Source organism: Henckelia pumila, unplaced genomic scaffold (genome assembly GCF_033568475.1).
Source record: "Henckelia pumila isolate YLH828 unplaced genomic scaffold, ASM3356847v2 CTG_298:::fragment_3, whole genome shotgun sequence".
NCBI classification, from domain to species: Eukaryota; Viridiplantae; Streptophyta; class Magnoliopsida; order Lamiales; family Gesneriaceae; genus Henckelia; species Henckelia pumila.
In genome coordinates this window covers 378,960-439,907 of record NW_027331797.1, presented here as the reverse complement: position 1 = coordinate 439,907, position 60,948 = coordinate 378,960, and the positions used below count along the sequence as shown (strand labels likewise).

The following is a 60,948-nucleotide window of genomic DNA, read 5'->3' as shown; positions in this document are numbered from 1 at the left end:
ACGTCAAAATGAATGGGACTGAAGCCTAAAGAATAAATTGGTGCGAAGGAAAACCCAACCTAAGCTGATTGGAGATCCCAAGAACTAGGTTCAATGGAAAAACCTAATCGCACTGGTTTGGTAGATCACTGTGGGGGTTAATCTCAGTCTATTCTTATTTCAAAACAGTGAGTGTAGAGGATAAGCATATAGCTTTTAATGATTATGATGAAATTAAACATAGAATCACCTATGTGAGAGAGAAGTGCGGCCGCTTTGAAGGAATTGCAAGGCACAATTCTAGACCCTCTCACAGAACCAGGCAAGTGTTCATGGCCAAAACGAACACGATCATGAGAACTGAATTGTATCAAGAAGATTCATGTGTGAAGTATATCTTAATTTACATGAACGGATGTACAGTTCAAAGACATCGCATCTACTGTCAACCAGTGAATTGCTATGCTTTCACAAGGAAAGGTTCAAAGGATAACACCTACCTATCCTATGCAGGATTTCAACTGTTGAACGTTATCACGTATATCTTCGTTTATCTTTCAATTTTCATTCATGTGGGGGATTGTTGAAATAATTGAATGGAATTTAATGTTGTAGGTCGCCGCCTTCCTTGAATATATACATGTTCACACGTTTTTGCTACTCAAACAATTCATGGAACATGACCCTCCATATTTATTATGCTCAACTAATTTGATAGAACAAATGTCTGGCTGCTATTTGAGCTGTCGTTTTCTTTTGTGCATGTGCATGTACCCAAATTTCTATATGATAGAAGTCTGATGTCTTAATATAAATATACGCCTTTGAACTCTCATCAGATTCATTGAAATATATTCTCTTTCGTTTCTAAGCTACTGCACTTCTGGTCCATCATAAGATGTGTTCTTGCTCATGCATGCTTCTCAATTTTCTGCTCGTGCATGCTATACCTTGTCTCACCTCTGAGTTTGTTCTCTGTTTATTTCTGAGCTACTGATTTTCCTACTCTTGCTCGGATTTTGAGAGTTTACGTGATATCGTTATGGTACAATCTCAGTTCCCCGGTGTAATACCTTCGTGCTAGGTGACTACAAGGTTTTACCGTTGCATCCTGGGAAACAGACGTCCTACGTGATCCTCCGAGCACATCCGGGAGGGGACGAATCTGTTTTAAGAAAACTGTAATTTTACAGGCCTCGGTTATGTTATTCTTGATCTGAAGGAAATTCACGTAATAGTTTTGATCTACAAAAAGTTGCCGTCATAATTACATATATTTACCTTCACTCGCTCTCTCCAAAAAAGTAAAGTGTTTGTTATTTCCTATCAAAATTTGTGAAGTTGGTTCAAGAATAGAAAACCAGGCAATGAGGAGCAATAGGTTGATCGTATTTACTATCCTAATGCAGCTTTGAAATCTTCAGTTATCCTTGCTATTTCTTGAATAAATAGAAGATAATCTAGACTGTGGCTGGAAGAAATCGAATGGTGCTCCTGTTCCTACAGAACGTCGTGTGGCATTGGGAGAATCAGACAGTAGAGGTTCGTATACAGAATTGCGGTTCCTGGATTGTGATATAGATAAGGGGGAAAGATCTTTCTCTAAAGATCTCGACTGGGGCTCGATGTTCCCCAGCGACAGGATTGGCCCTCCCAAGCGTTCGGCTTGTTGGAGTATGTTGATTTTACTTGACCTGTATGTGTATCGAAAGTACTTCAGAGCAAGCACAGGACCCATTCCTGCCGCAACGATCACCTGAAATACCAATAAGGCATAAAGTCCTAAATATTTAACGAGAGGATCAATAACAATAGATGCACCACTTATTTATTTATTTATTTTGAAAAGAAAACTTACAATCATCGTACACCAGTATGATGGCTGTCTACATAGACGAAACATGATTGTGTACATCCCGGATGATGGGAGAGCGCTAACAATCCAGTTGATGGCATAGAAGGCAACCAGGTTCCCCCATATGGCCAAATGCTGCAACAGTGTAAAAGAACTGCAAAAACAACAGAAAAAATAAAACAAAAGGTAACTGCTAAAACGAGACAAGAAACATAAACTACCATAGACCAACCAGAAGTTGCATTAAAAGTCTGACTACATTGTATGATAAGAACTGACAATTATCATCATTTGTAAGAGTAAAGAATCTTACTTTTTTGCATTAAAAAAGTTTAAACAAAATATAAGAATGTCCACTTGTTGCATGATGGCTATCACTTATCAGATGCCCATGCTGTAAGATAAAATGCAAGAGAGAGAGGTACTCACTTAGTTTCTATGGCAACAACAAACGCCTGCAACCAAATACATCCAGATAGAGCCACCATAGAAACCTCCTCCATCTCACTTTTCTCAAGAGCGTAAGAGTGTATGGTGATGCCAAAAACAACAATTGCCTGCAGAGCATAGAGAATTAACACCACCAAGTATTTTGCCATGGAAAGGCAACAATTTCACCGAAGAGAAGAGGAACAATAAACAAAATAAACTTCAGAAGATGAATTGATGGTGGGAGGTTGATAATGGGCTCAGTTAATTAAAGTTATGAGCTCCAGCCAGATATGTTCCACCTGCTTTCGGGCTCCAATTTCCTATAGAACAGGAGCCACCATTCATTCATGAAAACAGTTTCTCTTGCTTCATTCGTTTAACTCGATTACTTCTTGGTGCAGCCAACCGTCGTCCAATGATGTAAAAAAAAAATTGGGATCATTATACTTCAATTCTTCTTGCTATGCCTATAAATTATTTCACACTGTATTTGTGACCAAAAGAGTTGAGTCCTTCAAGAGTGTTCATGACCAAAAGAGTTGATTGCTTCAAGTTTGCCAGAAGGGTGTCCAGGGAAAATAATAGAAACTGATGGATTGTTTTGCATTTCTGATTTTAATACATTTCTTCCTCACTCAGAACCATTCCACTGCATTTGTGTTCAAGAAAACAAGGCAGAAATCAAAAGCTAAAGGTACTCACATGAAAGAGAGATCGCCCAAACCATCCCGCAAATGTGCTAGGATTAAGAAGTCTGTTTCAAGTTTAACTTGATCAGTCAAATAAACCAGATGGTAGTATTTAAAAGAAAAAAAGTTGGGACATGTTGTTTACTCTTGAGTTTAATATACAGAAACAATAAAGGACAATGCATGGCAAGAACACAGATTCTAACCTTCCAGCTTGGCAGTAAAATAGAATCTGAGGATGTCGCATTACAGTTTTTTCACTGAGATCTTTGTCAAGGACATTGACTAACACGGGAACACTAGTGTAAAAAACATTATAAGCCATCAAGCTGACAGAGTTGAAAAGACTGGTCCCTGAGATGCCTGAAATGAAAGAGAAACTGGAAGCATTCTATTTTTAGTAACTAGTTTTGGAGATAAATATAACACTACAGCTAAATATAAGGAACAGAATGAAAATAAGTGGAAATAAAAAACAGAAACTTACAAAATCTGGATAAAGCAGATCAGCAAGGATTTATAAAAGGAATATTGGGAAAGAAATGCTGTGCGATTATAAGAGTAGCGTCCATGCACAAGTATCAACCTTTTCAAAAATCTGAATTCTGCAAGACATGAATTGTCAAGTGTATTAGTGGTTGCTCGGTATAATGTAAGAAATAACTTAAGGCCAATCGCGACATATGAATGATTGCCAAAATAATTTTAAATCATTCTCCCTAGAAAGATTTTAAAAAATTATTTAGAGTGAATCAACACGTGATTAGATGAATATTCCATGCAGTTGGATACATAGGAATATGGAATCAATTGCATTTTACGGAAAAAAAAAACACTTGGCCATCTCACGTTTTTTAGATGAATATTCCATGCAGTTGGATACATAGGAATATGGAATCAATTGCATTTTACGGAAAAAAAAAACACTTGTCTAAAAAACGTGAGATGGCCATATAAAATCAATCCACGTCACTTGTGGCGAAAAAGGGATGGAAGAAAAGAGAAAATTATACAAACTCCTGGCAACAACAAATAAATAATGCATGTAGAGTTCTAAATATCTTTCAAATATACTAGTTTTTTAAGCTAGCAAACTATCTTCTGCAGTTTAAAAAGTTTCTTCAGTTGACAAATTTTTGCTACCCATACCTGTTTATGATAGTAAATCTGCTTTCAAATCATTGCAAGTAATAAAATTTCAATAGTTTACAAGTGTTTCACAATAACTTCATGGAAAATTAAATAAAAAGTCCCAGCAACACTGGGTTGGGTAGTCAAACAATATAAAGATCCTATTAACTTGTGAAAAACAAAGTAGTTCTTACTTCCTATGCTATAATCAGCAGCCCTTGCTGCCTGCAGTCCTTCTCTGCCACTGATGCCAACCCCTATATCAGCTTGTTGAATCATCCTGACATCATTTCCACCATCCCCAATGGCCAGTGTTCTGTAGTCGCATGATTTCAAAAGTTCTACAAGCTATGATGGAAAAGAAAAACTTCACCGGTGTTACCCAGATAAGGTGAGTATAAACCTATAATATCATCTCAAAGTAGGATGCTTAGTATGCTCAAGTCTTTCTAGTTTCTCCTTTTTCCATTAATCTGAACAATCATGATGCTGTTGAGACCAGATACACATACGCCAATTATTCAAGTGAGGAAAGCAGATGGACACTAAAACGATGTTGAGAAAAGTACCTGTGCTTTTTGGGATGGAGTAACGCGACAACATATTGCTGTCCTCGACAAAATTGCAAGTTCTGTGAATGCTTTACTATAGTGCTTAAGGGCAATCTCAAGAGCCCACCCATCAACAACAAAAGCTATATCCTGCAACACAATCTCAGTTTTACAAAATTTCCAAATCTTTAAACAAATCAACGAATGGCATAAAATAATATACAGTGAGGTTTCATTGACAGAACTTAGATATTGCAAGAATTCCCAAAAAGATTCCACAGAAACATAGTATGATAAATGTGAGACCTTAATTGATTGTGCCAGTAGTTTGACTTCATACACTTTTTGTGAGGGGATTTACCTGCATATTCCGTACTGCTACAACTACAAAGGGTCCATTTCTGTACATTATAAATCCACTACATTTTTCTCAGGCTATATATATTCTTGGCACACACAAATGAATTTATAAAACTTCATTAGATTTGATCGAGAATACAAACCGTTGAGTAAACAATGGAATATGACTTCATGGCAGCAATTATAACTATGTAAAATCATCTGATTCTTTGTACAATTGATTAATCATTAAGAATCCTCTTGAACAAACAGTAGATCGAACAACATTTCACTTCATCAATTAACACATGAAGAAATGTTAAGAACACAAAACTTTTTAAGTACCTACAAATTGTAGTTCAGCTTAAATGGTGTAACATGAAAAAAAATACCTTTGGTTCTGCATCCGTGATTCTCATTGTAAGCAACACTCTCTCTAGATTCCTACACACTTCATCTTCAGTTTTCCCATTAATTATCAGAAGCTGGCCTTTGGGCTCTGTCAACAATGAATAAAGCTGGTTTGACATGTAAGATCATACATATATGAACAGAATTCCTAGTGTTGTTTTTGTGACTTCGGTGCTCATTTATTTTCTAAAGTTTCAATTGTCACGAGCCAGTACTATACAAAAACAAAACCAAACTCGAGATCACCTGGGGACACGAAATTGCAAGAAAGAGCGATCTGAATAGCAGTGTTCTGCTTGTCTCCAGTCAGCATCCAAAAGTTAATTCCTGCTTTCCTAAGTGTTTGGATTGTTTCTGGAACACCATCCTAGGTCGTTATAAGAAGAGAATAAGCATAAGGGAAAACCTACACAAGTAAAAGATTAAGGAAGCTGCAGCCGGAAAAATAGAGTTTACACGCAGTGGATCTGCTAGAAAGGACTTCCCTAATTAAACAGGATACCTGTAGGCGATCTTCTATGGCAGCAACACCAAGAATATCAAAACCATGCTCTAATCTCTGGCAGACTTCAGCCACTCTCCACTGAAAAATCAATATAAAGAGTAAGTATCTTGTTATGCAGTAAACATAGAACTACATGCATAGACAGATGCTTGGTCAGGTGGAAAGAATGAGAAACAAAATGTGGAAAATTTCTAGCACCTCTCTATCCACTAAGGTACTATTAGCCTCATTGAACATTGCCGCCCATTGTTGATACTCATCATCATCTAATTCACGCCAAGCGAGGCACAAGGTCCTGAGGCCTAGTTGAGCATATTGTTCCACAGCTTCAGCAAAGGTCCTTATCTGTTGCCCTGGCATATACTTCACATTTAAATATACAAGGAAAAAAATTCCATCTTATTCTGCAAAATGAAAATCAATAGTGGGCCTTTCAAAAAAAAAAAAAAAAAAGAAAATCAATAGTGGGAACCAAAAGTTAAAACCCTTGGGCAAACGCTGAAACAGAACAAGCCAGCCGACTGACAAATATTTCAAAGAAACTAGCAGAATGGCAAAGCAACAAGTATAAATGCAAATAAAAGGACAATATTTGTTGGAAAAATAAGCTAAAGATTAAATGTATATCAAGTTCTTGGGCTTCGACATATATACTTGGGGACAAAATAGGGACATAATAGTTACTTAGGATTACCTAAAAATTTCAAGAGGAATCTTGTTGGCAAAAGGTGTATTCGAATTAAATTGATGTATTGCTAGCTCAATATGATCTGAGCCCACAAGGGTTCTAAATTTCAATCTTTGGATTTTGTATAGGGATTGGAAATTGGCTTTGATTTAGTTTGATAACTGTGGTTGTTTGCATTGGATAATAGTTAGCTTCTGTGGACCACTAGTCCACTTTTTGTAAATCTTCTAATCTAATTTTATATATAACATTATAGTTTCCTATCAAAAAAAAATATGATCTGAATTAATTTCATCCCAACCATGTCTATGGGTGTGCCAATGAAACATAACCAGTCCATCCCTACTCATGAAGAGTTAGAGCACTTGTGGCCAAGAACAATAAAAGCATAAGACTAGACTCAATAGTCCAACATGTAGTTAGTTGTTCACTGTATCAGCCAAGAATGTGAATGAAGCTTCCCGTAATACAGAAATAGAGATTGGTCAATTGAGCAACCAAAATCACTAGAAGAATCAAATTTCACGAAAAGAAAAGGCAACAAACACATCTCGTCGTCATTTTTTCCTTTAACATCACCAGTACTATGTGCATAATGATCAAATCTTTCAAAAGTTAAAGAACATGGAACAGAACCTGACAATGATGTCTTCAAGGTAACCGTAAAAAATCAATATTTTTCCTGCTACAAAAGAATATTGCTTGGATTGCAATCATATTTCCAACACATGCCCCGTTTGGTTTAAATAGTACATTTATAACTAGTTTATACCTCGAATAAGGTCTGACTGTCTCCAGGATTAATATGGTTATCAGAAACCAAATCAACACAGATGCTCTATAGTTTTAATGTCTAGCAAATAAATACAAAGTATGTGACTTGGGTATTAAGTAAGCAAGTTAATGGAAGGTCATGTAGTGGTCTAATTTCTGGGTGTGACTTCTCAAGCACCGAGTTTTAAAATTTATATAGCCCGAAACTTTCACCAGCAACGATTAAATAGTCAACAACAAATTATGAACAACTACCTGCACGTGCGTGAGGAAGAATAGATTCGTCTGCTCCTTTAGACAGAAGTAAAATTTTCCCACTTTGACAGTCTTTAAGCACTATAGACATCCTTTTCCGATCAGAAGTGAACTCTAGGATGTCTAGCACTTCATACTGTATTAGTGAGGAATTAAAGTTGATGTCTGCATAACCAGGAAATTTATGATACCTCGCGTATAAAGTACCAAAATACACTGAAAAGCATCATGCTTACTAACAATGCCTCGAATAGAGCAAAACCATTATGCTTACCAACAATATTGCCACTCTTATTCGCAAAAACCATAAGCAACTGTGCAGCAGCACGTACAAGAGCTTCTTCATCTTGGGATTGTGCCTTGTATGAAATTGCGCCGCTATTGCTGCATAGGGAAACAAAGACAATGCAGCAACAGACATGGCCAATAGATTGAATGATACCACAAACATCGTTAAATACACTAAACATCAATAAATATTCTGGCTTCTTCTGTATAATTCTTATCTTGGGAAGCATTTGATAACAGAATACCTTTTCACGGGAATAACAGTATTGCAAATGGCCATAACTTTAAGAAATCGAATCACATCAGGAGTTCCACTTGAGACAGCATTAAGCATTTCTGCATCTGGACATGGAAAAGTACAAGATGGTCAATGCCTTACACTTTTATATGTCTACATAAAAGGATCCTTGCACATGCAAAACCCAGGAAATGCAAAAAAGGGTTATCTGTTAAATAATGAATAAAAGCACGCACACCAACAAAATCAACAAATGCTGTGAAAACCAATGACACTAGCAACTACTACCACCAGGATGAGTTTTCCACTGTACCAAACATCAAAGGATTATGACACTACCCAACTTTTATATCCAAATTCAAAACTATAATCTTGTATAACAACCACTTGTTGCTTCATTAAGGCATCATAAAACTCATACATCAAACATAAATAGCATGCACGAGTTTTCCTCTTTGTCTGTGAGTCGTTCCTCTCTCTTAAGTCCAGAAAAAATCACCATGATAGAGTATAAGAATCTATACAACAAAAGCAAGCACTCTCTGTTTTGTTTGATATAGTATCAAGACATTTTACGATTATATTGGCTTAATTATAACAATGAGTGACCAGATACAATTAGTACTAACTAAAATTATAGTATTATACTCAAAGACAAGAAACCACAACAGTCCACCACAACCTAATTATAGAAGATGTGCATGAAATTTTTAGCAATAATTAAACTTCCATGGGCAAGGACTGAAAGATATTTGCTAACTCCAGATATATCAAATAATTTTACCTGATAAAGCATCCCCAGTCTCATTCCCATAATAAGATCCATTTATGCAACATCTTCTGAATACCATTTTATTTTCAGTAAGTGTTCCGGTTTTATCCGTCAATATATATTCAACTTGCCCCAAATCCTCACTGATAGCTGTGCTGCCAAATACAAAAAACGAGTTCAACTATATCAAATCATGCATGTAGTACAGCCACAGAAAATGCCACGAGCATCTAGAGTTTCTTACTTGGCTGCGTGAGACCGAGTTCCAGTCTCTAGATCAACCATCTGATCATCCCAATCAATAAATTTTGCATACAGGCTTTTCACAAGATCTAAGGATACCTGCATCAGAGAAGATGCACGTATCCAAGATAATGAATTCACAATCACCGATACGTGTTAATGTAAGTTGTGATTGCAAATAGCAAATCTCATAAATTGAAACAGAATGGGTATCTAACATAGATAAAGCCAAATCACAATTTATTTAAAATATTTAAAGGTCTTTGGGCTCTGACTGACCCATGAAAATTAATTCTATAACTACAAGACTCAAATGTTTACCTTTATAGATATGGGGATCATAATAGAGCAAAGAAGCTCAAATCGCAGAGGTATGACGAGCAGTTCATACCAAGGCCCTTCATTTGGATATTGGACATACCATTGCTACAAGGGCAAATCAACAAAATGTGGAATAGTTAATTAATCAAGACAAAGACAAGTATATACTCTCTTAATGAAACACACCTTCCTAGCTTCTGTATCCTTCCAAACATTCCCAGCTATGCCAAGAACAATAACGACAACTATCTGGAAGACAAATATTGCTCCAGTCAATTTGTCAATCATTGCATCTACAGCTGTAAGCTTTGGTTCGGGCACTCCTCTACTCATGCCTAGCTTGGTTTCATTGCCTACAGATAAAAGGAGAGTGGTGATTAAGATCACCAATTCTGCAAACAAATAGGTGGAGGAGGAGGCAAAGCATAGAAATTTGGAATATTTAGTCCAGGATCAACAAACTAATTACAAAAGGAGATGTGAGAAGAAGTGCTGACACCCAAATGAAGAGCAAGTATGTGGTACTACAGAAGTACAGAGAACGGGGGCAGGAAGGAGGTTGGGGGGCGGGGGGGGAGAGAGAGGTGTGGGTGCAGGTTGTAACTATTAATAACTTTACAGTATGTTCCAAAAATTATCAGTAATGACACATCCATTTAAAAGTCAAAATAGATTAGCTCCTGTCAGAACTGAAAAACATACAAATCATCTATTTCAGTTCAGAACCATAAATTCACCCAAATAGGAGGTAAAAGTGCTCTTCCAATTCTCATGGTATTTTGCTTATCAATTGCAGGTCCTTCTAGTGTTTATTGTTTACAACACCAAAAGAAAATATAAGGATGTTTTTTATTGTATCCCTCATTGACAACTGAATTTACAGTTAAATGAGTAAGAAGTTGAATGTCTAATATACAGCTTGATCTCAGCTCACAATAGTTACACACTTGCCTGTGTAAACAGCAACTCCACATGCCCACTCTGTATTCCTTAAGTAGCATGATTGAAGAACTGTATTGTTTATGGTCAGCGGGCATATATCATTATCAATAAATGGAGGAAACAGCCGCATGTTTGCATCACATCTTCTAATATCTTTATCGGGACTCGGACACTCAATTACTCCCTGGCAAAGAGGATATTATAAAATTGTGTTTCTTGCACATCCTCGAGTTATTAAAATGCAAACAAATGCCTTGCCTTGATCTTGTGCAGCAACTCAAGATCCATTCCCATGCAAGCAGAAGGTATCACTCGTGTTTTCAGGTCAGTCTCACCATCTAGCGCAGCTGTCTACAAAACCAAAAAAAATACATTATCAATTCCCATATGGTAACATTAGGTATATCGGCAAGACGGCAAGGAAATATGCAGTAGCATAAAAAGATATGATATTAATATTAAAAAGTATTGATGATTTCTAACTATTCATGTTTGCAAGTACATTACAATGTGATACAACACAAGGTCATTTTCAGACAGCTACCCAATAGTTAAGCTTCAAATTTTGAAAATGGGAACCACCAAAGAATTCAAAGTGGAAATTTCAGCAAAGCTAAAAAACATCACATATTATCAGCCTTTGACATATCGTCGCAATGGTTATACCCAAAGTTACAAATTACCAATAAAACAAAATGTGTTTTTGCAAAATTTAAGTCGAACTCTAAACTGGAAGATAGGATAAGAAAAAATCATCTTGCTTTAATCTAAACAGAGTATAGAATATCACAAATCATTTTCCTTTAGTTTCAACCGAATACAGAACATCACAGACCATCTTCCTTTAATCTCAGCTAACGACGGTAAACCTCTATGAATTCCCCTTGAATTGCACAAAATCCTGTACCGAGGCATAGTCTGCTTAATTGATTTCTTGCCAGTTTATTCATGAACACGTTCACAGTTTCACTTTTAACTTTTACCGTACGAAAGTTAATACTCAAACCTCCAAAACACTTGAAACTTTTGAAAGAAATCAACTATTACAGGCAGTATCAAGAAATAGAGTTGAAAAATCCAAAGAACAAGAGCATACAAAAAAAAATCTGTGAGTGTACATTTACTGTGTGATCTCGGTTAAGCAATGAAAGCAAAGGTGGGAGAAAATTTTACCTCCACATAGCATATACCCAGTGGATCAGCAGTGCCAAGAAGGAAAAGATCACAAGGTACTTCATCATTTTCACGCAGCCACACAATGTTACCAACCTTAATGTCTTGAGCTTGAATCTAGAAGAGTATTACGAGGACAACAGATAAACGATCCGATATTATAGAACCAGCATTCCACGGCAAGTATCATGTTTATCCCAAAACACTAGTTTGCACTATTTCTATATGCTTCATTGACCGATGGCAGCATATTGATCACTCATGCTTGTCAAAAAAGTAAATTATAAATCTCCGAGCATAACAATCATCAGGTTTTTACAAGCCATTGATCAAGATCGGAATCAACATTAAATCCTACTTTGCCTGCTTACATTTATCTGCACTCACTTTCAGAGAAGCATAGCAATCTATTCAAGCAAGAGAACCAAGATATTCTATTTCAAGTTCATCCAAGACTAACCACCTTCAAGTGGCACCATTTGAACTCCTAACAATGGGAAACAGAGGACGAAAAATAAAATAGCATACATTATTTTACCATGAAAACCACCAATAAAAAGAGAACTAATGAAGCCTCTCTCTCTCTCTCTTTTTGACAACTAGGGAATTAGAACTAATTTGTAGAACATAAATAAAGTATGGATCCCATTTGACCCCATAGGAAATAGAGAGAAAAAAAATAGAAAATTGTTTGATAAAAATAATACATAAATAAACAGAAGCACCAAATACCAGCTTTTTGATTCCTTGCCGCACAATCCACACTTCTTTCTCATTTGCTTTCTTATCGGAGATATACCTATTGTAATCATCCCATGCTTCTTTTGTTGCAGAGACTGCAAATATGAAAATAAGAGGACCCCACGTACTAGCAGGATTCACTGGAGTTATCAGTGGCCATAGTTGAAGGCACGCAATCAACAAAAAGTACTGATTCATGAGTCGGCTAGAAACAAAGAAAATCGTTAGAGACAACAAAATTAATGTAAAGCATTCTATGCAGATTATGACAAACAATATGTGGGCATAAAAATTCCGCTCATATAAAATTGTATGCAGCCAATTTGAAGTAGTAAATAAAGCATAAAATGAGTGAAGAAAGTAAAAGTGCATAAACAGATATAACATGAGATTCCTAAAACAAAAATAGCAAGTAAAGAGATGAGGCCAGGACCCCATAGTCCAAAGAAAACCACGACTAGGCCAAAAAAAGTTGGAAAATAAATTCCATTAAAGTGCATCAAAGGGAAATGTAGTTCATCCTCTTAGTCGGAGGGAGGCAAGTTAATAATAACTAGCATCGCAGTCACATATAAATATAACTTTTCATGCAACACCAGTATGCATAAACCGATTAAAACCAATTTCACTACGGTATGCAGAAACAATTGGTTTACCTGAATTGTTCCCATAAATTTTTTGGGAGAAAGTTCCATATGGTATACTTCCTGTTAGATATCCGATTATCACAGTAGAGATCGTCAGCTAGATTGTCATCATTAATATAAACACATCGCTTCATTTTCAATTTAAACTCATGTGTCAGAGTTTAATATGTCCGACCCAGAGCCAACATGAACGCTGGACTCAGCAGTATCCGATGATTCAGAAGATCGTATGCCCTGCAACAATAGATGTTCAAAGTTCACAAGCAATCGTATAGCTAAAAACACGTGCATCATAGTAGCTAAAAGAATATCATCATCTATTCTCCAGCAAACTGTACTAGCTATAGGTATATAAAAGAGAGACGCAACGTATAGCCGAAAACGCGAGCATTTTTGTCACTTGAATTGTTTCAGATACCAATCTCGCCGATTGTTTATTCCTTGTCGGAATCAACAAACTATTCAGATAACGGCAATCTGGTATGCGAGTGTGTTGAGATTTATCAGATATTCATAACCGACAAAAAATTATAATCCTCGGAAGATAAAAATCAGATTGAAGAGCTCATCCACGGGTAGAAATCGATTGAGCATAAAAATTTGGATCAGGAAAACAAAGTTTTACCTAGAGAGAGCGGATCAGAATTCAGAACATGATTTCAGTTGGTTGGCCAGGACCAAAAAATCTTACTGCGATGATGCGATTTTTAGTCAGTCAACTGGGTGGGCAGCGGTGGGGAAAAAAATATATAATAATTGAATTTGTATATTATTTAATTTTTTGTGCCACTCTTTTAAAAACCAATTTGATTTATTCCTGAAAAATTAAACTCGGAATTGTTAAATATTATTCTTAAAAAAAATGTCTAAATTGATAGATCAAGTGAGCATTTTATTAATGTTCATTGTTCGATTCTCTACTAATACTTTATCGAATGAGACTTATGCACAATGATTGATATTTCTAGTTGTATTTGATATATTAAAAAATCAGAAAAAATGAGTACGATATATATATGAATCCACTCTTCTTTTATATTATAGTTGTTATTATTAGTATCATCTATATTATATATTACTCTATACTATATATTAAATTTAAACTTTTTAGTTATATATATATATATATATATATATATATATATATATATTGGTTGAGTATGTCCTTTATTATCTATTATTTATAATTTAAACTCTCTTCTCTCTTTATCTATACTCTATTCTCTCTCTTATTTACAAATCAACCAAATCTTTCAAAAACATGTCTACATCGACGCATCGTGTCTGGTCCTAGTCCTGCTGCTAGAAAGTAGAAACTGCTAGGTCATGTTTGAACGATAAGTGGCCCATGTCGGAATTCCAAAGTTAGCCCATTGTTTAGTTATCCAAAGTTTCATACAAATATAGGTCCTGTTTGAACGATGAGTGGCCCAACAAGGGAGTCCAAGTCTGGCCCATTCTATTATGGACCCAAAGTTTCATACAATTACAAAGTATCACACGCAATGTCCATTTGAGTTTTTAAATAGAGGGACCACCGACAAGGAAGACAATTATCACCTTATGGAAAAAATGAAATTTATTTTCCTAAAAAAAAATGAAATTTATGATACTTTCCATAATAAATAAATAAATAGGAAAAATAACAATCTTCGTCCACTATAGTTCTATTTATCACCATTTCCTACGTAAATTTGATGTAAATTTGATATTTACATAATAATATAAAGCCTCTAGTTGTATGAGTATTTATAAAATGTTTATATTAAAGTGTTTTTTATAAAATATTTTAAAATTTGATTTCATAATATGCATATTACAATTATTCAATAAAAATGTTTTTAAATTTAAAATGTAATATATCCGATTTATATCATTGCTTTAAATTTTAAAAACATCAAAAAATATATCTCAATTGTTATTTTAAAATTATACTTGAATAACATTTTTTTTAAAATATTTTTCAAAAATCTTTCTTAAATACATTATTTTAAGTTTTTTTCCTCTTACAAACACGTACTAAAAATTGTTATAAAATATTTTTGCCCAAAGAACCAAAATGATCGATTTTTGGATTACATACCGACCATTGTGGCGAGTGTAGAGTATCTGTATTATGGGGTGCATCATGCATTCCTTGTGTATGTTGGGATTATCCACACAAAAAATCTATAGTGATGCATGCAACTTTGTGGATAAGATTTGAGGATGTGTATCACACGATTTATGACGATACGTACCCAATTTTAAAGAAGACATTGGTTTATAATTTATCGAGAGAAAATATAAATATTTATATATAAAATAAATAAAAAATAGAATTATATGTTTGTTGAGATCAAACTCGATCTTCTCTCTTACTGCACCACAACGAATGTGGGCTGCCGGAATTATGTTTGGATATTTTTTGTTTAAAAAAAATTAATATAAATAAAAGAAATGAAAAGAAAAGCAAATGAAGAAGTGGGGAATCTGTAACTCAAAGGACAGTAATCTTGATCCATATCCAAATCCAAAACCACCAAATGCGACGTTTCACGTGTCGCTTTTTAGGGGAACACGCCACCGGACACGTGTACCTGCCTTTGAACTGCGATGCATGACACGTGGACTCCGTACATTTTGGTAGATAGTTGCGGTAAATTAAAATAATAAATGAGACAATAATTGTGAACACAAATTTTTTTGTATTATTAATACCTCGTATAGTAACTCATTGTTATGCGTTTTCATATTTCGTTTATTTCCTTATATTAATAAGTGCAAATCATTTTATAAATAATAATGATGAAGTTGAGACTGGTGAGAGTTAAAACATATTAAATTTTCATTTAAAAATAATGACTAATCCATGAAATTATAAATCATCGTTACTGTTTCCAAAATTTTATTTTTATATAAATTATTGTGATAAATCACATTACAAACTTAGATAGATTGAGGTTACAAGTACGATGCAAATGCGCGCAGCTCGTTACTATCCTAGTTAGAGCCGTCAATTTGGGTTAGGTCCATCGAATCGGGTCGGGTTGGCCCGTCACACAATTTAAGTAGATTTGGTTAAAAAAATTTCAACCCAACAAAAGGTGGGCCTAGATGGGTCAACCCGCCTAGGCCCGCGACCCGCGCGGGTTGGCCCGCCGCGGGCCTAGAGAATTAATAATTTATTTTTATTTTTTTGTTATATATGTATTTTTTAATAAAAGTTATGATTTTTTTTGTATTAATTACTTTATATACAATTTACACACATTAAATCAATAATTAAAATTTTTATTAATATGATTCTATTAATATTTATTTATGAAATGATATTTATAATTAATTATCATATTATTTATTTATTTTTATTTGTCGTGATCCAACCCGCGAACCGGCCCGCCTAACCCGCACAACCCATCTTGGATTGAGTTGGGTTGAGAATTTTCAGCCCGCCAGGATGGTGGGTCGGCCCGTCATCGACCCGTCAAAAAGTGGATTTTTGGTGGGCCGGCCCGCCATGAGTTAGCCCGTTTGATAGCTCTACTCCTAGTGCTGCTTTCATCTTTATACTGTATACATAAGTCGATAAAAAGTCCATTTAATAATAAAAATTATAACAAAAATCATAAATACTTAAATAATATAAATAATATACTCGTAAATCATTACTGCCTTTCAGTTTACTATGATTACTTGATTAGTAGTTTAATTATTTACATTTAAATTACTCTATGGATTTATCATTAATTCATTGTAAGCTAATCAAGTGAATATAATTTTTTTCTAAAAATATGACAACTTTATGTACACTAGGTGCGCATCAAATAGTTACAATGTCAAATAAAATTTTGGCTCATATTGAATAAAATAATGGATGCCGTTGAATGGCTAACTATATGTCCTTTTCTCACGTGCAAGTGTAAATTCGTCATATTGAATAATATGTAAATATATTAAATATTATAGAATTCATAGTACAATTCAGAAGCAAAGAAAAACAGGGCGTTAGCAATAAATTATAAGATCCAAACTTCACAAAAGATCGTTGGACAAATTGAATTCCGACAGATGAAAATTTAATATTTTTGAATTAAGTAGTTACAAGGTAAAATGCACACAAGCCAATTTAACTCTCTTGTCGTCTAAGAAATATTGATTCCCTCTGAAAAATTTGAATGATGTTACTGAAATATTCATATAGTTTAAATCGGATAGAATATAATTAGAGAAACCATAATCGCAATTTAGAGTAAAACACATGATATTAGCTTTTGGTCAAAAAAAAAAAAAAAAAAAAAGAAAGAAGCAAGTAGTCTCCATCTCTATCTAAATTCTAAAGCAGTGGAAAAATCGACCTCATTATTGGTCCAACGTTACGTTTGATTCCCTTTCACCCCCTTTTAGGTGGCAAATTTATTAACAGCACCGCATAACAAAGAGTGTTGTGAAGACATAACATGTTGCAGTAGCATAAAGTGATGTTTTTCAAATTAAACGAATCATTCCCGCTAGATAAAAATATCTGATATATCTAACCCACAGGAAAAAAAAATTAAATAAATCATTTTCCTTCCAAAAGTAGAAACTAAGAAATCAGAAGGCTGTAAATTAACCAATCCGTTGGCTAAACTAAAGAAAATCTACCTATTAAAAAAAAAAAAAAAAAGGAAAAGAAAAGAAAGGAAAGGCCATAGTTATATGACTTATATCTAATGCTGTAACCATGGTTAAAAAAATCAGTATATATAGAATGCTTGGGCATTCGATCCCATGGCGATCATGACAGTGCCACTACACTAAACTGGAGAGTAGAAAATGATGACGATCGGAAAATCTCATCGATCCAATCCTGCTGCCTGGGATTTGGAGGACCCGTTGGCTCACATCGCGCACAATATTTATGCAAACGGCCATCCTGATGCTTGCCAGTACGAAAGTGCTATGTCGGCGTTGCTACGGTACCTTCCGTCGAACAAAGACGACGGTGTGGCGGATGAAGATTCAGATGATTTTGAAGTTCCGGTGGATGCGTTCTCGTGCGATGATTTCCGGATGTTCGAGTTTAAAGTGAGGAAATGCGAGCGTGCGAGGTCTCATGACTGGACGGAGTGCCCATTTGCTCATCCGGGAGAGAAGGCTCGCCGAAGGGACCCGCGGAAGTGTCACTACTCCGGCAGCCCGTGCGCGGATTTTCGGAGGGGTGCGTGCAAAAGAGGCGATGCCTGTGAGAACGCACACGGCGTCTTCGAGTGCTGGCTCCACCCAGCTCGATATCGCACGCAGCCGTGTAAAGATGGGACTCGCTGCCGGCGTCGCGTATGCTTCTTCGCTCACACGCCGGAGCAGCTACGAATTTTGCCTCATGCTGCTAGCCCAGACGCGTCCCCGATTGTACTTAGCGGCGGCGATTCGTTTGTAGCCTCGGGTTTGTTCGGATCTTCGCCGAAATCCAGTTTATACTCGTCGCCGGTGTCTCCGAAAACATTGTCACCGCCGTTGGCCCGTGGCGACGGGCTAACGAGCATAAACTCGGTCGATCAACTCGCTGAATCGATGCGCCGCCGTTTGCAATTCAACAATATGGGCATGGGCATGGGCATGAGCCCACCCTCTTGGGGAGCTGAATTCGGGTCGCCGTGTAGCCCAAAAATGATCCAACCCGTATTCACTAGCTTGCCATCTACTCCTATTCGTTCCCGTGGCCTGAAACTTGCGAGATTGGGGACCCTCGACATATGGGAAACCTCCTGCCAGATGGAATACCCTCAGTACCGGGTCGAACTAGTTGACTTTCCGGATACGGATCCAGATGTTGGATGGGTCTCAGAACTTATTGAATGAATCGGGTTCGGGTCATCATCTGGTTGGATCCAAATTGGTCAACCCGGATTTGATTTCGTCTGATCGCGCGATTGTACCAAAATAACTCATAGAAGCTGGTTTGTTAATACGGTGTGCTAGTCAATTGATCTCTATTTTGTTGTGTTTATTTATGCGTGTGTGGTGCTACTGTATTGTATTATGGCTTGTGGAGGAAGAACATTTTCCAAGGAAACAATATTATAGTTTTAAGTTCAAAATCCATTCAAATTAAATTCGAACTTGCATATAGATTTTTCAGGGAATGCAAAACATATATTAACTGTGAACTATTTCGAGATTTAACAAACTAATCCATCAAAAATATGACAGCCCAAACCCACTTTTATATTTTAGTTGGGAAAGAACGGCGTCATATGATCCATACTAAGTAGATGTTTCATCGGTAGTGAAGACTGTAAAAAATATCTAATCAATATTAGAAACTTGATGTCGACATTAAACCCACTTGCATCTCAATCCAACTAATCAATAAGTCAGTTAGATGAATTGAATATGCTTACACATGTATATAACAATCATCTCCACGTACACAAAAACATCGGAGTTATAAATCTCAACAAGGCACAAAATAAGATATTAATTGTTTCTACCGAGTGATGATATTGGTCCCCTTCTGCGTAAAAGAACAAAGCAAAAGGCCGACAGAGGGGGATAAACTAAAAAGGACGTTTGACTCTATTTATTAATAAATTGGCAGTATACAGTGGATGAACTGCACAAAACCAAAACCCAAAAAGAAAAGCGTCAAATTGCCCTTCTTTCGGGGTTCTCAATTGTCGAATTCAAAATATGAAAATGATATTTCGGTCTAAAAGCAAGCCCTTTAAGAAGGAGGAAGAAGAACACGGATTAGAAAAATATAAAACGCCATATGATTAGACTCAAATTGTAATATGGGCCGTCAACTTATTGAGGCCCACGGATTGTAAAATGGACCTACGCCGTCCCTCTTCCGGAGAAACAGGTAGGCCTTTCGATAAGAAGATAAGAAAAAGATTGTGAAAACACAACAAATGTCAGGTTAATTAGGGGCAATCCGGCCTCTTCCCTCTGTTCATAGTCACCGTCGTTCTTTATTGCGCATTTTCTTCAACCAAAATTAATTATTAAATTTATTGGACTTCCTAAAGATTTTACTTTCATTATCGACTCCGTAACAACATAAAAATGAGACACAAGGACAAAGGTAATTCAATATATGAGGCTGAGAATCAATATTAGACTAGCGTGACCAGACAGTACCCCGTTGAGCCGCTCGAGCTCCATATCAAATTTAGTTGAGCTCGACTGACCAATGGATTTGTAACAATAAATGGCGTTTTAATGATATCAAGTTGAGTCTTGAGATAAATTATGTTACTCGAAAGAATCGAGTATGTTGAAAAAGAGTATGCAGACATTTACTCAAGTACAAGCCGAACACCGAAATTTGAGTTCAATGAGTGAACTGAATCACTTATATTAGCTAATATACTTGACATGGACTCCCAAATGTCGTAAAGAAAAAAGTGTGCGGGTAATCACAAAATATCTAGTCATATGTATATACAGCTCCGTACTCGTGAACGTACCTCCACGAAATCGATCCGAAAATGGGCCAACAGCTGAAGCTCTGAATTGTGACCACTCAGTTGCACATATTTCACCTATTAAAATTGAAGATTTAGTCTTAAATGGAGATTACATATAAAACTGCTGAATATCAAGGAACAACTTTAATGACCAACTTCTAAATCATTCTGCTCACATATGCTAATTAACGAAGAAGAATAACGAAATATTTAATATTATATTACTAGGATAAAGTGCAGAGTTTCAAAGAAATAACCACAAAAGGTGCCGCATATAGATACATGATTGGACATATTTAAAATCACAGGATTTTACGCCCATTTTCTGAGTGTATTTTTTTAACTACTTCCAAATATGACGGGGTCAAATGCATCTTTGCCAAATGTTTTATATTTGTAAATTTCATCAAAGGCCCATGACCAAACAGTGTTTGCATGATCCAAAGAAGTTTTCTATTTCAATTAAGAGGCTGATTACTAATCCAGCTCAGAAAATACCAGCTTAAAGGGCCATTTCCCTCTGCAATTCAGCAAGTTCATCGTCCTCATCTTCAACCTTCTTTACTGGTTGCCTCCCAGCAGGAACTCGAATAGGAGCAGCAGGAGCTGTGGTTGCAGGATGCAGAAGCTGTTCTTCCAGCTCAGCTCCTTCAAGTTCTTCAAGCTCTGCCTCCAACTCATCCTGTCGATGAATAAAGCATAAAAGAATATATTCCTTCCAGAAAAGTAATGAGGACAAAGCTATCAGAAACTACAGCTTACTTCATCAAAATCAGCTGCTGCACCAAGTGGTGCTGATAATGCTTCCTGAATTTGTTTCATATTTTCAGTCTGCTCATTGATCTCATCCATTGTTTTGTCAACGTCATCTATATTACTGCAACACCATGAAAATCCAAATCGTACATGAATCAGATGAAGTTGATGGCGGACCAGGTTAATTTGTTTAACCTTATATTAATCATGAAATTATAGTCAATGAAAGCATAAAGCACACTACTACGAGAGGACAGGCTTCAGACGCAAGTCTAGTAGGACATCTGATGGAAGAGAGGTGCATTTGGAAAATATATTTTAAAATTTAAACGCATAAAGACATTGTTTCATGAGGCATGTAATACGTAATTTCAATCCCTTCAATCATGATGAACCAAATATTTATTAGAGTAAAGCAAATAAGAATGATCATAACATTAAATTTGATTTAAAAGGATTAAAAAAAAAAATCTTCTTGAGTCTTAAAGTTGCATGTTTTACGCCAAAGCCAACTCACCTTGTTAAAGGGTTGAGCCACAAGCCTAGAATTGCTAAAAATGTGTGTTCTGGTTCATTAATTTCATATAGTAATACATATAAGAATAATGTGAAGCGGTTTCAGGTAATTGACACAAATTGTAACTTGTAAGTTACTTTATTTTTTCAAAATTTCATTTTCACGGGTGTCAGTTGTGGTTTTTATCTGCTCTAGAATTTCTTCCAGGTTTAGATTTCATTATGGCTTATCAATCAACCTAATGGCTCAATAGGGATCGATGCAGCTTACGTGGCCTTCTGCATAGCTTTCATTGCAGCTGCTCCAGTTCTCAAAGCGTCAACCGTTTCTGTTGTGGCTTTTGCCCCCTCTAGCATTATCATCTGGAGCCGAGGTGCACACACTATTTAACGGGCCATTTGAAAACCAAAGCTACGTGACCACGAAAATTATATGAATATAAACTGACCTGGTCATGAATGCGCAATTGGAAATTTCCTAGCTGTTCGATTTGCTGTTCATAAAGCTTTTTCCTCTTTAAACATTGTATGGCAGCTAATAATTAAAATGCAACAAAAATTTCAATTCACTGGATATACTGCAATTGAAATCTGAAGAAATGGAAAAAACGCAAATGACTTGAAATTTGTGTGGCACAGCTAAGTAAATTTCTCTGTCTGTGATAATTACTGTATAGAAAAGTGCTGAATACCATGTCATGTCTAAAATTGCATTGTTAACCTTGGTGGCACTGTTGTAAAATAATTTCTACAATGATGATTTGACACAGTTGATGATATATACTCGAGTCAAATTCGTGTCCTAGGAAGGATTGAGATCTACAACTAAAATTTTGGATTATTTACACAGAATGTTTGATGTAGAAATATATTAATCAAACTTGATTAAAATTCCATGCAGGTTATCGACTGTATTAGGAAGCAATTTCCTAGATAAGGGAAAGTCTGTGACTCTGCATCTTCATAAGACACCACTGAATTTTTTTCGAGATTGACTCAAATATCTGCAATATGCTCTTTAACATGATTAGGTTAAGGATTTATGTCAAAGCTTTTGCGGGGCTAAAAATTCAGAAGTTCATACTTTCAACACGCAAGAGTTTCATCTAAAATGTTCACTTTTACTCCTGATGTTTGGTCTTTAAACACACAGAACGCAGCTGACATCATTGCAAAATGCATTGAAGCACTTCCATGTTCATCACAATTTCATAATGTTTTGGCTCTTGTGATTTCAGTAGATTGCACCCAAGCCTGTGGGAGAAGATACTTTGAATAGTTTTTGGGAGATTGCAGCGAGTCTTTGGAGGAGGACGGCTAAATCCGCTTGAAGTTAGTTCAACTGTCCCGTTGTAACATTCAAGAGGATCTTGACAATGCTCTCAAAGAATAAATACACAATAAAGATGTTGAGTTGCAATATAAAAGAGGGTAACAGAAGAACACTAACTTCACAACTATATCATACCCCTTTTATTTTTAGCTCTAGTAAAGTCCTTTGCCTTTTCAACTTCTGCAGCAGCCTTCTTCAATAGGACATTCTCTTTTTTCTCTAACATTTCAAGAGTCTGCACACCTCCAAAAGAAGAACGGGTAAATTATGCTGCTGGTATAGAACCAAATGGATTTTGCATTCTGAATTGATTGTTTCTAGATTTGAAAATCATCTTGATTTTTTTTAACCATTTACAGATTACTGATCTTTTCCCACGTAATTCATGACAAAAGTATTTTCGATGTGAATAAACGTGATGATGTTTTCCTCACATATTACTAGAAGAAAGCGACGCAGAAAACGATAATAAATACTAGATTGCGGCAATTGGGCAGCATACATATATTCATTTACATGTAAAATAATTTTTTAAGCTAATTAAACAGTAAGGCGAGGCGAGAACTATCACTAATTCAAAAACCTTAGGCATACACATCAAGTTATCGCAGAAAAAGATCTAAAAAAAAGACTCAAACAAAATCGGATCAGAAGTGCACCTCGTTTAACTTGTCTAAGGTAGCAAGAGCATTCGTCTCTTGCTTAGGCTTTGAGAAAAATCCGGAAAACATCGTTGCTTATCTTTTTCAAACCTACGATTAGTAACGGAAAATAAAAACAGAATTGAAATCCTTAAACCTGCAACAAATTCCGAAACTGCGTCAAATTTGATCCGTAGATCTGACCAACCATAGGAACTAAAAGAGTTGATAAAAATCGACAACTTGAGCTGATAAAAAAATAAAGAAATGCAAATTTATATCTGAACATTATTCAGATCGTATGAAAATTAGTACTGACTTGTTCAGACCGATGATGAGAATCAGCTTGGATTTTGCAGATTCAACTGAATTAAGTTAATGGTAAAACTACTACTGTCAATATAAAAAACGTGTTGTGGGAATACCTTCTTGGCTCCAAAAAAGAAAACGTGTTTTCATTATGTATCAGCCACCCGGGAAAGAAAGGAAGCCTTCAGTTGGCAGTGCTGGTAATTGATCGGGAATTGGGCAAAGGGCATGTGACCCTTCGGGCCTGGAATCTGGCCCTTTAAACGATTCGATCCAAGCCCAAGGTTTAATATGTTTTTTGACATGATTATGTTTACATCCGTTAACCTCGTCAAAAAATTATAATTATAATATCCTTTCATAACACAATCATAACAAAAAATAAACAAATTAATTCAAATAAAGGCTCTTATAAAAAAATTAACTCAAGTTTATTGATCACATTTCATCTCACCTTTTTAAGTATTATTTGTTATTTTGATATAAAAAATTAATTACAAGTAAAATTGATTATATATTAAAAGAATAGTGCCAGGAAGAACAAAAAATAATATTGTTGATATTAAATAAGTTTAACCGTGAATTTGTTGTGTGGTTTTTTTTCTCGACAGCCGAGTTCTGCTTTCTTGACGCATTATAAAATATCATTTTAAATGGTCAAGGATTATTTTATGGTCAAAAACTTCTTTGTTGGAGTTTCCTCCTTCCACGTTTTGACCAAGCATGATTAGTGGAACTACTGCTCATCATTTAGATATACTCAAGAATGTCCAATGCAAGCACCATGTTTTTATTAAGCTATGTGTGATTGGATGGAACAAATCATGGTAGGAGCAATAGCGGGGCAGCCATGTTCTTATAATTTAATATCAACAATATTATTTTGGAGATATTATTGTTTTGGATTTTTTCTGCCTTGGTCTCATGTTTTCTTGCAGTTACACCGGGCCCGAGCATGTGATCTAGCAGTAAGCCTAATAAGTGCATTTTGTATGCATTATTTCATGTTATTTTTATGTCTATTTTGTGTGCATTCATATTATTTTTATGTGTTTTTATGTGTTTTAGTTCATATGTGTGTATTTCACTCTCCCGGCTGATTTTGTAGGAAAATAGTTTTTTGAAGAGTGAATTACGGACCTGCTTTGTTCAAAAAATCAAATTTAATTTTAGATAGCTCCAAATCCAATCTCCACCGTTCAGATTAAATTTCAAGATGTTTGGAAGCTTCTGTCCAAATTTCAGCTCAATCCGACGGCTAGATCTTGAGATATGAATTTTTGAAAATCGTCGCTCGGTACAGAATTTTTGTACTGCGCGCGCGCGAGAATCAAGCTCGCGCGCGCGCGAGTTTCGTGTCCAGGCCTCTGTTTTTATGAGTTGCGCGCGCGCGAGGCCTATGTCGCGCGCGCGCGTGTTTGGGGATCATATGTGTTCCGAAAAATCCTTGTTTTGAGAGAAAATTAACTGGTAGGCGTTTCGGACCATATATATACAAGATATAACATATTTTTTAGGGTTTCGAAAGCTCCAGAGCGCAGACAACGCAAGAGGAGGCAGCTACAAGGCTTGGGAGAGAAGATTTCTCTTTTCTTTTCTTCTTCTTATTTTTATTTTTGAATTATTATTTTTAATTATTGAGTAGTTTATTTTCAACCAAGACGGCATGATTGGGCCGAACAAATTCATGTAGAAAACTTGGATGTTTGTTTGGGATTTTTCAGAGTTGATTTTATTTTATTAATTGTTATATTTATATTTATCTTGTGAATAGTCTGATCAACTATTTGCTTGCATGTTAATCGATTCCAAGTCGACAGAGGAGGTATTGATTTTGATCACTCTGATAATTAACATATTGTAAAATCGACTAGAAATAGAATTCGATTTCAGTGTGCGGTTTGGGTGTAAACTGAATTTTCACAAATATTTAATGCATTCAAATTTGATTAAAATTACGAAAGATTAGTTCATCAATATTTGAATAGGTTTGATTGTTCTAGAAATAGTCCTTTGAACAAATTAGGAGAATTCCCGTGAATTAAGATTAAATCTGAGTCATGACTCGACTACATGTTACAAGATTTGTTCGGTACCTACGTGTGTCTTGGTTGTCTTTATTTTAATTATTTTTATCTTTAGTTATTTTTATTCGTATTTTTTAAGCAGTTTTTATTTTATATTTTTATTGTATTTAATTCAAAATATTTTCTATTATTTTGTCTAGATTAAGTAAAATAATTAAATCTTGAGAATTGACAACAGTCCCTGTGGGATCGATACTTGGACTCTCAGTCCACTTTACTATTACTTGACCTGGTGCGCTTGCCAGTAGATTTTTATCAAACCGATTTAGCCGGTCAAAGCCCCGCCAAGATTTATTGGGCATGCAATTTAGCAGTAAGACCCTGATCCCGGGCATGTGATCTAGCAGTAAGCCCCGCCAAGATTTATTGGGCATGCAATTTAGCAGTAAGGCCCTGACATTTGTATTTTAAAGTTCCGGAGTTTTAAGGCCCGGGCATTCATTTAAAAGCCCATGGAAATATCTCCGCCATGGCAGTCCAGAAAAGTCCATGGCACTGTCTACGCCATGGCATCCAAAGCCCGAGAGGTTCCACGCCCCGGCACCCTATAAGCCCAAGGCATTTATAAGCCTTTGGCACTCTATAAGCCCGGGAGGTTCCATGCCCCGGCACCCTATAAGCCTAAGACATTTATAAGCCCTTGGCACTCTATAAGCCCGAGATGTTCCACGCCCCGGCACCCTATAAGCCCAAGGCATTTATAAGCCCTTGGCACTCTTTAAGCCCGGGAGGTTCCATACCCCGGCATCCATTTAAGCCCAAGGCATATATAAGCCCGGGAGGTTCCATGCCCCGGCACCCATTTAAGCCCAATGCATATATAAGCCCTTGGCATTATATAAGCCCGGGGGGTTCCATGCCCCGGCACCCATTTAAGCCCAAGGCATATATAAGCCCTTGGAATTATATAAGCCCGGGAAGTCAGGGGTATCAGGGCTAAGGAGAAGCAGAAGCATCAGGGATGCTAGTCAGGGCAGCGAACAGGGTTCTAGCCCGACTATTTTTAGGGAGGAGTGGTGATATCCCGGAAAGTTAGGGGTATCAGGGCTAAGAAGAAGCAGAAGCATCAGGGATGCTAGTCAGGACAGCGAACAGGGTTCTAGCCCGACTATTTTTAGGGAGGAGTGATGATATCTCGGGAAGTTAGAGGTATCAGGGCTAAGAAGAAGCAGAAGCATCAGGGATACTAGTCAGGACAGCGAACAGGGTTCTAGCCCGACTATTTTTAGGGAGGAGTGGTGATATCCCGGGAAGTCAGGGGTATCAGGGCTAAGGAGAAGCAGAAGCATCAAGGATGCTAGTCAGGGCAGCAAACAGGGTTCTAGCCCGACTATTTTTAGGGAGGAGTGGTGATATCCCGGGAAGTCAGGGGTATCAGGGCTAAGAAGAAGCAGAAGCATCAAGGATGCTAGTCAGGACAGCGAACAGGGTTCTAGCCCGACTATTTTTAGGGAGGAGTGGTGATATCCCGGGAAGTCAGAGGTATCAGGGCTAAGAAGAAGCATAAGCATCAGGGATGCTAGTCAGGACAGCGAACAGGGTTCTAGCCCGACTATTTTTAGGGAGGAGTGGTGATATCCCGGGAAGTCAGGGGTATCAGGGCTTAGGAGAAGCAGAAGCATCAGGGATGCTAGTCAGGGCAGTGAACAGAGCTATACCGAGTCAGGGACGTTAGGGATGTATAAAGGCAGACCTGGAGCTCCAGGATCCCGGGAGGACCAGGTCTTCATGACTTAGACAAAGCCCATTTCTCTAGGGCATGATCCCCACGATTGCCATAATCCCGAGCCTTCCGGCTTCATCGTGTGTGATAGGTAAATGTGGGCAACTCTTGCACCCACGACCCAGATCGTGGCCACTACCCTGTAAATGCGGAGTGACTCTCTCACTCCAAGGTTTATAAATACCTTGCCTCAGGTGTTTGTAGAGGTATGTTCATCGAAAATTCCAAAGCACTATATTCATTTTTCCTGAAGCCCACTCTATTTCTGAGTCTGACTTAAGCATCGGAGTGGCCCCGCCGAAAAACCTTTCGGCGTCCCACTAACGTGCTTTCATTTCTTTCCCTTGTGTACGGATCATCTCGATCAAGGAGGGATAAACCACACTTCATCTCTACTAGCGCGGTCAGCTCGTCAAGCCCACTATACTACCCTTGATATCCCGAGCACTCGTTTTTATCAAACATCATCAATATATATATACTTTCTCTTATATAATTTTTAGGGGATTTTAGGAATGTGGTACGATTATCAATATTTTCTACCTGTAATTCAAAATCTAATCAGTAAAAATAAATATAAATCAAATTATTTTTAAGTCAAGTTCTGATATTTTATTTTTATTTTTTAAAATTTTGTATTGTCATTTTGCAAAAACTATAACAATGTAACTTTAAAAACATTAGTTATACGGCGGCTCACAAGCTCGCACGACTAGTTTTTATTTTTCTAATCCTACGTAGTCTTGGTCATTTGGTGACATTCAGTCTTGGTTTGTAAGTTTTGTTTACGTTTAATGAATGTAGTTTATCTCAAAAAAAAAAAAAAAAATGAATTCACATTGTCAGAAGTATTAAAAGCGTACATCTAAAATTATGAAAATAAAGTTACCGAGTAAATTTTTTTTTTTTTTTAAAAAAACATGGAATTAAACAACTATTTAATTGTCTCAACTCTCAAATAGTTATCCGTTATTTTAAATATTTCATAAGGAGATCATATGCAATTTAATCATTTATTACTAAAATTAATAAGATGGGGTATTTTGGACGCATTATTTTAATAAAAAGATAAAACGAATTTTGATTAACAAAATTTGAAGATTAAATAACTCTTTTAAACAATATCGTACATATATATATATATATATATATATATAAGTATGTTATAGTGTTAACCATACCTAACATTCACGGTAAATATAACTAAAAAAAAATTAAACACAAGGCTATGTTCGTATTAATTTAAAAGACATTTAAAAATGAGTGGACACAAAATTAGATATTATTATTTCAAATCCCACTGACGTCACACGCCTGAGAAATTAATTTGACCACCAGTAGTCCTCATTATAAGGACCAAATTATTAATAATAATTTATAAAACTAACATACCTCAATTAATTAATAAAATAAAATAAAGAAAAGGTGTAATATATAATCAAGGACATCTGGGATTTCTACCAGGTCCTCCATAATAGAACTCAGGATCTTGCACATAATCACTGATATAATAAGTATCGTAGCAATCATATTCATCCGTATAGCTGAATACCCATTCCGGAAACCTCAAAATCAGGTTGTTCTCCAGTACTCGAATTCTCTTTACGTACCCGGAATTTCCGAGTACGTAGTCGGCGAAGTGGCCGCTGCCCATGCCCGTGCCGGTGTGGGGATGTGTTCCCACTCGAGAGCTGTACACTTCGCCGCCCCATTGCACCGTCTCCGCGTGGTGGTTGAGTGCGCTGAACAGTTTGGGAGGCCAGTATCCGATGTTTATTCCTTCTCCATATTCTACCCACCAGTTATTTGTGGCGGGATCCTAGCTACCTCAAAAACATGAATAATATATTAATATCCCATCACATTATCAAAATTATTATTAAATTCAATTCAACCTTGTGGATGTAAATGGTTATTTGATATGGGAGTCCGGTAGGATTTGAAATGGGATAGATTGCGGCACCAAGTGCTATTTCATTGCTGGTTTGAACAAATCCAGGACAAGTAAGATCAAAGCACCCTGTTTTCTTTGAAGCATCAGCCTGATCATATATATATATATATCAAACAAATTAATTAAGCATAGCATAGCATTAATATAATATAATATATATATATACACATGCATCATCATGAGCTTAATTAATTAAACTACATTTTCTTGCGTAATATTATGCGTGCATTCTGTTAATTATAACTTACAGTCCAATACACAAATAGTCGAGTCTGCCTATCTCCGTAGACACTGGGATTCACAGCCCATCCCGATTCTATCAATTCATAACCGTTCTTTAAAGCCACCTGAGAAGTGCTGTATTCATCATCTGATTCAACCCAAGGATTCCAAACCATTATGTCTCCTTTGGCTCCTAAATAAGCATACCCTTCGGTGTGCAAGATTGCCAGCTGCATGTAAAAACGGCCGGCCGGTGGAGCCCGGATATTCTTATTTAGCAGAGATGGTGACAACTATATATATATATAATATAGATCAGGCTAGGGGACTCATGAAATACGTACGTACGTTACTACTGCATGCATGCTCTTCCTAGCTAGTACATTGTGTGTAAGCATATTTAAGAAAAGATATATGATCATACATACCTACCGAGTGATTTATCTGTTGAAGATACAACGTTTTACTTTCATTAAACGTCTTGTTGTCATAATGCAAAACAATTGGCTTTTTCCTACCATAGCCATGGATTAATTTGTCTTTGTTTGGAAAGTGGTTTCCTTGTATTCTTCGAATGGGAATCGTTCCTTTTGGACAACTTCCACTTCTCTGCCAGATTTGAGTCGTGACAGTCCTGGAAGAGTTTGCATTTCTTCCCACAAACATTTTCTTTGCTTTGGTCGACGATGCTGCACCTGCACCTGTCTTTAATTAATATGGCTTTGCTGGGGTTCAACTGACAAGTTATAATTTTTTAGTTTTTTTTTATTACCATATATATTCATAATCTATTACAGGAGCTATATATATTATAGTGCATGATATTTTTAAGAACATGCATATATAACTGATCATATAAGATACTATGATATAAAATCTTGATCATTAATGGATATATACCTGGATTTTGTGATCCCTCAAAGTGGGATGATCAAAAGCTGGCTGCTTGTAGATGTCTATGCAATCGATGACATCTCCATCCTCACTCTAACATATATGCAAGACCGATCGAGATAATTAGCTAGGTTTCAAATACTATTTAAATTTTTTGTTTCATATTTGAAAAACTTTTATTTTCTGTATGAAGGAAAAAGCCCATCGGAGAGTATCGGAGAAATTTTAAAAAAGACGAAGAAAGTCATATATATTTTTCAAGAAAATGTCAAAATAGTTGAATTCTCATGATGTACCAGGTTTCATAACAACCGCAAGTCCAACGAGCCCATGGGATTTGGGACGCAACACCTATACTATGATTTTATTTTACTTTTTTTGCATGCATGCATGAAGATACAAATTACATATATATATACGTTTGCATTGTCTGTTTATCCGATTGAGATTAAAACTATATATATATATATAGACCAAAATAGATTATAAAACTGAAGGATTAATTAGGCATACCTGAATGCTTCTAACTGCATGAAGTTTCTGAAGATTTGTTCTCTCCACAGATTCTTGTTTTGATAGAGAGACATTAACTACCACATCACTATTTGCTATCGATAAAGAAATTTGCAAGAGAAATATTACCACCATTCTTTTGAATTCCATTCTAAGGTACTACTGTACGTAGTTTTCTTGTTTTCAATTCAAGTTGTTTAAGAGAACTTTCCTGTAGTAATTGCTTGAAAAACTGCAAACACATTTAAAGTTAAGTGTTCGCGGGAAGAAGTCATTGTTCGCATGACTTACTTTCCATGATCATCTAAAAGTAATTCGGAATTTGAATTATGGAAACAAAATATTTGTTGACAAGTGTGTTTTATATTTATATTTGTAATTATAATTAAATAAATGCCGAATGAGTAATTATGAGAAATAACATGCATATGGAGCTCAGTCGCTCTTCCCTCGTTGGCTTCAAATTAAATGACTTGCACGACATTGATTATCCTCGATGACCTTTGGCTAAATTAGGGGAGGTTAGATCCCATGCGTAGGTGAAAGTATGTGATTGATGCAAATCATGTGAGTACTATATATTTATGTGAGGCCTATATGATTTGTACCAATAAAAAAAGTTCACACCACCCATTGGATAATACCCTATGGATAGGATCGAATTTTCCCTAGATTAGCTAGCTAGGGTGGTGATGCCATGCACACCCACTCAAATATATAGAATCCACTCTCGACTAATTCATTTGATTAAACGGATATATATATTTAATATTTTGCCAGCAGTGTCTCCTCTCCTCTTCTTAATTTGAAACCGTACGTGGGCAATATAATGTTGTTCACTAGCTAGCTAGTCTATGTACGTAAAAAGAAGTGGAATTTATTAATCAACATCACCTAAAATATATTAGAGGTCATCAACATTAATTATTGGGGTAAGTTGTAACTTGTAAACTAGTTGGGTTGATGATGAGATGTTACGGTGGGATATTACCCTGATTAATTTCTATGCTCAAAATCTCGGTATTGATCTCATTAGTGTTATTGGGGTTGTGCGTTAGTTTGGTTGATGATATGCTATGGTTATCGACCTAATTACGTGACATGTACGCACACTTGACCCACATGATTTTTTTTTTTTATTTGTGTGTGAATGGTGGATTGAATCTAGTCTTGATCCAGACCATAGATTTTAATATAATTGGTGACTGAATGGAGTAATAATTCAGCATTTACGAAGGCAACAAAATTCCCCATAGAATTTCAGGACTCTTTAAGTTGATGGGCATTTGGGCTTTTATTACCCGATAAAAGATGGTTTGAAATCATATCCAACCTTTTTTCTATTTTCAATCATAATTCATTTTGATGTCCACCCACTAATTAAAGCTAGCTAGCTATTTTAATTTAACACTACCAACCATGCATGTCGCGTGTATGGATTTTTAGTCTAATTAATTGTTTTTTAAAAAATATCTAAGTTTTTAATGATGATAAAAAACTTGTTTAATTTGTTGTTTCTAGAATATACTAAAATAGATTAATTATTTGTATAAATTTTATTGAATGAAAGAACGAGTTTGTGCAATAAAATGCGGTGACTGGCCCACAGGAGCATAGGCGAGTTGGTAAGGTCTGAGGTGACGTGGGAAGAAATTCTCCAGCGTTGCGGGTTCGATTTTCGTGTGGAGCATATTTCCTGCTGAAATATTATGGGGTATGCTCTGGGGATTGGGACATGTGCTCCCTCCTTCAGGTCTCTGCCGTTCGTGCATGTCTCTCGATTTACCCTCCGCATGAGCCAATGGATCTCTAACTCATGTGAAATGAGGTCCCCTTCGGGATCAACCCTTTTTTTTAAAAATAAAATGCGGTAACTAGTATGTAACACTCACAAATACGGTGGACACTATTATTTTTGTATGTATCAAATAAGTAATAAGTAATAAGTACTATGTGGTAGACCGTAGATGTTTCTTTCCCATCTCACATTTAATTTATACTTTATGATGATATCAAACTATGAACAAAACCATATGAAACCGCTGGCAAATTAAAATTTTGCATATTTTTTTTCAAAAAAGAAATCATTTTCATATTTATTTCAACAAAAATCATGACAATTAACGTGCACCCCCATGTGCATGTGCTAAACAGCTTGGAACAGCTCGTAGGGTCAAAAATGTCAATCAGAAACTTTTTCAAAATTCAAAACGCCTGAAACGACGTCGTAAGAATCCGTTAGTGATGGTGACCCGCAACAGCTGTCTCTTCTCCACTACCACTAGCCAGTCTGTAAATTCGGGCAGCTGCCCGTCCCGCACCCACCCCCTGCCCGCGACATTCCCATCGAATCTTTGCCTCTCCTATATATAAACACTAGCTAGCACTCTTCTCTCAGCTCCGCCACTCATCATATCTCCAATATTCCTTCTCTCGAAACTGCAATGGCGGTGTCACAATGCAGAGCTTCCATGGTCGCTTTCGCGATTGTCACGATTTTCGCCCTGGTAGCCAACGCGGCAGCTCAGTCGCCTGCGCCTGCTCCGGCTCCTGTACCTGAGTCCGCCTCCGGAATCGCATCACCCTCCTTTGCTGTTGGTTGCGCCGTTGCAGTGGTAGCTTTCGTCTTCGGATCTGCACTAAGGATCTGAATGATTTCATGAATTCCTACATACATATATAGATGGGGTGGACTGCGATGTATAGGCGGAGAGGATTTGTTTTCGGGTAGATCTGTTGATTTGGTATTTGGCGCCGGTTGAACTTTATTTTTAGGTGTTTGCGTTGGGTATTAAATTTTTATTTTTTTCGATCTTTTGCATGTAATTTCTACATTTTCATGTGCATTTTGTAGTTTGTCAGTGAGTGTTTTATATTATATTATTATTTGATTTTATTATTATTATAGTTTGTTTCTTTGAGTCAGTAATCATTCATTATAAAATTTGATGTTGGCTGGGAATAAAGAATATTTGCTTTTATATTGTTTAAAGCATAAAATAAGGTAAATTCAGCACCACCGAGGTGAGGGAGTCATAAAATTTTCAACTTTTATTAATTAAATGATAAAATCGTATGCGCTTATCAATTTAATAAAAATAAATAAAATAAAAGAGGCTCCAAATCCAATTGCTTTTCTTAAAGCAATGTTTGGTCCTCCACAGCTCCACTTGATGTTCCATGTTTGGCACAAATTTGAAACTTTTTTTTTTTCTTTTGCAATATAAATACATCAAGAAACTTTCTATTTATCTTAACAGCACATATAAAAGTTAATAAATAAAGTAAAGAGAGTTTTTGTGCAAATATAATCATTATATATATATATATATGTTTAATTATTTATTTTATCTATATACTATACTCAAAGATTCCAGCTTCAGTAAGTATTGGTTTAAAATTGTGTCCCCTATTGTCATATAAAAAATTTGTGTACGTCCCATATATATACACTTAGCAGCCATACTTATATCTTGTTTGTTTATGAAGTATTCTATTTTATACAGTAATTTTTTTAAATATTTTGGAATTAAGAACGTATATATAATAAATTAAGAACTTTTAGAAAAAAAAATTTCTAGTCAATTAAAATTATATTTCATGTAGCATTATTTGGGTTATTTAATTGTGTAATATTTTGTGGATATTAGTTGTAATATGGGGTTTTTTTTATATATTACAAAAAACACACATCCACACAAACTAGGGTTTCCTATCACTTTTTAATCTTTTACAGAGCCTAAAATATTTTAGGATAGCGTGAAAATGTATTTGGCTGAGTGGTCATGGAAACATAAGGCCATTATTGGATTTGCATTGCCGCTTGATTTCTAGAAACTATATTTTAAATTTATTACATAATGTGAATATGTGATTGGTGTTGGATCCTCTTTTGGATGAGATATTTTTGCCATGGATATATATAATGCCATATAGCATTCCTCGCATTTGCATCTTTTTTTTAAAAAAAAAAAATAATACTAATAATTTGCCAAGTTTTTGACAAAGAAAAAAATTTGAGTGCGTCTGGGGAGTGAACTTAAATGAAACGGAGTGATTGTGTTTGACTAAACTTATTAAAAAGAGCTTAAAAGCTATTTTACGAGCTTATAAGCTGTTAGAACTTCTTTTAAAAATAAATTGTTAAAATGATTGGGTAAACATTTTAAATAACTTAAAGATGTTGATGTGTTTAGTATTATAAAATCTTTTTATTGTCAAAATTATCAAAAAAAAGGTATAATTATATTAAAATAATATTTCAAATTATACATATACGAAAATAATTTTAGAATAAACATATATTAAAAAATAAAATTGTTTTAATATTTAATTTTAAAAAAATTTATGTGATTTGTAATTTTTTTATATAATATTTAATATTTAATGGTGGAAGATAAAGATGAAAATTTATTAAAATATTCAAGGATATTTTAGAGAGATAAAATATTAAAATAAGATATTTTTGAAAAAAGTATCTCCCTTACTTTTTTAAAAACATCTTATAAGCTGTCAAATAACTTATTTTGACAGCTTATAAGCTGTTTTTAAAAAAATTTACAAAACATATTTTCAAAGCTTAAAAGCTCTAAAACAGCTTATAAGCTGTTTGAAAGAACTTTTAAGCTCTACCAAACACCATCTTAAAAATTGAAAAACGTAAAATGAGACAACACTCGAATCCAATTATTTTATTAAGAAATAAAGCAACTTGATTTTAACTTGTATTTAATAAGTTCATCCACAGCGGAAGATTTGGAAGATATGAACTATTATGTACTAGATTTTATGTGACGCAAACACTCAGCTTGAAAGACACAATAATACAAAGTTTCCACTTATGATAAGATACAATAACAGACCAAATTCAACCAGTTCCCCAGCTCTGAGGGACGCCTATAATATTTCCCAGAGAGCACAATATCAACAAGAATAATATTATTCACATATTACGTTACAGATAGGTGATGTGCTTCTAATCTGTATAAACATTGAAGCCATTGTACCTGACATAGATTATATCAATATCGTAATCTATAATTGAAGCCAACAATTTACATTATAGAAGAGAAATTTACGTATTTCCAGAAGTTCACTGACAAATATCAAGCACTGAAGCCCCTATGGAGAGAACTCCAAGAATTGGAAGGGAAACTGGTGCAGGCTTGAGCAGAAGCATCGGCCATCTGCTCTTTTTTCACACCAGCATTGCAAATATTGGCAATTGAGCGCATGTGTTTCATCCCATACTGAGACAGCGATCCACAATGAGTCTCAAAGCTTCTAACCTGTACAGAAGATAAGAACAGGATCATTTCTAGGATGTAGATCTAAGATTGACAGCTAGATGATTCACACAGAGTTAATAATACTAAATTTAATTTGTGTTTAATGTTTTCAAGGAAAATGCCAGTCATTCGGAATTGATCTTTACTATTAGAGTGAGACCTGGAAAAGAACTAAGATGCACGCCAATCAATAGAATCAAAGGAGTTGATTCAGCAAAACTTTACAGAAGTATGAGAAAAAGTATTCTTGAGCTGTCAACGTGGGTTACAGAAAATGCGTTTAGGGGAGTGAGGACTTGAGAAGGATATTTTAGCAACTCCTGAAACTCACAGTTGACATTTTCTTACAGGGAGAGAATTATGATGTTTAGTTACCATTGATCTGAGGCAATCCCAGTCATCAACAAGAGGCTGCCCAGCAGGTCTGAGAGTCTTCAACACTTGAGGACCTTTGTCAATTCCGAAAAGAAGTTTTCCAACAAGTTCGACACTGTGGTCAATATGACTTCGGTGTCCAATAGCTTCAGCCAGCTGCTTTTGAGCTGAAACTTTCCGAGCAGAGTCTACAGGAGCTTTGCGATACTGTCACGGGTGAATTGAGAAAAGCACTCATAAAAAAATTATAGCAGGAGCCAATTATTCTTAGGTTCAATTCTTGCTATGTCTATTGGCCCTCACTGTTTTGTTGGGCCTACCTCCTTCAATTTGTTACGAGTACAGATTGCTATAATATACATTCATTGAATCTGCGTATAAAGGTAGTCACTTCACGTGGCGCAATTTATTAAATGATGGGGTTAACTTTATTTAATTAGCTATTCAGTCATAACTGCAGCTTAATTAGGGATGTCAATGGGTCCGGGTACATGAGGGGAGGGTTTGGGTCCACTAAATGGGTCTTGGGGCTGGTCTCGGGTCCATTTTTTCAGACCCGAGAGGGTATGGGGCGGGTAATGGGTTTTATAAGACCCGCCCCAGACCTGCCCCATATAATACATACATATAAAAAATTATAGGTTTTTATTGCTCAAATATTCTTTCTAGCCGTAATCATCTCTTTTACTTTCATATTTTAATTTAATTCCTAAAAAAATATTTTAAAATTCTTCATGTTTTTAATTAAAACAGACTAAAGCTGATCACCATCTACCTATCCTTCAACATTTGTCTATCCTATTCCTCCGGTGACTTCCTATTTTAAGGTTTTATTTTTCCTTTCGACTACATCATACAGTCAGATTTGTTTTTAATTTTAATAAATTTGTGGGTCTCATGGGTCTAATGGGTCCAACCCGCCCCATTTCAGATATGGGGTGGGGCGGGTCCAAGTATATTTAAATAGGGTGGGGCGGGTAATGGATCCATGTTTTGTTAATGGGGCGGGTATCGGGTTCGGCCAAACCCGACCCATACCCGCCCCATTGACACCCCTAAGCTTAATTGCTCTACAACATATTCAGATGTAGTCATGAGAAACAGACTCACCATGATAAACACATCCACTTTCACAAGAGCTGAACATACCTTATGCCAAAAATGTAGAAGATCAGCATCTCGCTGATCCACAGCTTTTGAAGATGGCCGAAGAGAATTTTCATCAACAAAAGTGAAATTATCATTTGCAGGATCTGTACCCAAGTATGTGAAAAGATTACCCACACTTAGCTTCAGATCACCATATTGCATCACATGGGAGCCATAGTAAGAATTCTCATTAGCTGTTCGCGCCTTAACCTGCACATATCAACATATATAATCATTCCAAAATGATATCAGGAAAAACACAGAACGTGCCATAGTAAGATTCTCATTAGCTGTTCGCGCCTTAACCTGCACATATCAACATATATAATCATTCCAAAATGATATCAGGAAAAACACAGAACGTTTAGGATATGATACACCAAAAATCATGAAATCAATTCACCCCCATGTTTGTAATGTCCATTCCCGAGATCATGTGAGTCCATAATAACAATACATGGAAATGTTTGTGGACAGTTTTTGTATGAATGCGGTAAGGAGTTCAACAATCTTCTATCAACCAACAGACTAGTTCAATTGTTTAGTTCCCCTTCCTTGTTTCTTACAGTTTATTGTAAGGACATCTCCAGTGCAGTGGCCATTGTTTAAAAAACAAAAAGAAAACAAAGAACATACCAGTTCGATAGCATTGCTCAATGTAAAGACATAGTTTGATGAGATCTTACCAGTTGATATTGTTGCCTTAAGGTTTCAGTCCGAAGGTTGTGAATATCACTGTTCATGGTCACAATATAAAATATCAAGAAAAAAAATAAAATATGACAAGTGGAATTAGAGGTAGCAACAGGTTCGTTCATGGAATTGCTTTTGAGTGGGCAATTAGCTTCAGTAACGTAGCCATTGAAAAATAAAGGTAAACTTTGCTGAGTTTGCATATATGCTGATGCACTTCAAGTTCAAGTCACATACGCTATCAACCACAGAACCCAAAAACTAATCCATACCAGTCCTCCATCCAGGAAATACTGTACAGGTCACCCAAGCAAGTTTCATATTCTGGGGGAGGATAGGGATATTCTCCAGGGCAATAGGTTCCCCAGCTACTCTCTTCCGCATTTGATGCAGTGGTTGCATAAATATTCAAGCCTTCAGGAAGAAGACCCTCAAATATACTTCCAGATTCACAAGCTTCAAGATAAAATACCTAAAAAAGTTGATGTGTCAGCTGTGCAAGATTTTACATCTCGCTTAACAGATAAAAGATTGCAACATGAAATAAAAACCAGAATCGTTACCAAGCTCCTATATGTTCCAGAGGCATGTTTCTTCTTCAAAACGTCGATCAGATTATCCGCATAAAGATAGGGAAACGTAGGCATCCCTGAGCATATAATATAGTACACCGAATATGCAATCAAATGCTTAAAACTACACGCATAGTCAATGAATAAAATACACGGAAAGAAGATACAGAAAGTGATGCTATCAGATCTAAACATTGTAAGCTAAAGTTTTTCAAAGTACGGTAAATATATGTTAACAGTAGCTCACTAACCAAGCACCCCAGCACCACCATGATCAGAATAGAATATGAATATATGATCATTAGGGCCACTGTCGACAACCTTCCCGCTACCTCCTCTAACAGCACTTTTGTTCCCAAGAAGCACGGCAAAAAAGTTGTCAACAGTAACTTCATCTCCAACATAATCCTGCCTCAGGAGAGTGAGAAAAGAGAAATAAGTTTCAACTATCACTTTGCAAATTAGAGACTCGGGAATAAGACAAACCTTTGGAACTCCCTTGTAGACATCCTCACCATGAGGACTGTTAATGATGACCCCTGGCCTTGGGTTTTCTACATTGAAAGCAATGTCATCATACATGAAAACCACAATATTCTCATCCTTGAGACCACCTTTTTTTAGAATTTGATATGCATGGCATACATCCGCCTATCACAAATGTAAAGACTAGTATCAGTGTCAGTTGACTGGAAGAACAAAGGAACATCAAAAGGTCAAAATGCAAATCCTTGACATAAAGGGCTTCATTAAGACCGGTATCTAGAAGCAAGACTGCGTTTATACTTTTCAAGTCACTTTATTTTCTTCTTCTTTAGCAGATATTTCTTTTGGTATTAGAGCATTCTAATAGCATTCTAATCTTCCGGTAAAGTTCCATCATCAACTTTAATTTTACTTGGACTGTAATTTCCTTTAATAAATAAAAGCAGACTTTAAATTTTCGTATTTACACTCGTTTGTGAAGGTTGCTTAGCACATGGTTGAGGTTCTTTTTTTTATTATTTAAAAAAAAAAAAAAAAAAAAGACAATCGACACTATCCTATTTAAAACAAACCGATATAAAAAACAAAGATGCTTCGAGAAAAACATGTTCACATGAGATCACAATTGAGCTCTATATTACTTGGAAATTGGAATTTTACATTTAGTTGCAAATGGTCTATATCATTCAGAATATAAATATAAAAGATATATCTTAAACATAGGAAAGTTTTGTTAAATATAGAAAATGGGCTTCTTCCCTGCTCTTCTCATCTCTAGTCCATCCGGTTCCAGTTTGTGTATCGTTCCCATCCCTACTATCCACCTTTCTTATCTTCTTTCTTTAATTTTAAGAAGCCTAGCGCAGATACTCATTCGAAGAGTGTGGTCACACAACAAGATCGATTTAGATCGTATCAATGGTATGTGTAACAAGTAGTCTTGTCGAAGAGTTGAGCTCGATTGCAAGAAATTAAGCTCATTGAATTTTATATAAAGGAGCATAAGGTAGAGATTGGCCCATGAGTTGGCTCACTAGTCCAGATTATGTTTAACAAAATTTGTTCATAAACTTATTAATAAGCTCTATCATGGGTTTGACAGGCATATTTGAATTTTGAGCTGATGGATGCATTCAAGGACTCAATGCATAAAATCAATATTCGAATTACTTTATACATAAAATCAATATTCGAATTACTTATTACTAAAATATAGAGAATGTTTAGAAATCATTATTAGACTTGTGCTGTCAAAAAGTCCAAGCTCGAGCTGTCTCTAACATCCATAGACAATTCCACAGACCACAAGAAACTGGTGGAAAAAAATCATGTTCTCGAGATCGAAAATACAATAATGTTGTTCAGTGGGGGCCACCTTAATAAGTACTAAGCGAGCTAACTATTACCTAAGACAAAACTAAATAGTAATAAATAATAATACATGTGGGCCTCTGCTTGTATTACAAGGCTCCAATTATTCAGACGACTTTACTGGCACGTCAATATCTGGCATTTAGTTCAACCAAAATTAGATTATCTATCAAATAATTCATTTGAAGATTACTAGGTAATTTTTTTTAAAAAAATCTATCCGAAGAATCGAAGATGAGGGAAAAATTACTTTCAGAAAGGAAGACATATAAACATAATATGCTGTGTGTGTGTGTGTGACCCAAGAGAAAAATTAAAAACAGCACTTGGATTCTTGGTAAGTCGCTCGGTGGAATAAATACCAATACGAACTAAATATCAGAAATCTAACACGCTAGACAAATTTATTGCCGATTTCATCGGAAAATTAGAAAGGCAAAACAAAAGTTCATAATCACGGTCATTAATTCATAAACCGTTGACGAAAGATCTCAAAACATTTTTTTTTTGTTTAAATTCGGAGCTCAAATTCTAGACTAGAATCTTAATTTTTTTTAAAAAAAACCTAAATCAAAGATGAGAGCGTAATCACCTGATGGCGATAATTCCAGTAACCAGAGGATCCGGCCAACAAGACAGCCCACCTGGTCCCCACGGAATCGTCCTCAGCTCCGCCGAAGAAAACGCGTGCTTCAGAAGGAAGCCTGATAAAGTCATCCCGGGCATCGGCGATGGCTACTATGGAGAGTAAAAGTAGGAAGAGCGCAAATGCTGAGCGATTCGTCATTACTGGTGGTGCGTGCGATGATACAACGAATGCCTTGTGTTTTTTTTATAAAAGGAAAATATGTCTTTATTTTATTTTATTCTTTCCTCCCCGATCATACGGCGAGGTGCGGTTGGGCCAGGAGATTCCTTTTATCTTGTATTATATTATAAAAATAAAATAATAATGATGCTATTTTTGCACGGTTAAGATCCCTATCATAATTTTTTAAGTCTCCAAAAAATTTAAAATACACTGCTTTATGTCCCCCAAAAAAAATAGAATCTTTTAATTAGACAGATTAATTCAAGTCACTCATATGTACCACGTAAAAAATAATATTTTTGTCGTATAAAATAATAATTTTATATATTCGATCAAATTTTAAAAAAAATGTTATGTGTACATAAAATTGTACACATGAGATTACACAATTTCTCCTCAAAATCTCTCCAGCTAGATCTTAATTAATATCTCACGATATTTTACTATTTTTTCCTAATTCTTCTACTAATCAATTTAGACGGTCTGCTCACTAATTTATTTTCCTCTTTTTATTCCTCTTTTTTCCTTTTTTTCCGTGCGATCTGTTCATCTTCCGGCCAGTCATCTTTTCGTCGCGGGCAACCTCCTTGATGTCTGACCCAAGTAATTTTAATATCTCCAATCTCATTTCTACTTCATATTTACAAATTTAAACTGAAAATAATAACAAAATAAAAGTATCTATATTTATTTATGATGAAGAAACAAAGAGGATATAACCATAACCAACCCCTCGAAACTCCCAAATGAATGGCTTATTCTATGCTGCACCGGGTAAAATTCACCCGGTGCATCATCCACCGTCCAACATCCCGGACCCCACATAATTATGTGGGGCTCGAGCTCTTTTTCATGGGGCCCGGGCCCCATGAACGACCCAGATCCACCGGGTGAAATACCCGGTGAATCATAAAACTTCCCCAAATAGATGTATTGTGAGATTTGTGTTGTGAAAAGGCTGTTTTATTGGATTTTGCAGCGAATTTAATATGGATTTGTATTTCAATAAATCTAAAAAAACTGGATAATTATTCATAAATAAGAAAAACTAGGATCTGGAAAATGGGAAGTTTAGAAAATTAGGTAACTGGATAAAACAACATACATAGGACTAATTGTTGGGTATTTCAATTTTTTAAAGACATTTTTTTCTACTGTGAAGAAATTAAGGAGAAAAAGGGGATGTAGGCATATGTGTAAAGGAGACTTTGATGAAGTAGAAAGTGGAAGCTTTGGAATTTAAATAATCGTGAAAAAAGAAAAGATTGAATGAAGAATTGAATTTTGATTGAGAAAATAATATTTAATCGTTGCGTATAAGACTACGTGTACAACTCTATGTACACATAGTATGGCCCATAAAAAAATAAAATACACTATCTTTTTCTTCGAAAAAATCCAAATATCATTGATTTTCATAAGCAACATATAACCAAATAAAATAAACATATTCTTTTTTAATTAAAAAGCATCCTTATATCATTGCATTTTGCAAACAAAGAAGTATATGTTAATCATATATGAGATGAGAAACAAATATATTAGAAATAATATATTTAATTTCAACTATAAAATAAGATCTAATTTAATTGAATAAATATTATTCTAAATAGAATTGTGGTTGGTTGTAGCGAATTGAACTCTTGTCGATTGAAACAACTTTGTTACTTCGTCACTAAGAGGAGGTTCAACAAGTTGAAGATCGAGGCCTGTGAAAAATAAAGTTTTTTTAAAACATATTCGTCTTCTCATCTATAGTGTTTTGAGGATCGTATAGACGTCTGTCTCTCAGGATACAACAGCAATACCGATAGCAAATAAATACAAATTTGTTACTCCGACAAACTGAAAGTACCTTATCGTAATCAACTTTTGACAAAAAAACAAGAAAAACAATATATTAGAATGTAGAACCTTTGTTTTTCTATATCTCTCAAAAGAACAAGACATGCATATATATATATATATATATATATATATATATATATATATATATATATTTATAGTTAAGAGGAAATTTCCTTATTTATTGCACTTTACACATCGGTTTCAAAAGTTTACATAAATTAATTGTATTTAATTTAAGTTTTGAAACCTACTAATTGTTAGATGAGTTATTTACTTCAAGTTTTGAAACCGATTAATGGTTAGATGAGTTAAGTTAATAAGTCATCTATCATCTAACCATTAAATACATGAATTTTAATTCACCGGTTGAATTTAGTCCAACAATCCCCAACATGAATTAAAATTATCAAATTAAGAAAATTGGGTGATAACGTTCAACAGTTGAATCTTGCATAGAATAGGTAGGTTTTACCCTTTGAACATTTTCTTGTGAAAGCATATTATTTTACTGGCTGATCAATAGACATGATGTCCTTGAACTGTTATGTTGTTTGTGTAAACTTTAATATACCTCACACAAGATTCTTCTTGATATACTTATGTTCTCATGATTGTGTTCGTTTTGACCATTAACACTTGTTTGGTTATGCGAGAGGGTCTAGAATTGAGTCGGGCAATTCCTACGAAGCGGTCTCACTTCTCTCTCACATAGGTGATTCTTTGTAAGAACAATTTGCATTGTTTTGCTCATTTTATGTCGCATAAGAATCATTAAAAGTCATATGTTTATCCTTCATTTTCAATGTTTCGCCATAGGAATGGACAAGGGATAACTCCCACAGTGATTCACCAAGTTAGTGCAAGTAGGTTGTGTTGGAACACGCGTTCTCTGATCACACGGATGTGATATCCGGAGCAGCGGAAGTTTAAAATTTTATTTTTCGATATGGAACGATTTCATATCGTGGGTATCAAATTCAAACGATTAAAATCTTGCAAGTAAAAATAAAAATCACAATTAAATATTTTTACCTCTTCAAACTAAGGCTTGATTATGGACTCCAACAGATTTAATCTGCTCTTGTTGTAAATCCCAGGAACCGATGACTCGCTCGATCAATCTCCAAAATTAGGTCCACCATAGAAAACAGAAACCCTCTGATTGATTGCACTAAAAATCAATCAGATGTTTATCGTAGAGAATAAACAGATTTGATCTGTCAATTCAAAAATTGACTTTTCAGAAAAATCACAGATCGAATTTTTTCAAAAGGAGTATGGGAATTTTCGAAATATCCCCTTAGAAATTATATGTGAGTATTTCGAAAATACCAAGGAGGAATCAATGTCTTATTTTCGAAATTATACACATATATATATATATATAATTTCTAAACTAGATTAAGTTATAATTGTATTAGAACACTAACTCCTTAGGGCCCACAATCCATAACTTAAGCCCAACAAGCCAAGCCCGTTATTATAGAAATTAATATAAAATTCATCATGACTCCGATTGATAAACCGATTTCACCAATGTGCACAGAAACCATTTCTGTACCTTTTAAAGTTAAGATAAATTTTTTTTAATCCAAATTCAGTGATTTCCAAAAATGCTCATCTCTATGTCATTTTAGGAAATTCCACTCCCTTTAGTTAAGAAGTTCAACTTCTCTTTCATTAAATTTAACTCTTTAAATTTAACTATCTCAACGGGGTTTAGTAATCCATTACTTGTGTAACCCTCAATGGTTCAGGGATAAAGCTAGCCGTGGGCTCACAACTTCTTGTGACTCGGAACAACGATTTCCGACTTACCCAACGAATTATGGTAAGAGCTTCTAGCAACATCGCCCCATGATTCCCTAGGTATCACTGATAGTGCCTGCAAGAACCAGTAAGTTTTGGTTAGCGTACAGTACAGTCCTTTCATCCATATATCCCAATCGAATCAACAACCATTGGTACATCAAGAGTCGTTCGAGATTCGATAACTATGCAACGCATCTTGAAGATCAAATAGTGACATCGCATGTGCTACTAGGAAACCAAGTAACATAAATCACATTGAGTACTCTGGCCAGAGATTTGTCACACTAATTTCTCCTCAGATCGCATAGGATATCCACACTCGCAAGCGTGTGGTGAATCCTTGACAACAAAGCATCGACTCCTATATGTATCGTAACTGTACCCAATCCTGACACCTGATAACCCCTTAGAGTCGGTAAACGAGTCAAAGTACAGTACTAGCATATAGAGTTTCAATGATGTTTCAAGTAGTAAGGACTAATGGCGTACAACTAAAACTGCGGACTTATCCACTCAAATAATAATAACCACTTGGAAAGTCCGAATAGGGTAGTTCGATCATCCATCATATGAATATCCATTTGCATGCTTTGAACATCTCCATGTTCATTACCAATGAAACGTGGTACTTGGCATCATAAATGCTAGTATTAATCTCGAGCGATCCTTATCCTTATTAGCGGACGACTCAATTGACTAGGAACTGTTTAGAATATACAGTGACTATAAGATGTGTTTCATAATAGTGATCTCTCTTTATTCACTATCTCATCTTACTTACACTATAGTATATTCAAGGTCTTTATCAAAACAACAATAGTATATCACAATATAACAATATGAAGAAAGATAAAGAAAATGTCATTAATTAATGTAAATTATATTAAACAAAGATTGTTTATACATAGAGTCATAAAAGCCCTTAGCCACAAGTTGGCTAACCGGGCACCTACTCTTTCAGGTTGTCCCATTGTATCTAATTCTTGGTATCTCCAATCAGCATAAGTTGGGTTTTCCTTTGCACCATCTTATTCAGTAGTCTTAAGTCTAATTCCCCTTGATGATTTTACAACTAGCTCTCTATTTAACTTTTTGGTTAGCAGATCCGCTAGATTATCCTTTGACTTCACGTAATCAATAGAGATAACTCCAGTTGAGAATGATTGTCTAATAGTATTGTGTCTACGACATATATGTCTCGACTTACCATTATACATATTGATGTTTGCTCTTCCAATCGCAGATTGGTTATCACAATGAATACAAATAGTCGGCACGGGTTTCTGCCATCTTGGAATATCTTTTAAAAATAGACGCATCCACTCAGTCTCTTCGCCATATTTGTCAAGGACTATAAATTCATATTCCATTGTAAATCTGGCTATTACTGTTTTTTTAGAAGATTTCCATGCAATTGTTGCACCTCCTAGTGTGAATACATATCTACTGGTAGACTTTGAGTCTTTCATATCAGATATCAAGTTCGCATTACGATATCCTTCAATAACAGGAGGATATCTGATATAGTGCAGTCCATAACCACGAGAATACCTTAAATACCTAAGCAATCTCACAATTTCTTTCCAGTGTTTAAATCCTCGAATACTCGTTGTTACGCCTTAAACGCATATAAATCTCGAATTATGAGATTAATGTTTTTAATGCATTAACAAGTCTTATTTCTCTATGTTTTGATGATTAACAAAACTAGGTTAAAATGTTACTAATATTTACATTGAGCTTATTACAGAGTTAAAATTTTCAAAGATGAATTAATACTAAATTCATACTCAAGATCAGAAACACAATTCGAAGAAGTTTACTACTATGGGATCGGAAGCTCCGATTGGAGATCGAAACCTCCGATCAGGATCAGAAGCATCTTCGGAAGCTAAGGGTAGATCGGAAGCTCCGATCTTGGTTCGGAAGCTCCGATCTATTTCAGGGATTTTTTATATTGGTCGGAATGAGGAACGGAAGCTACGAAGAACAGGTTCGGAAGCTCCGATCGTGGTTCGGAAGGTCCGATCAGTTTCTATGTAAAATTATATTGTTCGGAAGCAGATCGGAGGCAACGAAGTGAAGCAGATCGGAAGCACCGAACAGGATCGGACGTTCCGATCCTGAACGGCCGCCTGATAATCTTGTCCGGAAGACTTTTGCCCGACACCATATTTATTGCGTCGATCGGAAGCTCCGAAGTGGATCGGACGTTCCGATCCAGTACACCCGCGTGTCTCAGAATTCAAATTTCGGAAGCTCCGATGCAGGGATCGGAAGTTCCGATCGATGTCAAAATTTCAGCTATAAAAGGAGGCATTCCGAGGCCATTCAAATCATCCCAACATCTTCAAGTCTCTCAATCCTCTCAAGCATCATTCAAGTCATTTGTTGAGCAATTTGTAGCCCCTTTTGAGTGTTCAAAATATATTCACATATCGAGTTGTATTCGGGGTTGTAATATCGAGGGTTGTTAGTTTGTGAGTTGGTTGCTCGGTTTTATAAACACTTGTGTGTGAAGCCAAGTGTATTTTACGAGTGTTGAGGCTATCCTTGGAGCCCTTAAGGCCAAGAGTGTTGAGTTGTATCGGCGCGGTGATCGTGTCAAGTTGTAAGGCTATCCTTGGAGCCATCAAGGGCAAGACGTTCGAAGTGCTAGTGGATCCTTGGTTAATCGACTTAACCAAGAAGGGGAGACGTAGACGATTTATCGTCGAACTTCCATAAACATCTCTTATCCCTTTTACTGCTTTATTTACATTACGCATTTATTTACCGCACTTATTATTTGATTGCTTAAGTCTTCCGCTTGCGTACTTGCATAATCGCTTTAAATTGCTAAAGTTGCCAATAGAACCTAAATCCCCCCCCCCATTAGGTTCTAACAAGTGGTATCAGAGCCATTTGAAAATACTTTTCAAAACCTTTTTATGGCAAACCTAGCAAGTGATTATGCTCAAGGGCAATCTACTAATCGTCCTCCTCTTTTCAATGGCATAAACTACGGGTATTGGAAAAATCGTATGTCCCTATATATCCAATCCGTAGACTATGACCTATGGAAAGTGACGGTGAAAGGTCCCTATACACCTATGAAAATAGTTGATGGGGTTGAAATTCCTAAGGGAATGGATGACTTTTCAAAAGAGGACATGAAAATAATTTCGCAAAATGCTAAAGCTATGAATATCTTGCACTGTTCCTTAGATATGAACGAGTACAACCGGATATCGATGTGCTCATCTGCTAAAGAGATATGGGACAAGCTAGAGATATGTCACGAAGGCACCAACCAAGTGAAAGAAACAAAGATCGACTTACTCCAACTCAAATACGAAACATTTGAGATGGAATCCAACGAAGATGTTGACACCATGTTCCGAAGGCTTACTCAAATCATCAATGAGTTAGCACAATTGGGAGAACAATATCCTACCAAGCAAGTTTGGAGGAGAGCTCTTCGTGCCCTACCAAAAGAATGGGATGCAAAGAGAACCGCCATCATCGAATCCAACAAAGGGGACACTGCCGCCTATGATCTTGATCAACTACATGGGACCCTAAAAACCCATGAGTTAGAAGTGTCCACAAGAAAAGAATCAAAGAAAGAAGATGTCAAGCACAAAGGGATAGCCTTGACTACACAAGTCGAAGAAGATGACGATGATGACATGGCTCTCTTCGCAAGAAAATTCAAGAAATTCATACGAGGAAACAAATTCAAAAAGGACAAGAAACCTGAGAAAGAAGTGACCTGCTACAACTGTCAACAACAAGGTCACTACGCCAATGAATGCCCACTCAAGAAGAAAGTGGACAAAGGAAAGAAGAAAGCCCTACTAGCTACCTGGAGTGATAGCGACGACGACGAAGAGGAAGCAAACCTCTGCTTAATGGCTAAAAGTGATGACATCGTCTCTGACGACGATGACAAGGTACCTACTTACGATGAACTCTTACATGCTTATAAAGATATGTTTGATATGGTTAAGTTTCTTAGAAAAAAGAATAGAAATCTTAAAAAGGAATTAGAAACTAAGGAGCATGATAACCTTAGACTTAAGGATGACTTAGATCAATTAGAAAAATCTTTCGATAAATTCAATGTGAGTAGCAATAAATTAAACAACCTACTTAGCATGCAGAAATGTAGCTTTGATAAGGGAGGAATAGGCTATGGTAAGAAGTCTATAGACTTTGCTAGTCTAATAGCTAAGGCTAAGATGAGATCACCCCCTACTTGTTCTTATTGTTGCAAATCTGGTCATGTTAGACATAAATGCAGATCATTGAAATATCAATATGTTCAAAAGAGCTATATGAAATGGAGGCCTAAGAGTACTTAACAACTCATTAGTCGACATTATGAGATCACAATCTAAGGGAGTTCAATATAGACCGGCTTAAAAATGCCTTGACTTGCGGCTGGTCTCCCTGTTGAACGTTGCTCTGTCCAAGGAAATAGGTTTTTAAAGTGGCCATATGCCCTACCTACTACTGGGAGCACTCTTAGAAAGTGGCGATGATGTTGCTATGAGAGACTGAACTCTTAGAAGTCTATTTTGTATCTCTCCTTTCTAACATTGTGGACCCAAAAGAACTAAAGGGTACCAAAATCAATTATTTTTAGGGAAACAAGAAAAATGCTCTCCCTAGCATATGGTATCTAGACAGTGGATGTTCTAGACATATGACGGGGAACAAGGATCTTCTTCAATCAATCAAACCAAAGGAGAATGGGACTGTCACCTTTGGAGACAACAGCAAAGGAGTAATTGAAGGCATCGGCTCAATAGGTATATCTAATTCTTGTCTAATTGATGATGTACTCCTAGTGAAAGGACTTAAGCATAATCTACTAAGCATAAGTCAATTGTGCGATAGAGGTTATGAAGTCAAATTCACTCCCCAACACTGCACTGTATCATTTATTAGTGACAAATCCATAAATTTCAAAGGATATAGAAGTGAGAACGTTTACAAGGTCTCTTTAAATAATTTATCTTTATCAAATATAAAAAGCCTTGTATCCGTGAATGTTGATGATAACATTCTTTGGCATAGACGATTGGGTCATGTTGGTCCTAGTACCATCGAAAAACTTTTAAAACTTGACTTAGTCGTTGGTATGCCAAAACTTGATTTGAAACTTGATTCTGTTTGTGATGCGTGTCAATTTGGCAAACATACAAGGGAATCTTTTAAAAGCAAAAATTTTGTATCCACTTCTATGCCCCTTGAACTTCTCCACCTAGATCTATGTGGTCCCTCGAGGAACGCTAGTTTAGGAGGAAAGCTTTATGCGTTTGTCATTGTAGATGATTTTTCACGTTACACGTGGACATTATTTTTAGCTCACAAAAATGATGCCTTTGAGTATTTTAAAACTTTTGCTAAACGAGTTGAGAATGAGAAAAATCTTTCAATAAAACAGATCCGTAGTGACCACGGAACTGAATTTCAAAATGAGAATTTTTCAAACTTTTGTATAGAAAAAGGCATCGGTCACAATTTTTCTTGTCCTAGGACTCCTCAACAAAACGGGGTCGTTGAGAGGAAAAATAGGACACTAGTAGAGATTGCAAGGACCATGTTATGTGAGCATTCTCTACCAAAATATTTTTGGGCTGAAGCAATGAACACTGCCTGTTACATCATCAATCGCGTATCAATAAGGCCAATTCTCAAGAAAACTCCATACGAGTTATGGAGGGAGAGAAAGCCTAACATTTCATTCTTTCGGGCTTTTGGATCTAAGTGCTTCATTCACAACAATGTAAGGACAACCTTGGAAAATTTGATGCCAAATCCGATAAAGGTATTTTTCTTGGGTATTCTACTACAAGTAAGGCTTATAGAGTATTCAATAAGCGCACCTTACTTGTTGAAGAATCAATGCATGTTATATTTGATGAATCTTTGTTAAATATTTCTCGCACTAACAATGATGATATAGAAATACTTGAAGAAGAGATGGTTTCCTCAAGCTTAAATGATATAGATGCTACAGTTGAGGAAACACCACTTCCTAAGGAATGGACACATCACAAAGATCATCCTAAAGATCTGATAATTGGAAGTCCATCAAAGGGAGTATCTACTCGCTCTTCTCTCAATAATATTTGTAATCATCTTGCTTTTGTTTCTCATGTTGAGCCAAAATGTGTTGATGATGCTTTACTTGATGATTTCTGGATTATTGCTATGCAAGATGAGTTAAATGAATTTAAACGCAATAATGTTTGGGATCTTGTTTCTAGGCCGCATGATAGACCTGTGATAGGTACTAAATGGGTGTTTAGAAATAAACTTGATGAGCATGGCACCATCACTAGAAACAAGGCTAGGCTCGTAGCTAAAGGATATAGTCAAGAAGAAGGCATTGATTATGATGAGACTTATGCTCCTGTTGCCCGTCTTGAATCCATTCGTATGTTACTTGCTTTTGCATGCTCTAGAAATTTTAAATTATTTTAGATGGATGTTAAAAGTGCTTTCTTGAATGGTGATTTGAAAGAAGAGGTCTATATTGAACAACCTGATGGCTTTGTTGATAATTTGTTATCTGATCACGTATATAGACTCAACAAAGCTTTGTATGGATTGAAACAAGCTCCTCGAGCTTGGTATGAAAAACTCTCTTCTTTCCTTATTACCAATGGCTTTACTAGAGGAATTGTTGATATTACATTGTTTACTTTATCTAGAGATAATGATTTGCTTATTGTGCAAATTTATGTGGACGATATCATTTTCGGTTCTACTAACGAAGATCTTTGCCAAGAATTTTCTAAGCTTATGCAAGATCACTTTGAGATGAGCATGATGGGGGAACTTAACTATTTCCTTGGATTGCAAATCAAGCAGTGCAAGGATGGGTTCTTTGTGAACCAAAGCAAATACATAAAGGAGATTCTAAAGAAATTCGGGATGGAGAACACAAAATCATCATCCACACCGATGAGCACAGCAATCAGACTCGACAAGGATGAAAATGGTAAAACTGTAGATCAATCTTCCTTTCGTAGTATGATTGGCTCCTTATTATATGCTACTGCTAGTAGACCGGACATTATGTTTAGTGTTTGCTTGTGTGCACGATTTCAATCATGTCCAAAGGAATCACATTTGTTCGCCTTAAAACGCATTTTCAAATATCTTTCAAATACTCCAAATCTCGGCTTGTGGTATTCGAAAAATTCTTTCTTTGATTTAAAAGCTTATTGCGATGCCGACTTTGGTGGATATAAGGTGGATAGGAAAAGCACTAGTGGAACTTGTTTCTTTTTAGGAAACTGTTTAGTTTCTTGGTTTTCAAAGAAACAAAATTGTGTTGCGTTGTCAACGACCGAAGCCGAATATATGGCTGCTGGTAGTTGTTGTGCGCAAATTCTTTGGATGAAGCATCAATTGCTCGACTATGGCGTCTCTTTTTCAAAAATCCCTATTTTCTGTGACAACACTAGCGCCATTTGTCTTACAAAGAATCCGATTCAACATTCGCGCACCAAACATATTGACATTCGTCATCATTTTATTCGTGACCACATCGAACGAAATGAAGTTGAACTTCAATATGTTGACACTAAAAATCAAATTGCCGATATTTTTACAAAACCACTAGATGAAAATACTTTTATTCGTTTGCGTTGTGAACTTGGCATGATTGAATTGTAATCACTTGTAGGCATAAATCAAATTTAATGTCATATTAAGGGGGAGCTTAATATTAAATTCGAGCAAATTAATTTTGGATAATGCAAATCAATTGTATTTATTCAAAATTAAGAAGCTCACATTTTTATGTGAATTATTTGCTTAAATGTTAAATAAAATAAATTGTAAAAGAGTAGAAATCATGCATTCTTCCTATGGAAGATCGGAACCACCGCTCCCGATCGGAACCACCGATCCAGATCGGAACCACCGATCCCGATCGGAATGTCCGATCCCCATCTAATCCGACTTTTCAAATTACTTTTCACCGTCTTATCTTTAATTACCGCCTCAGGATCGAAACGTCCGAAGCATGTTCGGAGCTTCCGATCGACACGTGGCCTTACCTCAGTGGACCGCACGATCGGAACGACCGATCCAGATCGGAGCTTCCGATCGTTCCATCCCTTATAAATATCAGATCGCTCATTCCGATTTCTTGCACCTAAAATTCTTCTCTTATCTCTACTTTATCCGATTCCAACATATTAAAATGCCTGTCAAACGCCGTCGCGATCAGGCTAGTTCTAGTCGTCCTATTATTGTCCGTGATCCTACCCAACCAGCTGTGTCTAGGCCCATACCTGATGATTATTTACATCGTCAGATTCATCCGGGTCGTATCTTAGACACTACTTACTTGGCTCAATCCCATCTCCTACTGTTGAACTTAATCAATGTTCAACATTGGGAATCTTTTTTTCAGCCATCTGTCCCCGACCGAATCTTTCCTCCACTAATTCACGAGTTCTATGCCAACCTTGAACTCGAATTAGGGCATGGTGATATCACCATTGCCACCATCGTTCAAGGTAGGCATATCATTTTTTCTTCTGCTGATCTGTCCTCCTGGTTTGATCTTCCCAGGAATGGACCCGGTGAATACTTCTCCCAAACTTGGCCACAAAATGATCCAAACTTTGATCGTGATCTCTTTCTTTCTACTATTCTCGGTCGTCAAGCCACTGCTGCTGACGATCGAATCCATCTCAAGAGTCTTTGTCCTGATTTCCAAATCATTCAAAAACTCATCACCACATCCATAGTTCCCCGCAGTGGAGACCTCTCCACTTGAAAATATCTGGATTTGTATATTCTTTTTCATATCATCTCCTCTCGACCTTTTAACCTTCCGCGCCTTGTTATGCAGACTATGCATCACACGGCAACGACGGCTAAAAAGGTTTCCTTTCCTTTTGCCCGGTTTATTAACCGGATTTTGAGTCGTTTTGATATTGATTTTGAGGGGATCCCTTCTCTTGAAATCCAGTCGAGTCATATCATCAACCATCAGTCTATTATCAGGATGGATTTATCTTGGAATCCTGTGTATTCTCGATGGGTTGATGATCCTAGTCGAGCTTTTTCTAGATTTTCTCCTATTTCTGATTTTCATCGAGACTTTTCCTCTCTTCCTCACCTATCCAAACCAAAGGCTTTCCGACTGGTCCGCCCAACACTGATATTCCATCCTCTTCCAGTTTTGAGGCCTTTGCGTCTACCATTGGTGATCTTCCTTTCCAGGCTCCTGAGGTCCCTCCTACACCAATAAATCAATTTCCTAGCGACCGACTCTTCGAGGCTCTTCATCGCATTGAGACGAGTATGCACACTCATTTTACCGAGTTGACTGCTAGAGTTGCCTCTCTAGAGACTCGATTTGATGATTTCGCCGCTCGCTACCCTCCTCCGCAGCATGATGATGACTCTTAGATTTTTATTTTATTTGTATTTTTTTTTTCTCTTCTTTCTTGCGTTGTATTAAAAATTTATTATTGTAAATGAAATTGTTGAGTATTTTTTATGTTTCATTACTTTTTGTTTATCACAAAGGGGGAGAATTAATGGTTAAAATATTAATTAAGATAAAATTTGTTTATCTGATAAAATTTGTTTATCCGTTAAAATCTGTTGCTTAATAAAAATTGTTTATGATTATCGTATATTTTATCTCCTGTTTTTAACCAAGTTTTGTGATCATCAAAAGGGGGAGATTGTTACGCCTTAAACGCATATAAATCTCGAATTATGAGATTAATGTTTTTAATGCATTAACAAGTCTTATTTCTCTATGTTTTGATGATTAACAAAACTAGGTTAAAATGTTACTAATATTTACATTGAGCTTATTACAGAGTTAAAATTTTCAAAGATGAATTAATACTAAATTCATACTCAAGATCAGAAACACAATTCGAAGAAGTTTACTACTATGGGATCGGAAGCTCCGATTGGATATCGGAACCTCCGATCAGGATCAGAAGCATCTTCGGAAGCTAAGGGTAGATCGGAAGCTCCGATCTTGGTTCGGAAGCTCCGATCTATTTCAGGGATTTTTTATATTGGTCGGAATGAGGAACGGAAGCTACGAAGAACAGGTTCGGAAGCTCCGATCGTGGTTCGGAAGGTCCGATCAGTTTCTATGTAAAATTATATTGTTCGGAAGCAGATCGGAGGCAACGAAGTGAAGCAGATCGGAAGCACCGAACAGGATCGGACGTTCCGATCCTGAACGGCCGCCTGATAATCTTGTCCGGAAGACTTTTGCCCGACACCATATTTATTGCGCCGATCGGAAGCTCCGAAGTGGATCGGAGGTTCCGATCCAGTACACCCGCGTGTCTCAAAATTCAAATTTCGGAAGCTCCGATGCAGGGATCGGAAGTTCCGATCGATGTCAAAATTTCAGCTATAAAAGGAGGCATTCCGAGGCCATTCAAATCATCCCAACATCTTCAAGTCTCTCAATCCTCTCAAGCATCATTCAAGTCATTTGTTGAGCAATTTGTAGCCCCTTTTGAGTGTTCAAAATATATTCACATATCGAGTTGTATTCGGGGTTGTAATATCGAGGGTTGTTAGTTTGTGAGTTGGTTGCTCGGTTTTATAAACACTTGTGTGTGAAGCCAAGTGTATTTTACGAGTGTTGAGGCTATCCTTGAAGCCCTTAAGGCCAAGAGTGTTGAGTTGTATCGGCGCGGTGATCGTGTCAAGTTGTAAGGCTATCCTTGGAGCCATCAAGGCCAAGACGTTCGAAGTGCTAGTGGATCCTTGGTTAATCGACTTAACCAAGAAGGGGAGACGTAGACGATTTATCGTCGAACTTCCATAAACATCTCTTATCCCTTTTACTGCTTTATTTACATTACGCATTTATTTACCGCACTTATTATTTGATTGCTTAAGTCTTCCGCTTGCGTACTTGCATAATCGCTTTAAATTGCTAAAGTTGCCAATAGAACCTAAATCCCCCCCCCCCCCATTAGGTTCTAACAAGTGGTATCAGAGCCATTTGAAAATACTTTTCAAAACCTTTTTATGGATCAATAATCATGCTTGATACAGTAGCAGAAAAATTAAAAATAGAAATTGAGGAAACAAAATTTGTAATACCCATTATATACCAAATAGAATCAGAAATGGACATTATAATAGGAAATAACTTTTTAAGAGAATATCTTCCTTTTACACAATTTAAAAATCACATAACTTTAAACAAATGATCATCAATGATTTATATTCCTAAAATACGAACAGCATTTCGTGTAGGAAATGAAGGATTTACAAAAAAATTTCATAAACGAAATACAAATCCAATAGAACTAAAAATAGAAAATATTTTAACAATCAATCATGAAAAAAAAAATCATGAAGAAATTTCATGATATTTGAAAATCCTCATGACAAAATTAAGAAAAGAAAACAATTCATTGCTTCATTAAACTTAAAGACCCTAATATCACAATCCGTGAAGTACCAAGAAGATGCAACATGGATGATGTAAAAATATTCGAAAAAGAGGTTCAAGAATTACTTAAACTTAAGATAATCATCCCAAGCAAGAGTCCACACTCTTCACCAGCCTTTTATGTCAGTAAGAAAGACACTGATAAGAAAAGAATGATAATTGATTATCGAAAAATGAATAATGCAACAATTATGGATGGATATTACATCCCAAACAAGAATGATTTACTATCTTATATAGGAGGAATGAAATATATCTCCAGTTTAGATTGTAAACCAGGATTCTGGCAAATTCAGCTAGAACCACAAACACAACTACTTACAGCATTCAGCTGTCCAAAATGACAATATCAATGGACTGTATTACCTTTCGAACTTAAAAAAGTTCCAGGTATCTTTCAAAGATACATGGATGAATCTTTTAAACCATATGTAGATTTTTGTTGTGTTTATATAGATGACATATTAATTTACTCAAAAACATTATATCAACATTATAGAAACCTTATCACAGTATTAGATATTTGTCATAAAGATGGAATTATACTTTCTGAAAAGAAAGCACAATTGTTTAAAACAAAAATAAATTATCTAGGATTACAAATAGAAGACGAAAAACATTGTTTGCAACAATATATACTTAAGAAAATTCATGATTTTCCTAGTGAAATCAAAGATAAAGATCAATTAAGAAGATTGCTAGGATTATTAACTTATTCTGGAAATTACATTAAGAAACTTGCAGAAATCAAAAAACCTCTTCGGGTAAAACTTAAACAGGACTATAAATGAAAATGGTCAAAAGAAGATACTAATTATATAGACACTATTAAAAAAAAATTAGTAATCTTCAAGAATTATATTTTTATTCAAATAAAGACATAATAATAATGAAAACAGACGCCTCAGATGAATAATGGGGAGCATGTTTAAAAGCTTATTCAGGAAAAAGAAATTTAGAAGAACTTACTAAAATAGCTACTAGGAATAATGAAGAATTATGTAATTATACATCAGGAACTTTTCAAGGTGCACAACTAAATTATCATTCAAATGAAAAAAAATTATTAGCTTTAATATATACAATTAAAAATTATGAGATTTATCTTATTTCTAAACCGTTTTTAGTAAGAACGGATAATATGAATTTAACATATTTCAAGACAAGAAAAATATCAAGAAATGCAGGGAGAAATGCAGCAAGGTTAACTAGATGACAATTGGAATTGAACCATTATCAGTTCGAGATCCAGCATGTCAAAGGAACGGACAATTCATTATCCGACGCATTAACTAGAGAATTTCATCCAAATTATACTATCCGTAGTACCAAAATAACAAAAGAGATCCTAAGTGATCCAGAAAATGACTGCGAGTCATCCGAACATGCCTTACAAAGCATGAGGGATATAAATTGATGAAATGAGATTTATATTCAAAAACATGAATTTTTTTATGACTTCAAGTCATCCGAACATGCCTTAGAAAGCATGGGGAATATAAATTGATGAAATGAGATTTATATTCGGAAACATGAGTTAGTCTATGAGTAAAATAATCAATCTCATGAAGATTGATTCAATTCTTGCAAAAAAATTCATAAATGCAATGATACGCATAATAAAACTATCCGAATTACTTCACGATAAAGAGTTAAATTTATAACCATTTTATATATATATATATATATATATATATATATATGTTTCTTGTGCAGGATGGAGCAATTAGATCAATTAAAAGAACAATTGATTGACATAGATGAAGAAATTCAGATTCTACAACAAAGGAAAAAGAATATAAATGAAAAAATTCAGAGGATAAAAGAAAAGATGACAACCTCGTCATCATCATCCTCACCAAGAACACCAATCATGTTAGCAACTCCATTTGACAAAATAATGGAGATGAATGAAAAACAGTCAGTGGTCACAGCCAACACTGATAACAAAGAAAAAGAAAAAGAAAAGAAGAAAGAACCGGTGGTCACAGCCAAAACCGAAAAAAAATAAAAAAAAAGAAAGGACGTTTAAATGCGCCCTTGAAACAAGAGAAAGAAAGATGGTCAATCTGCGACCACAAAAACCAATTTTTGAAAAAACAAATTTTCCAAAAAAACTCAAAACTGAATTTTTTGAAACACTAAACTATTTGAGAATAGCCAAACCATCTGCAGGATCTTGGCTACAAACTTGTGACACACAGAGCATATCAAGAGCAAGAACACTACAAGGTGCTCCAGCGCATGAAGTCGCAAGATTCTTTTCAAATGGATTATTAAGCGGATTAGAAGTCAGTCCCAACAATAAAGAGATAGAACTATTTCCATATCAACTGAGGAATAGTATTATCCAGTTCAAGAAAGCAGTCTTTGAGGACGAACCATTGTTAACATTAAGTATTCATTCAACCCTTCCAGATTGGGAAAATGACAAATTCTATCAACCGATGATATACATTCAATGTCGAAAAAATAAAGATAAGTTCTTATTTGAAGGATCAAATGAAGAGAAACCAGTAATGGATATCTCAATACTTCCTGAGATAAGAATAAAGACATTGATTGACATGATCTCAAAGACAGGGAAGATTGGTGGAAACTCAAAGGTTAAAATAAATTTTGCAACAAGTAAAATTTTATTAACCACTGGACACAATGAGACAATCCAAAAGAAAGAACAAGCCATGTTAGCTCAATTTGAAGCTCCAATCTATGAAGCAAGAGTTGACATGACCCGAGAAACCCAACAAATGCTATGTCAAAGACTAAGAACAATGATTTCCACTCACAAATGTGGACATTGCCAACCCATTCAGACAGAAGAAGCATCTGTCAAAGAGGATAAACCAGCTGTCAAAGAAGACAAACCAATAAAGAAATGGTCCGAATGTACCAGTGATTCAGAAAGTGACACAATGTAAAAACAAATGAAATCGTGGACCACACCACATGTGAAAGGCATCCACTCAGATGTAAAATGAGCTGTTTTTCATTATGTAGTGTCGGATGGTCCCCCTCTTCCTTTATTTTTACTACTGTATGCGTTTCTCCACGTCTATAAAAGGAGATGTTTGTGTTGTAAATGAATAAGTGAAGTTTGAGTATCTCTCTCTTCTTAAGTTTCTTACAATCTGGTTCATATAAGACGTATGAAAACTATCAGAAACTAAGAAACATAAAATCAGAAACAAAATTAAGTTTTATGGCTAATAACTAAACAAGCAGGGCGTAAGGAGGATAAGGTTGGAATCCAACCATTGAAGATTCATGGTTAGAGTAAACCTGAAAATCCATAAATCAAGTACCAGTTGATCAAGTGGTCGTTAAGGAAAAGCAAGAATTTGGCCTCTGCTCAAAACCAAGACTCATTCAATCAAGGTAACCTTCTCAAATCTCCTGCAGCCCTTAATTTAAAGAAATAGTCAAAATACATTAATCATGTCATCATCCTTTATAAGAAATGGAAGATTAATAATAAAAAACTGGTTTGAAATAGAAGATGATCATGAATATGATATATTTCATGAATATCGTTTGAATACTTCTGATTTAACCATATTTGAATCAATTTATCAACTAAAATTTGTAATAATAACCTATGAATGGAACCAAATTAATCAGAAAATATTTATCTGTTATAAATGAATCAGATCTGTAAAACATGAATGAGAAATTCATAAAAATTCCGCAATCTGGTATCAGAGCGGTTAAATAAAGCAGA

At 35.7% G+C, this 60,948-nt stretch overlaps 5 protein-coding genes across 7 annotated transcripts; 1 reads left to right on the top strand and 4 right to left on the bottom strand.

The window, feature by feature from the left end:
- Positions 1–1,205: 1,205 nt before the first annotated feature.
- LOC140870909 (phospholipid-transporting ATPase 2) lies at positions 1,206–13,756 on the bottom strand. Of its 2 annotated transcripts, none has more exons than XM_073273314.1 (25): positions 13,600–13,756; positions 12,984–13,208; positions 12,319–12,532; positions 11,587–11,703; positions 10,672–10,764; positions 10,423–10,597; positions 9,658–9,824; positions 9,472–9,576; positions 9,152–9,249; positions 8,920–9,062; positions 8,143–8,239; positions 7,884–7,993; positions 7,610–7,774; positions 6,091–6,245; positions 5,890–5,970; positions 5,634–5,754; positions 5,369–5,475; positions 4,656–4,787; positions 4,281–4,434; positions 3,443–3,560; positions 3,162–3,335; positions 2,969–3,020; positions 2,264–2,391; positions 1,838–1,988; positions 1,206–1,735 (listed from the first exon to the last, which is right to left on the bottom strand). In XM_073273314.1, exons 2-25 carry the CDS (start codon positions 13,106–13,108, stop codon positions 1,400–1,402), a joined length of 3,318 nt encoding a protein of 1,105 aa, XP_073129415.1. In that variant the 5' UTR covers positions 13,109–13,208; positions 13,600–13,756; the 3' UTR covers positions 1,206–1,399. The 2 variants fall into 2 exon arrangements, with proteins under 2 accessions (XP_073129415.1, XP_073129416.1); XM_073273315.1 differs by lacking the exon at positions 13,600–13,756 and adding an exon at positions 13,344–13,550.
- Positions 13,757–17,581: 3,825 nt separating this feature from the next.
- LOC140870922 (zinc finger CCCH domain-containing protein 20-like) lies at positions 17,582–19,046 on the top strand. The gene has a single exon (XM_073273330.1). The coding sequence runs from the start codon at positions 17,772–17,774 to the stop codon at positions 18,795–18,797; it is 1,026 nt and encodes a 341-aa protein (XP_073129431.1). The 5' UTR covers positions 17,582–17,771; the 3' UTR covers positions 18,798–19,046.
- Positions 19,047–20,157: 1,111 nt separating this feature from the next.
- Positions 20,158–24,076, bottom strand: LOC140870923 (vacuolar protein sorting-associated protein 32 homolog 1-like). Of its 2 annotated transcripts, none has more exons than XM_073273331.1 (8): positions 23,976–24,076; positions 23,675–23,813; positions 23,151–23,250; positions 22,132–22,217; positions 21,954–22,045; positions 21,173–21,287; positions 20,909–21,092; positions 20,158–20,485 (listed from the first exon to the last, which is right to left on the bottom strand). In XM_073273331.1, the coding sequence occupies exons 2-7, from the start codon at positions 23,744–23,746 to the stop codon at positions 20,913–20,915; spliced, it is 645 nt and encodes a 214-aa protein (XP_073129432.1). In that variant the 5' UTR covers positions 23,747–23,813; positions 23,976–24,076; the 3' UTR covers positions 20,158–20,485; positions 20,909–20,912. The 2 variants fall into 2 exon arrangements, with proteins under 2 accessions (XP_073129432.1, XP_073129433.1); XM_073273332.1 differs by having other exon boundaries at positions 23,675–23,767; positions 23,976–24,024.
- A 5,137-nt stretch (positions 24,077–29,213) lies between these two features.
- Positions 29,214–31,508, bottom strand: LOC140870966 (protein neprosin-like). The gene is made up of 5 exons (XM_073273392.1): positions 31,359–31,508; positions 30,852–30,938; positions 29,978–30,181; positions 29,671–29,817; positions 29,214–29,594 (listed from the first exon to the last, which is right to left on the bottom strand). Exons 1-5 carry the CDS (start codon positions 31,506–31,508, stop codon positions 29,214–29,216), a joined length of 969 nt encoding a protein of 322 aa, XP_073129493.1.
- A 4,658-nt stretch (positions 31,509–36,166) lies between these two features.
- LOC140870918 (vacuolar-processing enzyme-like) lies at positions 36,167–42,189 on the bottom strand. The gene is given in 10 exon segments (XM_073273323.1): positions 36,167–36,510; positions 36,512–36,646; positions 37,022–37,228; positions 38,171–38,380; positions 38,857–38,905; positions 39,136–39,335; positions 39,427–39,512; positions 39,687–39,843; positions 39,922–40,086; positions 41,885–42,189. Coding segments are annotated over 10 exon segments (1,464 nt in total). The 5' UTR covers positions 42,080–42,189; the 3' UTR covers positions 36,167–36,450.
- Between the last annotated feature and the right edge of the window lie 18,759 nt (positions 42,190–60,948).

Coding starts and splice junctions, on each gene's coding strand:
- LOC140870923 (XM_073273331.1), bottom strand. CDS start 23,746: ATGTTTTCCGGATTTTTCTCAAAGCCTAAGCAAGAGACGAATGCTCTT. Junction 22,218..23,150: donor TAGAGCTAAAAATAAAAGGG/GTATGATATAGT, acceptor TTTAATTATTAG/CTGCCATACAATGTTTAAAG. Junction 21,093..21,172: donor CAGCAGCTGATTTTGATGAA/GTAAGCTGTAGT, acceptor ATTCATCGACAG/GATGAGTTGGAGGCAGAGCT.
- LOC140870909 (XM_073273314.1), bottom strand. CDS start 13,108: ATGAAGCGATGTGTTTATATTAATGATGACAATCTAGCTGACGATCTC. Junction 11,704..12,318: donor GGCAAGGAATCAAAAAGCTG/GTATTTGGTGCT, acceptor ATACTCTTCTAG/ATTCAAGCTCAAGACATTAA. Junction 7,775..7,883: donor TAAGAGTGGCAATATTGTTG/GTAAGCATAATG, acceptor CTGGTTATGCAG/ACATCAACTTTAATTCCTCA.
- LOC140870922 (XM_073273330.1), top strand. CDS start 17,772: ATGATGACGATCGGAAAATCTCATCGATCCAATCCTGCTGCCTGGGAT.
- LOC140870966 (XM_073273392.1), bottom strand. CDS start 31,508: ATGGAATTCAAAAGAATGGTGGTAATATTTCTCTTGCAAATTTCTTTA. Junction 30,939..31,358: donor ATGCAGTTAGAAGCATTCAG/GTATGCCTAATT, acceptor CATATATGTTAG/AGTGAGGATGGAGATGTCAT. Junction 30,182..30,851: donor TGAGGGATCACAAAATCCAG/GTATATATCCAT, acceptor TTTTACATGCAG/CTGGCAATCTTGCACACCGA.